Source organism: Bos indicus, chromosome X (assembly GCF_029378745.1).
Source record: "Bos indicus isolate NIAB-ARS_2022 breed Sahiwal x Tharparkar chromosome X, NIAB-ARS_B.indTharparkar_mat_pri_1.0, whole genome shotgun sequence".
Taxonomy (NCBI): domain Eukaryota; kingdom Metazoa; phylum Chordata; class Mammalia; order Artiodactyla; family Bovidae; genus Bos; species Bos indicus.
Genome location: NC_091789.1, coordinates 121,471,063 through 121,537,936, shown reverse-complemented (window position 1 = coordinate 121,537,936; position 66,874 = coordinate 121,471,063). Strand labels below are relative to the sequence as shown.

The 66,874-nt window shown below is 46.1% G+C and overlaps 1 protein-coding gene across 1 annotated transcript; it reads left to right on the top strand.

Annotated features, from left to right (window-relative positions):
• Positions 1–9,917: 9,917 nt before the first annotated feature.
• Positions 9,918–15,055, top strand: LOC139180929 (melanoma-associated antigen B2-like). Its single transcript, XM_070783558.1, has 2 exons — positions 9,918–10,097; positions 12,338–15,055. The coding sequence occupies exon 2, from the start codon at positions 12,399–12,401 to the stop codon at positions 13,656–13,658; it is 1,260 nt and encodes a 419-aa protein (XP_070639659.1). The 5' UTR covers positions 9,918–10,097; positions 12,338–12,398; the 3' UTR covers positions 13,659–15,055.
• Positions 15,056–66,874: the final 51,819 nt, after the last annotated feature.

Below are 66,874 nucleotides of genomic sequence, written 5' to 3'. Positions count from 1 at the left end.
AACTCCTGCCTTGGGCTGTAGCTTCTCCATCTCCTATCACTCCTGGGACAGGGACCCATTCATTCTCCATAGCATTGCAGAGCAAACACAGTTCAAGGGTTTGCAGAGATGTGGAATTTCCCCAGAAGCCTTTAATCCAAGACACAGAAAGCAACATGAGGGCCCCATGTAGGAGGACTGAAGAGAGCAACACCCCAGAATATGGAGGTTGGTCACTGGAACAGCACTCCCAACTGCTCTCAGTCACAGGGGATCTCAGAACTGTTGGGCTAAGCATGGCCTCGCTTATTCTTCAGGCTTCTCAGAGACCTAAGAAACTTGGTCTTGGTGCAGAGTTCTGAGGTTGGTAGAGGAGAGAGGATCAATCTCTCAGAAATGACAGTGATTAACCTGAATGAGGGTGATGGAAAGATGCAGCCCCATAGTAGGAACCTGTAAAGATATACTTGTCCTTATTGGCAAGTATATGAAGTCCAGAACAATCCGGGCTGCTTTCAACTCAGGACTTTCAACTCAGGTCCCGGGAAGGTAGGGATTTTGGGAATCAGCAGAGCCCTCAGCCTCAGATCAGCAGAGAATAGAGCCCCAGGAAGGGTGCAGAGTCAAAGTGAAGACCCAGGGTGTGGATATGGAAGCCCCTCGACTCACAGCCGACAGGACTACACTTAGCTCATATTCTCCAGTTAGCCCTGGGAGGCATAGGTAAGTGCTGGCCAGCTCAAGGGCCCCGTGACTTCTGCCTGGTTGGTGTCAAGGAGATGAGGACCTTGGTTTATAGGCGGGCTGTTCATCAGAGAGTGGAAATCCCAGGTATGACAGTGGCACACTCTTGTCTGAGGAGGTGCGGCAGGCAACTAGCCCATTACAATAAATTCTTAGAAAGTCCTGCAAATGTAATGGGCCCTGGGAGGGAACAGGCAGGGCTTTCAGACTAAGTTTATCCCTTATTTTCTGAAGGTGAATGGCTTCAGGGCCTTAAAGTCCTTGGGCTAATGGGGAGGCCTCATTTAGCTGATGTAGGGTACCCAGTTCCTAATAGTGTTCAATTGATGGCACTGACTGACAATGAAGGATCCCTCTCAGAAAGAAGGGGGCCACGGAGGGCACTGTCCCTGTTAGGTCTTAGACTGTGCCACTTAGGCCTGGTGACATGGTGAGTCCTACTCACTTCCTCCCAGAGGATCACATGGAGGTAAGGAATCTCATCCTGATCAAACAGAGCGACCACAGGTCAGCAGAAGGATGATTTCCAGATTGTACCAGAAGGCAAGGACCCTGATGACTGAAAAGACCATCCATCTCAAAACAGTGGGGGCAGAACACATTCCTTCCACTACTGTTAGCCTCGGAAGACCACAGCCTATTGTGGCCCGATGAGGCAAACTCCACTTCTTCCTTGGGGGTCTCGGAATTGGGGGCCTGAGGGGAGAAGCTTTAAGGCAAGTCAGGGAATATTTCCAGTTTGTGAATATTTCCAGGTTATTTCCAAATCAGAGTGAGGATGGTAAAACTGTCTAAACATACATACCAGGATGGCCACAGAGAATCTTCCCTACTGTCAGGCTAGAAGGCCACAGGTAGAGTTGTCAGGCCAAGGGGCCCTTCAGCTCTGACTGAAGAGTAGCAGGAAAGTTAGGGTTTTGGTCTGATGGTGGTGGTCCCATGTCAACAGAGGGGGGAGTCTTGGGCTTGGCTGAGAGTCAAATTTGGGACCCTGAGAGGAACCACCTGTCATCCTCAAGGAGCTTGCCACAGCTTTCATTCTTGTGAGACTATGGGGAGGGGTGGCTAGATAAGGCCACTCTTATTTCCTCCTCCAGGCTCACAGGGATGTATTGGTCTTACTATGAGGAGATAGGCCTCAGGTCAAGAAGGAGGGGATTCCCCAGACCCCACCAGAAGTCAAATTGTGAAGCTCGAGTGGAGACTGAGGGGTCTACTCATCCCTGAATAGAGGGTACAAAGGAGAGTCCTGCCCTCCCCTTTGATGTCAGTTCTAGAAAGCTCAGGGGAAGACTGTCAGGCAAGGCTCTCCCTCACTTCTTTATACCAGGCCTTCTTCTTCTTCTTGTTGAATTGCTAAGTCATGTCTCACTCTCTTGTGACTCAATGGACTGTACCCCGCCAGGCTCCTTTGTCCATGGGATATTCCAAGAATTCCAAGAATTCTAGGCTGGGTTGCCATTTCCTCCTCCACGGGATCTTTCTGACCCAGAGACTGAGTCTGTGTCTCCTGCAGCTCCTGTATCTCAGGCGGATCCTTTAGTGCTGAGCCACCAGGGAAGCTCGATATCAGCCCTAACGGAGGTCAGATCTTTGTTGGAAAGTGCTGGCACCAGTCATGAGAAGGGAGGGATATGGTGCCTGCCAGGCCCTGTGGCAGATGCTTTACAGTTACCACCACATGCCACCAGTCTTTCCAGACAGGGCTTGTCAAACTCCCTTCACAGTTAAAGAGCCCGAGGCTCTCTCAGTTTAATGATGTGACAAACTTTTCCATGGCTGGTAAGTGACATACGCCCTTGATCTGAGTTAGTCTAAAGCTCACCCTCTCACTCCTGCAAGCCTGAGCTGACCTGGTACCCTTAATTCCCTTCTTATTCTCATTACTGTGAAATGTATTGGAAGCAATAAGAAGAAAGACTCTGAGGTCGAACTATTACATTGTAATACATAGCCAGAGCAATAATAATAATAATGCCAAAACAAATGTGACATATGAAGAGAGGAAAAAAGAGATAATATTTGCTGGCAATAAGATCATTTATGCATACATATGAGGTTTCAAATAAGTTTAAAGATCAAGGACTCACAAAACAATCATCACATAAGCATTTTTTTTGTATAGAAAATATCTATTAGATCTAAAATATAAACTTTATTTATTAGAACAGAGGTTGCCTGAGAAGTCTGGCTGAAGGACAGACGGCCAGGTTACCACATTTTGTTTCTCTCACAGGTCTCTACCTGGTCCCCCTTATTTATGCCATGGATTTCCCATCTCTTATCACTTCTAGGACAGGGACTCCTTCTCTGCAAGGTTTGAAGTAGGGAAACTGATCAGGGCTTTTCAGGGATGTGGCATTTCCTAAGAAGCCTTTAATCAAAGGGCCAAGGGCTTATAGGGGGACACCCATACATCTGGACTGAGGAAAGCACACCCAGGAATATTAGGTATAAGAAGGTTCCAGGGAGAGACCTCAAGTTGAACATCTCTTTTGTCTGTTGTCACAGTATAGTTGTCAGAGACTTGAAACCTTTTGTCTAAGGAGGGCAATCTCAGGTCAGAGTAGGAATTGTCAAATATATATGTGAAGCCCCTTAATAAGAAGTGAAAGAAATAGCCACCCAGAACCACTGGGGTTCTGTAGTGTCCACTTGCTGCTGTCAGCCCTCGGAGGTCCTGAATTCCATCATAGGATGAGGTAGAGAGAGACCTTGAGAGCTAAGAGAGAGTGCTACTGCCATGGGCAGGGCACGTTCCAGATCTAAGTCCTCCAGCTCCTCCCACATAGTGACATCCAGGGCAGATCCTTCATCTTGAGGTTGAAAAGAGAAGTAAGTATTCCAAGTAATTGAGTGCCAAGATGGAGCTTAAGGGAATACATTTTATGTCTTTTTTTGGTTCTTGCTTGACCTCAGTAACTGGGATATGTATCTTTTTCTGCTTAGGGCTTTCTTTTTCATAGTATTGAAATATTCTTCCTTGTAATTGAAGGTTTCTTTGACTCCCGTATCTGTGTTTATGAACAAAGTATATCCCATTTATTACTGTTTTTCAGTATAAGTATAAAGCTTTTGGTATTTTCTATAATGAATCAGATAATGAATCAGAAATCCTTGAATCTCTGTGATTCAGAGAAAGATAACATGTCAAAAGTATTGGGAGTTTCTTGCCAATGTGAATGAAGACTAAGTGAAATTGTTGATATCAGGAAATAAAGAAAAGGGTCTTGACTGTGTGGCATCTGCAATACAGTGGAACAGGAATTCCCAGCCCCTGTTTCCCTTCAGCAGCCCAGATTTTAAAATTGTATAAGTAACAAAATACCTTTATAAAAGGTCTAGAACCCAATTAAGAAATTGCAGTACCACAGGTAAGCATAAAACTTAGATCAGCTGCACTTGCAATGCATAAGCCCAGTGATTTGACTCTATTGGCATCACCCCCTGTCTCGGGCTGGTACAGCTTGGTACCAAAAGAGATTGCGACCTTTCCTGGTAGGGCAAAGTGACAGTGGGGTGAATGTTTTGAGTGTCCAGGAAACTGTTAGTACTAAGAAAGGTATTCAAGAAAGGTGCAGGACACAAAACAACACAGAAAAGTGAGTTGTGCTTCTAAATACTGACAACAAACTATCTGAAAAAGAAATTAAGAAAACAGTTCTATTTAAAATATGTCAAAAAGAATAAAATACTTAGAAATAAATTTAATCAAGGAAGTGAAATATCTATACACTGAAGGCAACAAGACACTGATGGAACAAATTGGAAAAGACACAAATAAAAAGATGTCCGAAGTATATGGATTGGAAGAAGTCATACTGTTCAAATATCCATACTGCCCAAAGTGATCTACAGACTTAAGGTACTGTGTGTCATAATTCCACTGGAATTTTCCAGAGAAATAGAAATGCTAAAATTCTTATGAAACCACAAAAGACCTTGGACAGACAAAATAACGTTGAGAAAGATGAGCAAAGGTGGACGCCTGGCTCTTCTTGCCTTTGTTCAAGACAATATGATACCAGCATATACATAGATACACAGACCAATGGAACAGAATAGAGCCTAGAAATACAACCATGCACATATAGTCAAGTAATCTTTGACAAAGGCACAAAGAATACACAGTGAAAAAGATAGTATCCTCAGTCAACAAATAGTGTTGAGAAAACTGAATATTTGCATGAAAAGTATCAAACTGGAGTCGTATCTTACATCATACTCAAAAAATGCAAAATGGATTTAAGACTTAAAAATGAGATCAGAAACCTTAAAACAGTTAGAAGAAAACATAGGGGGGAACTCTTTGTCTTGGCAATGTTCTGGGGATTTCAGTTTGTTTTTTTTGTTGTTGTTGTTGTTGTTCTTTTTAATTTGACAACAGAAACACAGGCAAGAAAAACAAAAATAAATGGCACTACATCAAATTAAAAAGATTCTGTATAGCAATGGAAACAATCAACTAAATGAAAAGGTGGAATAGGAGAAAAAGTTTGCAAGCCATATGTCTGATAACTTAATATAAAAGGAACTCAGACAACTCAATAACAGACTAATTAATTGAAAATAACTAAAAAAGGAGCAAAGAACCTAAATATTTTCCAAAGAAGACATACAAATGCCCAACAGCTATATGAAAAGGAGCTCAGCATCACTAACCACCAGAGAGATGATAATCCACACCACAGTAAGAGATCACCTCATACCTGTTGGGAGAGCTATTATCAAAAACCAAGTGATAACACGTTTTGGCAAGAGTGTTGAGAAAAGGGAACCTTTGCACACAGTTGCTGGGAATATAAATTGGCACAGCCACTATGGAAAAGAAGTGTGGAGGTTCCTCAGAAAATCACAACTGTAACTATCCTACGACTCAGCATTGCCAATTCCTTGTATGTAGTCGACCCTTGAACAACACAAATTTCAACTGTGCAGGTCCACATATAGATGAATTTTTTTCAATAAATACATTGGAAAACTATTCAGAGGTTTGAGATGACTTGAAAAAACAGGTGACTCGCATATCCTAGGAATATAAAAAGATTAAGAAAAAGCTGTCATGAATGCATAAAATTTATGTAGATACTAGTCTATTTTATCACTTCATGGGAAATAGATGGGGAAACAGTGTCAGGCTTTATTTTTGGGGGCTCCAAAATCACTGCAGATGGTGACTGCAGCCATGAAATTAAAAGACGCTTACTCCTTGGAAGGAAAGTTATGACCAACCTAGATAGCATATTCAAAAGCAGAGACATTACTTTGTCAACAAAGGTCCGTCTAGTCAAGGCTATAGTTTTTCCTGTGGTCATGTATGGATGTGAGAGTTGGACTGTGAAGAAGGCTGAGCGCCAAAGAATTGATGCTTTTGAACTGTGGTGTTGGAGAAGACTCTTGAGAGTCCCTTGGACTGCAAGGAGATCCAACCAGTCCATTCTGAAGGAGATCAGCCCTGGGATTTCTTTGGAAGGAATGATGCTAAAGCTGAAACTCCAGTACTTTGGCCACCTCATGCAAAGAGTTGACTCATTGGAAAAGACTCTGATGCTGGGAGGGATTGGGGGCAGGAGGAGAAGGGGACGACAGAGGATGAGATGGCTGGATGGCATCACCAACTCGATGGACGTGAGTCTGAGTGAACTCTGGGAGTTTGTGATGGACAGGGAGGCCTGGCGTGCTGTGATTCATGGGGTAGCAAAGAGTCAGACATGACTGAGTGACTGAACTGAACTGAACCATAAAATATACACAAATATGAAAATATTAAATTTATCAAAAGTTATGCGTGCACGAACACACACACACACACACACACACACACACACACACTTATGGACCATGAATAGCACTATTCGTCCCTGATGAGCAGTTTCAGTAGTAAATTGTGATCTCAAAAAACTGACCACCAATGGTTTTCAGGTAGTTCTCATTGTGTTTACTATGATATATTGTAAACCTTGAATAACATGATAGGACTCATATGAAGTGCCCCAAGTGGTGCTGGAAGTGCTCTCAAGAAGCAGAGAGAAGTCACGACATTATGCAAAAAAGTTGAATTGCTTGTTGTGTACCACAGTTTGGGTCTGCAATCGTGGTTGCCACCATTTCAAGATGAATGAATCCAGCATAAGGACCACTGTAAGAAAAAGAACAGGAAATTTAAGTGCAGCTACACCAGCAGGTGTGAAAACCTTGTGCTTTTTTGAACTACATTTTTATCTTGTGTTTAAAATATAGCTTGTATGTGGGTGCAGGATTGCTATAAGCAAGGCATACCTATAGACTCTAATATGATTGAAGAAAAATAAAAGTCATTATGACAACCTAAAGCAAAAGGCGGGTGTGAAGGATCTAAAGCTGGAGAATTTAATGGCAGCAAAGGATGGCCTGACAAATTTAGAAAGAGGTTTGACTTAAAATATCAAAATAATAGGAGAAGCAGCTTTTGCGAAATCAACAGGCAACAGATGCGTTCCCAGATGCCATTAAGAAAATCACTGGGTATTAGCTCTTCACGGGATAGCTATCCCAGAGTCTGGGTTGCTATCTCAATTTAGTTCCCTCAGATTGCCCTCGGGGCATTCAGACACGGGGTCCTTACCCTAAGCAATGCAGCCTGCGCCTCCCTGTCAAGCCGCCCCCCCCGCCGCCCCCTACCTTGCTAGTGGCAGACGTGAGTGTCTAGGCTGCTGCTCCACTGGGAGTTGCCGTTAGGCATGTAATCTGTGGGTTTTAATTATTTATGTATGTATTTTTTTTTTCCTCCCGATTATATTTCCCTCTAAGATTCCTAGGCTCACCACAGACCCGCCAGTGAGAGTGTTTCGTGGTGTTCGGAAACTACTCTCTGTAAGATTCCCTTCCCGGGATGGATTTCCATCCCTACCTCTTTTATCTCTATGTCTATCTTTTATATGTTGTCCTACCTCCTTTTGAAGACAATAAACTGCCTTTGTAGGTTCCTGATGTCCTCTGCCCGCGTTCAGAAGTTGTTTTGTGGAATTTTCTCAGCATTCAAATGTTCTTTCAATGAATTTGTGGGGGAGAAAGTGGTCTCCCCATCCTATTCCTCTGCCATCTTAGGACTGCCCCTTGAAACATGCGATCCTAATTCCACAACCAGGGTTTGAACTCATACCCCTTACACTGGAAGCACAGTTTTGTTTTCTGTAATTTGAACGTTTATTTTTTTGCTTGGGGATAGCCAATTAAGAATATTGTGACAGTTTCAGATGAACAGTGCAGGGACTCACCCATACATAGACATGTATCCACTCTCCCCCAAACTCTCCTACCATCAATATTGCCACATAGCACATAACCAAAAGAATTAAGAGAGATAAAGGAGAGAAAGAGATAATGCTCACTAACCATATGATTATCTGCATGTGCAAATTCAGACACCCTCAAGTTATCAAGGGCTTACAAGATTATCAGGTGCTATGCTTCTATGTAGAAAGTAAATACTTAATTTTTTTAATTAAAAATATTTATTTTTGGCTGCTCTGAGTCTTAGCTGTGACACTCGGGATCTTTGTTACCACATGAAAGCTCTTTAGTTGTGGCATGTGAAAGTTTTAGTTGTGGCACATGAATTCTTAGTTCTGGTATGTGGGATCCAATTACCTGACCAGGGATTGAACCTGGGCCCCCTTCACTGGGAGTACAGAGTCATAACCACTGGACCAACAGGAGGGTCCTGAAAGTAAAGATTTTAGAACCACCCTAAATATGGTGGCTCAGAAAGTAAAGAATCCACCTGCAATGTGAGTCCTGGGTTTGATTCCTGGGTTTGGTACATCCGCTGGAGGAGAGCAACTCACTCCAGGATTCTTGCCTGGAGAATCCCCATGGACAGAGGAGCCTAGCAGGCTACAGTCCATGGGGTTGCAAAGAGTAGGACATGACTGAGCAACTAAGCACACACCCAAAATCTGGCTGAGGAGAAGAAATATATCAGCTCTTTTTCTCTGACAGCATACCATCTGTCCTGAGTTCCTTGATTTGTGCTGCATTTTCCTAATCTTACATCACTTTTGGGACTGAGACCCGTTTTCTTCAAGATTTGCTAGAGGGTAATTGCTCAAGTGTTCGTAGGAATATGCATTTCCCAGGAAGCCTTTAATCAAGCAACAGAAGCTGATATCAGAACTCCATAAAAGAGGACTGTGGAGACAGTGACTCCTGATTATAGTGGTCACCCAAACAGCTATCTTAGATCAGTAGAAGGAGCAGTCTCAGGCTGTGGTAGATGTAGTAAGGATGCTGAGCAAGAGGAATCCAGAAGGACTCGAGTTGCATCCCTGCTGCCTGTTTTCGGAGGCCCTTCTGGACTACGATCACATGAGGGTCACCCTGACTTCCAACTTGGAATTCTCAAGACTAGGACCTTGATGTAAGACAGGTAGCTTCACAAAGCAGAGAGTGGAGTTACAGGGTTCGTCCCGTGTCAATGTGAGGACGTGAAAGTGCACTCACAGTAGCACACACTGCATTGAAGGAGGCCCTGGAAAATCTCTGTCGCTGTGCTCCCCAGGAAGCTCAGGGCACAGATGTCAGGTTGATTTTCAGTCTGGAAATTCTCAGTGAGGTGAGGCCTCTGTCTAATAGGATCAGCCTAGTTTCGTGGGTGGACGAACCTGAGCCAAGCAGGACCTCAGATGACAATGCTGAGTGTTAGCGGGGACGCCTGGAGAGGGAGCCAAACAGCATTCTGTAAATTCTTAGCTCTGAGAGACCCAGAACAGCTACTTCTAAGTGGTCCCCACATTCCACCTGTGTGAACTCAGGGAGGACAAGGCCTTCTCTAGCAGGATAGGGCCCCAGATCTGCAGAGGGGTGTCATCTTGACCATAACCGGACTTAAGGTGAGGACGATCAGTGCTAATGAGAGGATCTCCCCAGAACAGTGCTCCGATTCCTTCCACTAGGGACTTGGGTTGGAGAAGGAAATGGCAACCCACTCCAGTGTTCTTGCCTGGAGAATCCCAGGGACGGGGGAGCCTGGAGGGCTGCCATCTATGGGGTCGCACAGAGTCGGACATGACTGAAGCGACTTAGCAGGAGCAGTAGCAGGGACTTCCGAAGGCAAGGGCTTTGTTTGGGGGCTGTAGGACTTGGGTTCATAGATGGATGCGTTTGGGGCTCTGATAAACTGCACACGTAGGACCCTGAGAGAGAATCCAGAGACGGATGAATATTGAGCTACCGGGCTTCCCGTAGCATGCTGCCCTTGCCGTCGACCCCAGACGACCTCACGTAGGACCCTACGCAGCTCCCCTCCACTTCCGGTTCGAAGGCGAGGAGCTCGGCCAGTAACCGCAGCAACCATTTGGCGGAGACTTAGTGTCCAGGACTCGTCTGGAACCAAGGTGAGGACCTGAATGGAGCTGAAGGGACTTTCCCAACCCTCCCAGTAATAAAAGTAACCCATCCACATCCCACCCCTGTGATATGGCTCTTGTGGGCCCCTCAGAGCTATCGGCTGAATGTGGTCTAGAGTTTCTCAGGCTAAGGCGTTGGTCTCTGGGGGTAGGCCCAGATTCTACCCCGGAGGAGGTCTAGGACCTAGATTATGGCCCTGAGGGCTGAGGAGCAGAGTTCGACACTGCAAGAGGGCCTCACTGAGCGACTCCCCTATACTTAGCTCTAGGAGGCCTCGGGTAAGCTGGCCAACTGTCGTGCCCCCTGGTGTCCACTGGAGGTGGTTTTGGTGAAGTGAGAAACTTGCTCTAACAGAATAAACCCAGTTCAACAAAGGGAGCTAGTCTGCAACATGATTCATGGTTGTGACGCTGAGTAAGGATGGCGGCCACTTCCTTAAGAAACGGGGCCACATAAAGCACCAGCCCTGTTTTCAGGCCTGGGAGAATCAGGCGTTTTGACATGACTTTTCCCGGGACATCTCAGGGAAATGAGCAACCAGGTCAAAGTGGTAGCCTTAGGTTATTAAGGGAGGGTTTCAGATTTGCCAGGGGTCATGGTGAGAACCTTGGGGGCCGTGGATATGTTCCACACCACATCATTCGGACCAAATCCTCCCTGACGTCATCCCTGGCAGACCTCAAGAATACATGTCAGTCCCCACTGTGGGCTAAGGAGTAGTCAGCTAAGACAGTGGTGAACAGAGGGAGAGCTCTTAGACCCTGTCATGTGTCAAATGTAGACCTTGGATACTTCTATGTCCTGGCTGTTGTAAATAGTGCTGCAGTGAACATTTGAGTACAAGTGTCTTTTTCAGTTAGTTTTCTCAGGATATATCCTCTGTAATGGTACTGTTGGCTCATGTGGTAGTTTTATTTCTAGTTTTTTATGCAGAGTGAATTAAGTCAGAAAGAAGAAAGCTAATATCATGTATTAATGCATATATATGGAATCCAGAAAGATGGTACTGATGAACCTCTTTGCAGGACAGCCTGGCTCTGCAGACATAGAGAACACACTGGTGTAAACAGTGGGGGAAGGAGAGGGAGGGACAGTTTGAGAGAGTTACATTGAAAACGTACACATTACCATATGTAAAATAAATAACCACTGGGAATTAGTTTTATGACTCAGGGAGCTCAATGCCAGTGCTCTAACAGCTTAAGAGCGGTGGGATGGGGTGGAGGGGAGAGAGTTTGGAGAGGGAGGGGACATACAGTATACCTATGGCTGATTCATATTGATGTGGGGCAGAAAATAACACAATACTGTAAATATATTATCCTTCCATTAAAAATAAATAAATTTGTTTTAAAAAAGACATATAGAAGAAAAGAGGAGCAAAAAAAAAAAAAATTAACTTTGATTTGGGATCTTGGATGGGACCACAGGGACGTCAACCTGCCTGCAACAGCTTCCATTCTTAGGAGACCGTGTTTGGGAAGATGAGGTCATCTTCACTTCCTCCTGTGGGGACACAGGGTGATTGGCTTTTACTATCAGACAGGTATCAGTTCAGGGGAAAGGGGAGGTTCTCTGGCAGGCGCCCAGTTAAGGAACCTGAGTGAGGACTCAGAGCATGCATCCCAACCCTTGGATTTCAGCCCAGGAAATCTCAGGGATGGGCTGTGAGGTTGAACATATGCTTTACTGTTTTATACCAAGTCTAGGGGAGGGGAAATGTCTTGTCTGAAGGTGCAGCCACCAGTTAGCAAATGGAAAATAGTGCCCAGCGTTTTAAGGAGCCAAGGTAAGGACCTTGAATGATGATCCCAGTGAACTCAGGGTAGAAAAGACCCTACTGAGCTCTCAGCACTGGGTGTCCCCTGGGAGGGAGGTGGACTGAGGCATCCCTTCACTTGCTTCTGGATCATGTGGAGGTCTGAAGTGTCTGCATCAGAGCCAGAACTTGATGTGATAATACTGAAGATGAGCTGAGAGGACCCCACTGTCAGCACGTGGTGTCACCTCAGTAAATCCAAAGCAGGGCTGAGAGGATGCAGAGGAATAGTAAGGCCTCTGTTCTTCCTCTGGGATTCTCAGGAGACAAGCTGAGCAGGAAAACTGGAGCCTTGTGGGTTCCTAGGGCAGTGTCCTCAAGGACACTTGCAGAGGCGGCCTTTGATTAAGCCAAGGTAGAATCTCCCTGTTCTAACGTGCTCATGTCACCTCATTCTCCATCCTCCAGGTGCCCCAATCTCCTGTCTATTGGCCCAGACCCCTGCCTGCGGTCCCTGACCACAGCTGTCATGCCTCGTGGGCAGAAGAGTAAGCACCGTGCTCGTGAGAAACGTCGCCAGGCCCGGGCTGAGATCCAGGGTCTTCATGATCAGGCTACCACGTCTAGGGGAGAAGAGACCACCTCCTTCTCCCCTCCTGATTCAGAGAGTGCTCCCTCAAGCTCGTCTGCTGCTGGCACTGCCACGGGGCCTCCGGGAGCCCAAGGCACCACCAGTGCTGCTGCAGGTGCTATACGCAAAAGATCTGGTGGTGGTGGCGCAGCACGCTCGAGATCTGGAGTAGGTGGCATAGCACGCTTGAAATCTGGTGGAGGTGCCGAGGGCCAAGTTCAGGGAGGTGAAAATTCCTCCCAGGCCTCAGCTGCTGCTGAGAGCTCTCACACAGATCTTCTGACCATGGAGTCAGAGAATTTGGTGAAGTACATGCTGTTAAAGTATAAGATGAGGGAGCTAATTAAGAGGTCAGAAATGGTGAAGGTTATCCACAGAAGGTACAAGGCGCAATTCTCTGAGATCCTCAGCAGGGCCTCTGAGCACATGGAGATGGTGTTTGGCATGGTGCTGAAGGAAGTCAGGCCCAACAGTCACTGCTATACCCTGGTGAGCAACCTAGATCTCAGCGACAGTGAGTCTATGAGAGGTGACTGGGGGCTGCCGAAGAATGGTCTTCTGATGCCTCTGCTGGGTGTCATCTACCTGAATGGCCATCGTGCCTCTGAGGAGGAGGTCTGGAAGTTCCTGAACATTCTGGGCATCTATGATGGAAGAATGCACTTCATCTTTGGAGACACCAGGAAGCTCATCACAGAAGATCTGGTGCAGGAAGAGTACCTGGAATACAACCAGGTGCCTGGCAGTGATCCCCCTCGCTATGAGTTCCTGTGGGGTCCTAAAGCTCTCACAGAAAACAGCAAGACGAAAGTCCTGCAATTTTTGACCAAGGTCAACGATTTGGTCCCTGATGCCTTACTGCCACATTATGAGGAGGCTTTGAGAGAGGAGGCAGAGAGAACTGGAGCCAGAGCTGCAACCGGGACCGGCCCTTCTGCCTCAGCCAGCCCTGGCCCTTCTGCCTCGGCCAGACCTGGCACTTCTGCTGCAGCCAGGGCTGGCACTTCAGCCTCAGCCAGGGCTGACATGTCTGCCTTGGCCAGTGGTGGCCCTTCAGCCTCGGCCAGAGATGGCACTTCTGCTGCAGCCAGGGCTGGCACTTCTGCCTCAACCAGTGCCCACTCCAGGGCCACATCCAGCCACTCACCTGGCCCCTAGTGTGGTCTGAAGCACATTCTTCACTTTGTGGTTGGAAAAGCCTGTCAACCTGTGTTCCTACTGTGCATCAATAACTTGTTGACTTTTTATTCCTCAATTTTCAATTTTTACTTTTTACAACAAAGTTTATTTTAGGTTCATGATAGAAGTATTTGAATTACGTGGGTCTCATGCTGTTTGCTGTTTGTCAGATTTAGGATTAAGAGTTTTGTTCTTTGAAATACATACTGGAAATCCTCAAATCACTTTTGTGATCCAAGATGAGAATAACTACACTTTAGGATAAGAATATCCATAGAAATATGCAAGACACCACACTAAGGCTCAGAACATAGATGCATAGAGAAATAGCTGAAAATTTGTCAATTTTTGGTTTGCTTTACTTACTCTCTGTTTAGTTTCCCTTTAAATAAATGTAAAAGATATATACTTTGATCAGATTATATTTTACAAGAATGTTTGAGAATATAAATTACAGCAAATGATTTATACGTGGTTCTTCTTTTACACAAACATTAATTGAGCATCTGCTCTTAAGAAAACTTCATGCTTGTACTGGCAATGTTTAGTCAAAAAAAAAAAAAAAATCAGTGCATGCCTCTGCCCATGCAGTTATAGTTTCTCCAAGAAGTTGTCATTATTTGGAAGAGGCTGAGTTACTCTCTGAATCAGAAAGAACAAGAAAGAAGCAAGATAAAGAAGGGGTGGCGAGAACATATTACTTTGGTTTCATTGCTAAGCACAAGTTTGGCTGATTGGGGAGGTTGGATCTTTTTTTATTTTTTATCAGAACACTGCATAGTCCCTGACATCTCTTAGATGCCAAAAAAAAAAAAAACCCAGCTGATGTAACATCTGAGGTCAAGATAATCATAGTGATAACTGCTATTGCCCCTAATATCTCAATAGATACAGGCGCCGTGCCCAATGCTTTCCATAAATACATATATTCCACCAATCCTACCAGACAGAGCTTATCAAACTCACTTTACAGTGGAGAGCCTGAGGCTTACAGAGTTAGAGTTTGGTTTTGTGCCAAAATACTTAAGGCTGGTAATTGACAGAGCTGGGACTAGACTCCTGCCCTAAACTAACTTTAGCACTCATACTATTCTCTCCCCACCCTGAGACACACCCTCGTCTTTTTTTTAAACAAGTACTTTTGACATTTCATTTCCTTTTCCTTCTTCATTTACTTTTTATTTATTTATTTATTTGGCTGTGCTGAATCTTATTTGCGGCACATGGGATTTACTTCCCTGACAAGGGATCGAACCTGGGCCCCCTGCATCGGGAGCCTGGGGTGCTAGCCACTGGACCACCAGGAAAGTCCCCACCCTGTATCTTTTATTTCAGTGTTTTTCTCAGCACTTCAAAATTTGTCCTAGGTGATAAAAAAAGAATGCCCTTGTGCTCAAGCTACTGGATTGGAATGTGTAGCCAGAGCAGTAAGAATACCAAATATATTTAACAAAAAATACGTATACCTTATTCATTACTCACAGATGAATGAAAGAGACAATATTCTGTGCCAGTATAAGCATGTACGTTGGCCATGTTAGATAACCTCTGAAGACCAAGGGCTCTCCATATCTTGCTTACAGTCTCTTGCCTATAGAAAGTAAATCTATCAGAACAGAAATGCCATGAGAACCTTCACCTGGCTGATGAGGAGATAGGTTGATGTACTTTTTTTTTTTTTCCCTGATGGGCTACCACCTCTCCTTGGACTCCTTGGGCTATAGCTTGTCCATCTCCCATCACTCCTGGGACAGGGACCCATTCATTCTCTGTAGCACTGCAGAGCAAACACAGCTCAAGAGTTTGCAGAGATGTGGAATTTCCCCAGAAGCCTTTAATCCAAGACACAGCAAGATGAGGACCCCATGGAGGAGGATTGAGGAGAGCAACACCCCAGAATATGGGGTGGGGGGTCACTGGGAGAGCACTCCCGTCTGCTCTCAGACACAGGATCTCAGAACTGTTAGGCTAAGCATGCCTCCCTTATTTTTCAGGCTTCTCAGAAACTTGGTCTTGGGACCGAGTTCTGAGGTTAGATAGGAGAGAGGGTCAGTCTCTCAGAAATGATGGTGATAAACCTGAATGAGGGTGATAGAAAGACCCAGCCACAACAGTAGCAACTGGTAAAGACCCGTCCTCATTGGCAATCCCATGAAGTCCAGAACAATCCAGGCTGCTGTGGTTAACTCAGGTCCCGGGAAGGTGGGGACATTGGGAATCAGCAGAGTCCTCAGCCTCAGATCAGCAGAGAATAGAGCCCCAGGAAGGGTGCAGAGTCAAATTGAAGACCCAGGGTGTGGATATGGAAGCCCCTCAACCCCAGCCGACAGGGCTACACTAAGTCCCTCTTCTCCAGTTAGCCCTGGGAAGCATAGGTAAGAGCTAGCCAGCTCAAGGGCCCCCTGACTTCTGGCTGGAGGGTGTCAAGGAGATGTGGACCTTGGTTTATAGGCTGGCTCTTCATCAGAGAATGGAAATCCCAGGCATGACATTTGCACAGTCCTCTATGAGGAGTGTGTCAGCCAACTACCCCATTACAGATAAATTCTTAGAAAGTCCTGCAAATGTAATGGGCCCTGGGAGGGAAGAGGCAGGGCTTTCAGAGTAAGTGTATCCCTTATTTCCTGAAGGAGAATGGCTTCAGGGCATTAAAGTCCTTGGACTAATGGAGGAAGCCTCTATCAGCTGAGGAAGGGTACCCAGTTCCTAACAGGAATCAACAGATGGCACTGACTGACAGCGAAGGATCCCTCCCAGAAAGAAGGGGGCTACAGAGGGCACTGTTCCTGTTAGGCCTTAGACTGTGCCACTTAGGCCTGGTGACATGGTGAGTCCTACTCACTTCCTTCCAGAACATCTCATGGAGGTAAAGAACCTCATCCTGATCAAAGGGAGCAGCCACAGCTCATAGAAGTATGATTTCCAGATTGTGCCAGAAGGTAAGATAAGGACCCTGATGACTGAAAAGACCACCCACCTCAAAACAATGGGGCAGAACTTATTCCTTCCACTACTGTTAGCCTCGGAAGACCACAGGCTGTGGTGGCCCAATGAGGCAAATTCCACCTCTTCCTCGCGGGTCTCAGGGAATTGGGGGCTTGAGGGGAGAAGCTTTAAGGTAAGTCAGTGAATATTTCCAGGTTGTAAATATTTCAAGGTTATTTCTAAGTCAGGGTGAGGATGGTAAAGAATGTGGGAACCCACATACCAGGATGACCACGTAGAATCCTCCCTAGTATCAGGCTAGAAGGCCCCAGGCAGAGTTGTCAGCCCAAGGGACCCTTCAGTTCTGACCGAGGAGTAGCAGGAAAGTTAGGGTTTTGGTCTGATGGTGGTGGTCCCATGTCAACAGAGGGGGGGATCTTGGGCTTGGCTGAGAGTCAAATTTGGGACCCTGATTTGGAACCCTGATTTGGGACCCTGAGAGGAACTGTCTTTTATCCTCAACCAGCTTCTAGAGCTTTCATCCTTGTGAGACTATGGGCAGGAGTAGCTAGATAAGGCCGCCCTCATTTCCTCCTCCAGGCTCCCAGGGAGGTATGGGTCTTACTATGAGGAGATAAGCCTCAGGTCCAGAAGGAGGGGATTCCCCAGGCCCCACCAGAAGTCAAATTTTGGAGCCTGAGTGCAGACTGAGGAGTGGACCCATCCTTGAATAGAGACAAAGAGTGTCATGCCATACCCTTTGATATCAGTTCTTGAAAGCTCCGGGGAGGGCTGTCAGGCAAGGCTTTCCCTTACTTCTTTATATCAGGCCTTCTTTTTGTCATTGTTGAATCACTAAGTCGTGCCTGGCTCTTTTTTGATTCATGGACTGTAGCCCCCCAGGCTCCTCTGTCCATGGGATTCTTCAGGGAAAAACTGGAGTGGGTTGCCATTTCCTCCTCCAGGGAATCTTCCCAACCCAGGGACTGATTTAGGTCTCCTGAAGCTCCTGTATGTACCATAGGCAGATACTTTACTGCTGAGCCACTTAAGTGGTCCTATTTCAGGCCTAAGGGAGGTCAGATCTTTGATGGAAAGTGCAGCCACCAGTCATGAGAAAGGAGGCATATGGTGCCTTCCAGGCACTGTGGTAGATGCTTTACAATTACCATGCCACCAGTCCTTCCAGACAGGGCTTCTCAAACTCACTTCACAGATAAAGAGCCTGAGGCGCTCTCAGAGAGTTTAATGATCTGACAAACTTCCCATGGCTGGTAAGTGGCAAGGATGGTCGTAGGCCCTTGAGTTGAGTTAGTCTAAAGCTCACCCTCTCACTCCTGCAAGCCTGAGCTGACCTTGTGCCCTTAATTCCCCTTTTATTTTCATTACTGTGAAATGTATCAGAAGCAATAAGAAGAAGGACTCTCAGGTCAAACTATTATATTGTAATACATAGCTAGAGCAATAATAATAATAAAACTAAAATAAATGTGACATGTGAAGAGAAGAAACAAAGCAATGATGTTTGCTGACAATAGGATCATCTGTCCATATATATGAAGTCTCGGATAAGCTAAAAAGATCTGAAAGCTTTACGGTTACACATAAGCTCCAAAGATCAGGATTCAAAAACAAGTCATCTCAGAGCCATTTCTTTGTATAAAGAAATATCTATTAGACATAAAATATAAAGTTTATGTATTCAAACATAAGTTCCCTGTGAAGTCTGGCTGAAGGAGAGAAGGGACAGGTTTGCCGGAGTCCAGCTCCAGCAGCCAGGGAATCAGCCTGAAGGGATGAGCGGTGCCGGCCAAGAATGATGTAGCCTCTGACTCGAGGTATGGGACTACATGTTTATTTCAAGCATCAGGTCTTCTTTTATACTTTGACAAAAGCATTAGGTCAGAGGTTTGACATTTTTCAGTTCCCCCTCACCCAGATTTATTGTCTCATTGTTGCCCTTTAAACAGAGTTCCTGTTTCAGCCATTCTCTCAGAATGGTGTTTACTTGTGATTACATTGTAACTCATGCTTATGTCTGGGCTGCCTACCACATTCCTCAGTTTATTTCTTACCTTTCTAAATTCTGCTTGCCCCTAGTATCCTAAGCTCACTCTCTCCTAAAAAGGCTTCTCGCTATTCTTAATTATTCCTAAACCCTAAACTCAGCAAACTTCCTTTGCCATCAACATTTCCCTCACAAACAGGTCTCAGATAACAATCCTTCCCATGGCCTCAAGCTGCGGCCTACATGCTCACCCTGGGACATTCTTTGTAAAAATCCTTGAACAAATGCCAATGGTTACTTTATAGATTATTTTATGGGCACAACTGCAGAAGGCTTTGTGCTTTCTCATAGTTCTCTGAAGAACAATAAGCACCTTAACGTTCTTTCCAGCCAACTCAACCGAAGAAAGAACAAGTCAGAATCACAAAACCTAACTCTTTCATCCCAGGACTGTGCCTGCGGGATGAGGAGAGGGGGTTTGGGCCACACCTCCATTTTGTCAGTAATGCCTAACACGGCTCCTGACACAGGTTACCATGTTTGTTTCTCTCACACGTCTCTACCTGGGCCCCCTTACTTATGCCATGGATTTCCCATCTCGCCTCACTCCTAGGACAGGGACTCCTTCTCTGCAACACTTGCAGTAGAGAAACTGCTTGGGGCTTTTCAGGGATGTGACATTTCCCAAGAAGCCATTTATCAAAGGAGCAAGGGCCTATAGGAAGATAGCCATGCATCTGGACTGAGGAAAGCAACACCCCCAGAATATTAGGTATAAGAAGGCTCCAGGCAGAGCTCTCAAGCTGAACATCTCGCTCACAGTACAGTTGTCAGGGGCTTGAGACCTTTGGTGTAAGGAGGGCGATCTCAGGTCAGAGAAGGAATTGTCAGATATATATGTAAAGCCCCTTCAAAAGAAGTGAAAGAAATAGCCACCCAGGACCACTGGGGTTCTGTAGCTTCCATTTACTGATATCAGCCCTGGGAGGTCCTGAATTCCATCATAGGATGAGGAAGATAGAGGCCTTGAGAGCTGAGAAAGACAGAGCACTACTGCCATGGGCAGGGCACGTTCCAGAACCAAGTCTTCCAGCTCCTCCCACATAGTGACATCCAGGGCAGATGCTTCATCTTGTGATTGAAAACAGGAGTAAGTATTCCAAGTAACTGAGTGCCAAGATGGAGCTGAAAGGAACATATTTCATGTCTTCTTTTGTTCTTACTTGACCTCAGTAACTGGGAGATGTATCTTTTTCTGTTTAGGGCTTTCTTTTTCTTTTTTGGTACTCTTAAAATACTTTTCCTTGTAATTGAAAGTTTATTTGACTTCCATATCTGTGTTTATGAACAAAGTATATCCCACTTATTGCTGTATTTCAGTGTAAGTATAAAGGTTTTGGTATTTTGTATAATGAATCAAGTCCTTGAATCTCCCTTTGTGGTTCAGAACAAGATAACATGTCAAGAGAACTGGCATTTGCTTGCCAATGTGAATGAACACAGAAAAATTGTTGGTATCGGGAAATAAAGAAAACGGTCCTGACTGAGTGGCATCTGTAATACAGTGGAATGGGACCCAGCCCCTGTATCCCCTCAGCAGCCCGGATTTTAACATTGTATAAGTAACAAAATACCTTTATAGAAGGTCCAGAATGCAATTAAGAAATTGCATTACCACAGGTAAGCATATAGCTTAGATCAGCTGTACTCGAAATGGGTAAGAACAGCAATTTGACTTTATTGGCATTAGCCCTTGTCTCAGGCTGGCACAGTTCAGTACCAAGAGAGATTGTGACCTTTCTTGGTGGGGGAAAGTGAGAGTGGGGTGAATGTTCCGAGTGTCCAGGAAAATGTTAGAACTAAAAAATGAATTCAACAAAGCTGCAGGACACAAAATAACACGCAAAACTCAGTTGTGTTTGTAAACATTAAAAACAAACTATCTGAAAAAAATTAAGAAAACAGTTCTATTTCAAAAACGTCAAAAAGAATAAAACACTTAGAAATAAATTTAACCAAGGAAGTAAAAGATCTATACACTGAAAACAAGGAGACATTGATTGAAGAAAGTGGAAAAGACACAAATAAAATGATGTCCCAAGTATACGGATTGGAAGAATTCACATTGTTAAAATATTCATACTACCCAAAGTGATTTACAGATTTAATGTAATGTGTGTCATAATTCCAGTGGAATTTTCCAGAGTAATAGGCTAAAATTCATATGACACCTCAAAAGAACTTGAAGAGATAAAGTAATCTTGACAAAGAGGAGCAAAGGTGTAAGTACGGTGCTTCTTGATTTTGAACTATAGTTCAAGACAGTGTGATACCAGGATAAACATAGACATACAGATCAACTGAACAGAATGCAGCCATGTATAAACCCATGCGTATATAGGCAAGTAATCCTTAACAACGGCACTAAGAATACAAAAGGAAAAAAAAAATGTATCCTCAATCAACAAATAGTGTTGAAAAAACGGAAAATCTGCCTGCAAAGAGTAAAACTAGAGTCTTATCTTGCATCATACTCAAAAAAATGGATTCAAGACTTTAAAATGAGGCCAGAAATCATAAAATTCTTAGAAGAAAACATAGGGGAAAGCTCCTTGTCATTGGTCATGGCAAAGTTTCGTGTTTTTTTGTTTTTAATTTGACAACAGAAACACAGACAAGAAAAAGAAAAATCAGTGGGGCTACATCAAATTAAAAAGATTCTGTAGAGCAATGGAAACAATCAACAAAATGAAAAGGTGAAATAGAAAAACTTTGCAAGCCATATATCTGATAAGTTAATATGTAAATTATAAAAGGAACTCATACAACTCAATTACAGACTAATTAATTAAAAATAACTAAAAAACGAGCAAAGAACCTAAATATTTTCTAAGGAAGACATAGAAATGGCCAACAGCTATGTGAACAGGGGCTCAGCATCACTAATCATCAGTGAGATGGTAATCCAGACCACAATAACAGATCACCTCATACCTGTTGGGAGAACTATTATCAAAAAGCCAAGTGATAAGAAGTGTTGGCAAGGGTGTTGAGAAAAGGGAACCTTTGCACACAGTTGCTGGGAATATAAATTGGCACAGCCACTATGGAAAACAGTGTGGAGGTTCCTCAGAAAATCACAACTGTAACTATCGTTCGACTCAGCATTTCCACGTCTGAGTATGCAGTTGACCCTTGAACAACACAAGATTGAACTGTGCAGGTCCACTTATAGATGAATTTTTTTCAATAAATACATTGGAAAACTATTCCGAGATTTGAGATAACCTGAAAAAACTCACAGGTGACATGCATAGCCTAGAAATATAAAAAATTAAGGGAAAGGTGTCATGAATGCATAAAATTTATATAGATACTAGTCTATTTTATCACTTACTGCCATAAAATATACACAAATATGAAAAGGTTAAATTTATCAAAAGTTGTGCACACACAGACACACACACACACTTATGGACCATGAATAGCACTATTCATCTCTGATGAGCAGTTTCTGTAGTAAACTGTGATCGCAAAAAAAGTGATCACCAGTGGTTCTCAGGTATTTCTCACTGTGTTTAGTACGAGACCGTAAACCTTTTTTTTTTTTAATTTTATTTTATTTTTAAACTTTACATAATTATATTAGTTTTGTCAAATATCAAAATGAATCCATCACAGGTATACATGTGCTCCCCATCCTGAACCCTCCTCCCTCCTCCCTCCCCATACCATCCCTCTGGGTCGTCCCAGTGCACTAGCCCCAAGCATCCAGTATCCTGCATTGAACCTGGACTGGCAATAACACCGTTGAACTCATATGAAGTGCTGCTAGTGGTGCTGGAAGTGCTCTCAAGAAACAGAAGTCATGACATTATATGAAAAAGTTGAGTTACTTGTTGTGTAGCACACTTTGGGTCTGCAGTCATGGTTGCCACCATTCCAAGATGACATACTCCTTTCCCTATTTGGAACCAGTCTGTTGTTCCATGTCCAGTTCTAACTGTTGCTTCCTGACCTGCATACAGATTTCTCAAGAGGCAGGTCAGGTGGTCTGGTATTCTTATCTCTTTAAGAATTTTCCACAGTTTGTGGTGATTCACACAGTCAAAGGCTTTGGCATAGTCAATAAAGCAGAAATAGATGTTTTCCTGGAACTCTCTTGCTTTTTTGATAATCCGATGGATGTTGGCAATTTGATCTCTGGTTCCTCTGCCTTTTCTAAAACCAGCTTGAACATCTGGAAGTTCATGGTTCCCATATTGTTGAAGCCTGGCTTGGAGAATTTTGAGCATTACTTTACTAGTGTGTGAGATGAGTGCAATTGTGCAGTCGTTTGAGCATTCTTTGGCATTACCTTTCTTTGGGATTTGGAATGAAAACTGACCTTTTCAATCCTGTGGCTGTCTAGGTTGATCAAAGCTTTTCTTCCAAGGAGCAAGCATCTTTTAATTTCATGGCTGCAGTCACCATCTGCAGTGATTTTGGAGGCCAAAAAAAATAAAAAATAAAGTCTCTCACTGTTTCCATCGCTTCCCCATTTATTTGTCATGATGTGATAGTATCATGTCATCTGCAAACAGTGCGTTTTACTTCTTTTTCAACTTGGATTCCTTTTATATCTTCTCTACTCTGATTGCCACAGCTAGGGCTTCTAAAATTATGTTGAGAAAACGTGGAGACAATGGACATCCTTGAGATTTTCATATTAAGTGAAGTCAGACAAAGACAAATATCACTCATATGTGGAATATAATTTTTAAAAATGATACAAAGGAACTTATTTAAAAAGTAGAAACAGACTGAACAGGTATACAAAATGAACTTATGGTTACCAAAGAGCAAATGGGGCAGGGAGCAATAAATCAGAAGCTTGAGATGAACATATATGTGTATATACACATTCTGTATATAAGGTAGATGGCCAACAAGTATCTACTCTATAGAGCAGGAAACTCAATATTCTGTAATAACTTATATGACAAAATATTCTTTAAAAGAATGGATATATGTATAGGTATAACTGAATCACTTTGTAGTACACCTGAGACTTATACAACATTGTAAATCAACTGTACTCCAAGGAATTTAAAAAAAAAAATCCCTGAGGAGAAAACAGATCTGTCCGGACAGGTTTTAATGCAGATGAAAGTGCCCTATTCTGGGGGATTTGCCACAAAGTACACAGATTGGTAAAGAAGGGAAGTGAACTCCAGGATTTGTGACAGAAAGAGGCTACTTCTATGATTTTGTGCAAACGCTGTCAGGTTTTTGTGCAAATGATCAAGACTCCCCTAACCTATAGGGCTGCTAACCCTGAGCCTTCAAGGGAAATGATAAACACCATCTGTCAGTCTTTTGGTTGTACAACCAGAAGGCCAGACAACAGGAACCTTTGTGGGGATTGGTGTCATCAATGCTTCATCCCTGAATTCAGGAAGTACCTTGGGGGTTATTGACTGCCTTTTAAAATTCTTTTGATATCGGACAATGCCCTTGGCCACCCAGAACCCCATGAGTTCAACACTGAAGCCGTCAAAGTGTCTCCTTTCCCCTAAACACAACATCTCTAAGTCAGCCTATAGATCAGAGGGTCAAAGGGACCTTTAAGGGTCATTACACAGGGTACTCTATGAAAATGATTGTCAATACTATGGAAGAGAACCCTGATAGAATATCATGAAGTCTGGAAGGATTACACAACTGAAGATGCAATTGTTGTCAGACACACACACACACACACACACACACACACACACACACACAAAGACCATGAAAGCCCAAACAATAAATTCCTGCTAAAGAAAACTGTCCAGGTGTTTTGCATGCCTTCATAGGATTTGTGACAGAGTCAGTCAAGGAAATCAAGAAAGAGACTGTGGATAAGACATGAAAGGGTGGGAGGGGGTGCAGAATCCCAAAATACAGATCTTGGAAAAACCCAAGAGCTAACAGACACTACAGCAGAGGAATTAACAAAATATGACTTGTTGGAGATGAATGGTTCCGAACCAGAGCTGGATGATGAGGAACAAGATGTAGAAGAAGCAGTGCCAGAAAACAAATTGACATTAGACAATCTGGCAGAAGCGTTCTGAGGACTCAAGACTGCTTTTGACTCTTGTATGGCATGGACCCTTCTATGATAAAGGCACTGAAATGAAAGCAAATGGTGGAAGGAGGATTAATAACACACAGAAACGTTTTTAGAGAAATGAAAAAGCAAAATCTTCAGACAGAAATTACAATGTATTTCCATAAAGATACACTGAGTGTGCCTACTTCCCCTGCCTCCCCTTCCACCTCCTCCACTCTTCCATCTCTGCCACTCATCAAGGTCAACCCCTCCTCTTCCTCCTCCTCTTCAGCCTACTCAGCAAGAAGGTGTCAGGAATGAAGACCTTCATGATGATCCACTTCCAGTCAATGAGTAGTAAATAATCATTGTGCCATATGGGTAATCAGCTTATCTGTTGAGTATGTGTGTGAGTGTCTTTGTTCTAAGAGCTAATAACTGTAGGCAAGGACTGTATGAGATGTTTCTGTGTCATCATCTTCATCATCATTACCAGCTAAGTATTCATCATGAAGAATTTGCGTGCAAGACTTGTATTGAAATGGATAGCCTACCATTGCATAGGCAGGTGAGTGATATTTAATATAAAATTAATAATGTTTCATTTTATTATTGTTTTATAACTTTAGTTTCAAAGATTTGTATTATTGCACACTGTCCCATCTCTCTCTTGTCAATGGATAAACTGCCTATCAGCCTGTCATCACAGGTAAATGTTTTCTCTTAAAGTAACAATGTTTTAAGTACTGTATTTTAAGTATTACCAAAATAGTGTATGCTATAAAAATTTTTAGCTATTCATTCATTACTGTATATGCTCCACTACCATGAAGCAATCCTATCGATTACACTAGGCTACTATAAAGCAGTCATATTGCTGCTTCATTATCAAAGCTTGAGTCATTATACCTGTAAATAAATATGAATTTCTATTCATATTATTTTTTCATGTTTGATATTTAGTGTCTCATGTGTATAGTCTTTTGTGTCATATAAGACAATATAGATGACTTGGAGCCAATTTTTCTTATAAATGGATGCTGTAAACTTACAATGTTGATAAATACAGTCCTGTGAATATATTTTCTCTTATAATTTACTTAGTAACATTTTTTCTCTAGCTTACTTTATCGTAAGAATACAGTAGAAAATACTTATAGCATACAAAATATGCCTTGACTGCTTATCAGTAAGGCTTCCAGTCAACAGTAGGTTATTATTAGTTACGTTTGGGCAGAGTCAAAATTATACAGGGATTGTGACTGTACTTCTAAACTCCACATGGTTCAAGAGTCAATTGTACATCCAAAGGAAGTGAAGTCAGTATCTCAAAGAGACATCTTCACTCCTGTGTTCATTGCACCATTATTTACAATAGCCAAGATTTGATAACAACCCAAAATCTACCAACAGATAAATGGATAAAGAACATGTGGTAGATGCAGATGATGGGATATAATTTCACCTTAAAAAGTAAAGAAATGTTGTTATATGGGACAACATGGAGAAACCACAGGGACATCATTCTAAATGAAATAAGCCAGTCTCAGAAGGACAAATGCTGCATGGTTTCACTTATATGAGTTATCTAAAGTTTATAAACACATTGAAACACAGAGGGGCCATGGGAGGGAGAAATGGGCAGTTGCTTTTCACTTGATATAATGTTTCAGTTATTCATTGAATAAATTCCAGAAATCTGCTGTGCACCATTGTGCCTGTATTTAACAATACTGTATTGTGTGCCTAAAATTTTGAGAGTAGATTTGATGTTAAATGTTTTTGCCACAACAATAATTTGACAAGTTGATTGTTTTGCTCTCTCTCCAGTAGAGAGTAAGCTGAGTAAGTGCAAGCATTTAGAAAACAACTCTTTTATGCTGTTAATGAGAATGTAATGGGTGAAACCACTGTGGAAAATAGTATTGAGGTTTCTCAAAAAATTAAAAATCGAATTATGATATGATTCAGCAAATCCACTTCTGAGTATCTATCCAAAGGAGTTAAAATTAGACTCTCCAAGAGATATCAGCATTCCCATATTTGTTGCAACATTATTCACAATAATCAATACAGGGAAACAGCCTAAATGTCCTTTGATGAATGAATGGATAAATATATGCTCTCTCTCTCTCTCTCTCTCTCTCTCTCTATATATATATATATATATATATGTATATATATATATATATATATATGTAAAATGGAGTGTTGTGTGTGTGTGTCCTCAGTCACTCAGTTGTGTCTGACTCTTTTTTGACCCCATGGAAGGTAGCCTGCCAAGCTCCTCTGACCATGGGATTTTCCAGGCAAGAATACTAGAGCAGGTTGCTATTTCCTCCTCCAGGGGATGTTCCCAATCCAGGGATCGATTGAGTCTCCTGTGTGTCCTGCATTGGCAGGTGGATTATTTACCACTGAGCTAACTGGGAAGCCCATAATGGAGTACTATTCAACCTTAAAAAGAAGGAAACTTTTTCATTTGCAATAACAGAGATGACCTAGAAGACATTGTGCTAAGTGAAATAAGCCAGACACAGAATGACAAATACATGATACCACTTAAATGAGGAATCTAAAACAGGCAAACTGATAGAAGCAGGGTAGGATGGTGATTGCCAGGGCCTGGGAGGAGGCGTAATGTGGAAGTGATTGTCAAAGGACACAGATTTTCAGTTATATAAGATGAATAATTTCTAGAAATGTAATGTGGAGCATAGAGCCTATACTTAACAATTCCATATTGGATACTTAAACTTTTGCTAAAAGGATTGTTAATTGTCCTTGCTCCTCCTCACCTCCACAAAAATAAATGAGTAAATCAATAAAGAGTATAGGAGGAAACTTTTGGAGGTAATGAACATGTTTATGGCATAGACTGTAGCGGTGGTTCAGAAGTGTATCAGATCAGATCAGATCAGTCGCTCAGTCGTGTCCGACTCTTTGCAACCCCATGAATTGCAGCACGTCAGGCCTCCCTGTCCATCACCAACTCCCGGAGTTCACTGAGACTGACGTCCATCGAGTCAGTGATGCCATCCAGCCATTTCATCCTCAGAAGTGTATATTTATTTCCAAACATCGAGTTGTATACATTAAATGAGTACAGTTTTTTTATATGATAATCATATCTCAATAAAGTGTTTTTTTAAAAAAAGAGCAGATATTTGGTCTTATTTGGGGTTGTAGTCTGAGCATAATGCAAAGTGTGCTGCTGCTGCTGCTCAGTCGCTTCAGTCGTGTCTGACTCTGTGCGACCCCATAGACGGCAGCCCACCAGGCTCCCCCGTCCCTGGGATTCTCCAGGCAAGAACACTGGAGTGGGTTGTCATTTCCTTCTCCAGTGCATGAAGGTGAAAAGTGAAAGTTAATTCGCTCAGTCCTGTCTGACTCTGTGCAACCCCATGGACTGTAGCCCACCAGGCTCCTCCATCCATGGGATTTTCCAGGCAAGAGTACTGGAGTGGGGTGCCATCTGCAAAGTGTACAGTAGGCACTTTATATTTAATCAATAAAAGCAGAAAGAAAAAGTATAAATAAGGAAAAGACTGTTAATTTTTGGTTTACCTAACTCCTTCTTGTGCTTTTTCTTCTAAAAATTAAAGTTATATGCTTGTATTTGCTTATATTATTTAGGAATGTAAGATAAATTCTAATGGATTAGGCCGCATGCTTATTCTCTTGTTTATTTCCCAATTATTATTTGAGAAGGAGCTCTTTATTTTTTCTGTTGGCTGTGAAGCATGCTGGACCATCCCCAACCAGGCATCGAACCCACCCATGCCCCCTGCATTGGGAGCAGGGAGTCGTAAACAGTGGACCAAGAGAGAAGTTCTGAGAATGACCTTTTTGGTAGGCTTACTAGTACTGTGGATGCTTTTTAAAAAACTGGAACAACAGCAACCTCCAAAACAAGATCCTGTCCATTGAATTTTAGAGTCTAGGAGGTACTATTATATGAAAAGATGGTGAGATACTCTCTATGACCAAAAGCAGGGTTCTCCAAACTTCAGGCCTCCAACCAGCACCTCCTGTGAGATCAGCAGCAGCATTTAGATTAGAAATAAAATTCACAATAAATGTAATGTGCTTGAATTATCCCCAAACCATCCCCCATTTCCAGTCTGTGGAAAAATTGTCTTCTACAAAACCAGTCCCTGGTGCCAAAAAGGTTGGGGACTGCTGAAAGAACAAGTCAAAAGCAGGGGTAAGGAGGGCAGGCAGTTGGAGTTGAAAGCAAGTGTAAATGGCCTGCGGTGAGGCAGTTTGGAGCCTTGTTGTTGTTCAGTCATTAAGTCATGTCCCACTCTTTGTGACCCCATGGACTGCAGCTCAACAGGCCTCCCTGCCCTTCACTATCTCCCGGAGTTTTCTGAAACTCAAGTGCATCGTCAGTGATGCCATTGAACCATCTTGTCCTCCGCTGCCCCCTTCTCCTCCTACCCCAAATCTTTCTTTCCTAGCATCAGGGTCTTTTCCAATGAGTTGGCTCTTTGCATCAGGTGGCCAAAGTATTGGAGCTTCGACTTCAGCATCAGTGCTTCCAATGAATAATCAGGGTTCATTCCTTGAAGATGGACTGGCTTGATCTCCTTGCAGTCCAAGGGACTGTCAAGAGTCTTCTCCAAGACCACAGTCAGAAAGCATCAATTCTTCGATGCAGCTTTCTTTATAGGCCAACTCTCACATTTGTACATGACTACTGGAAAATCCATAGATATAGGTACCTTTGTCGGCAAAATGATGTCTCTGTTTTTTAATACAATGTCTAGGTTTGGAGCCTTAGGAAAATGCAGAGCCTTCAGTGAGAAGTCATTTTAAGTGAAGTTGTCTAGTGGGCTAGAGAGACAGTGGGAGTGGTGGGCATGGCCAGATTCTCAGATGGAGGGCCTCAGAGAGTCCAGAGACTCCTGCACTGGTGACATTTACCCTGGCTTGAGGGAGCCAGAGACCTTTCCATTAAGAAGGTTACTTGATTGTTTTTATCTTGTGTGTAATTGGGCAAATTCTAGGCAAGTTCTAGATTTTCTGTTGGTACTTAAATACGTGGAAATATTGGTAATTTAGATGAAAGGGTAGCTAGGAGGGAAGATACTGGTCAATGACAAAAATTCTAAGAACTTTGAGTTGTTTGCAACTGGGAAAGATTCTACCTCAAGCACATTCTATGTTACATCCTCTGGTGTGACTATTACATGATTGTCCTTGCTAGGCAACATTTGAATTCACTGTGATTTTCTTTGTCTTGGAGTTTGGTTAATGTGCTGGAGTTCAGAAGGCTAGTGAAACAGTATGTGAAACAATTGACCAGCTTAAATTGCTTTTGCCTCCTCAAAGAGATTGTTGATTAATCACACTTTGAGTCATTTTACAAAGAAAGAACTGCATGTGTCCAAGAAGGAACCCATGACCTCAGGATGACCCTGGAGCCAAGATCCTCAATTTAGGGGAACTCAGAGAATACAAATGTTGCCCCAAGGGCCATTGCAAAATGAGAAGTCCTTCAATAAGGAAAGCCTGGCTTCCTGTAACCTGAGTAGCTGATGGACTAATTTAAGACTAGCCAATTAGCTTCCAAGTTAGAAATTCCCGTGACCCCTTAGATTTCACCCAGGCTGCTGGATTGAAGACAGATTTGATACCTTGCCTCCTGCTTTGGTCGGCCTTGCAGTAAAGCTCTTTTCTCAAAAGCTCTTGCCGTAAATATTGGCTTCTGTGCACATCTGTCAGTGAGCCCATGTTCAGTGAGTTTGGGCAGCCTAGTTGAAATTTAGGACTTGTGACCATCTGCTTGATGCACTTAGCCCCTGGTGGTTCTCAGCACCCACCCTGAGTGGCCACCTCGACTGAGTTTGTCTAGAAAGTCGGCTCTCAGGTACCTGTTTCCTAGCCATGGCACTCTGGGCTCCTTGGGCTTCTTTGGTTCCTTTCCTTTTAAGAAAAGGAATAGCTCCTGGATCATATATCTTTGGGGTGAGTAACCTCATTATAATGTTCCTATAGCTAAATGTGCTATGTGTAGTTAGAATGTGCCTGTAGTCTAATAAGAGAGAAGGCAATGGCACCCCACTCCAGTACTCTTGCCTGGAAAACCCCATGGATGGAGGAGCCTCGTGGGCTACAGTCCATGGGGTCACTAAGAGTCAGACACGACTGAGCGACTTCACTTTCACTTTTCACTTTCATGCATTGGAGAAGGAAATGGCAACCCACTCCAGTGTTCTTGCCTGGAGAATCTCAGGGACGGCAGAGCCTGGTGGGCTGCCGTCTATGGGGTCGCACAGAGTCGGACACGACTGAAGCGACTTAGCAGCAGCAGCAGTAGTCTAATAATCTCATCAGGACTGTGGGTTAGAGAGGACTGGACTGCTGAATGGCATCACCAACTCAATGGAAATGAGTTTGAGCAAACCCCAGGAGACAGTGAAGGACAGGGAAGCCTGGCATGTCATAGTCCATGGGGTGGCAAAGAGTCAGACACACCTGAGCAACTGAACAATGACAACAACCCTGTGGGTTAGGGTCCCACCTAGTGGAGTTTCTTGCATCTGGATAAAATCCAGAGGCTAGGATGAGGGGTTGGTTAGGGACCCTCCTGAGGGGACAGTGCAAGAAGTTAGAGCTGCTGAGGTATTCAACGATTGGGTTAGAGCCCCAAACACTACTTTAAGGTCCCAGGTCTTTGGATTTATTTGCCTATGTTTAACTATGTCTGACTGTTACATGTGTTGGGATTGGCTAATAGGAAGTTGGCTATTGGATGACTGTGACAAAATTTTATTAAACCTGTTATTAATGAGGGTCCTCTGAATCGGGAGATAAACGCCTTGCTCCTGGACTGGAAACCTTGCTTTATGGAGGTCATGGAGTTTTTTACTCATACTTTTGGCCACCTGATGTGAAGAGCTGACTCATTTGAAAAGACCCTGATGCTGGGAAAGATTGAGGGCAGGAGGAGAAGGGGACAGAGGATGAGATGGTTGGATGGCATCACTGACTCAACGGACATGGGTTTGGGTGGACTCTGGCAGTTGGTGATGGACAGGGAGGCCTGGCGTGCTGCGGTTGATGGGGTCGCAAAGAGTCGGACACGACTGAGTGACTGAACTGAACTGAAGGTGATTGCCTGTAGATATTGTTACAGATGGATATCCTTTTTTAAAAAAATACTTTTACTGGAGAATTATTGACTTACAATCTTGTGTTTCAGGTGCACAGCAAAGTGATTCAGTTACATATATATTCAATCTTTTCCAGATTCTTTCCCATATAGGTTATTACAGAATATTGAGTAGAGTTGCCTATGCTATATAGGAGGGCCTTGTAGGCTATCTATTTTATATATTGCTGGTTTGTGTATGTTCATCCCAATTTCTAATGTATCCATCCCCCCACCATGTTTCCCCTTTAGTCATCGTAAGTCTGTTTTCAGAATGTGAGAGTCTGTTTCTGTATTTTAAATAAGTACATTTGTGTCATATTTTAAAATTAGATAGTACCTTTGAGTGATATAATATGGTATTTGTCTTTGTCTGACTTACTTCATTCATTATGAAAATCTCTTAAGCCCATCCGGTGCTGCAAATGACATTCTTTCATTCTTTTTTATGGCTGAGTATGATTCCATTGTATTTATGTATCACATTTTTATTCATGGACCTGTAGGTAGTTTCCATGTCTTGGCTATTGTAAACAGTGCTGCAGTGACCATGGGTGTGATTGTACCTACTCGAATTATGGTTTTCTTCAGATATATGCCCAGGTAGTCTATTTTTTAAATGTTATTGGAGTACAGTTGATTTACAATATTGTGTTAATTTCAGGTATATGGCAAAGTGATGCAGTTATACATTTATGTACATTCATTAATTTTCAGTTTCTTTTTTCATATAGGTTATCACAGAATATTGATTAGAGTTTCCTGTGCTACGTAGGAGGTCCTTGTTGGTTATCTATTTCATATATAATGGTGTGTGTATGTTCATCCCAAGCTGCTGATTTCTCTCTCCCTCACTACGTTTCCCGTTTAGTAGCCATAAGTTTGTTTTCATCATCTTTTTGTTTTGTAAATAAGTTCATTTTATCACTTTTTAAAATTAGATTGCACATAGGAGGGATATACTTGTCTTTGTCTGACTTAATTCACTTAGCGTTACAATCCCTGGGTACACCCGTGTTGCTGCAGATGGCATTCTTTCATTCTTTGTTATGGTTGAGTAATACTCCTTTGTATTTACAGACCACGTCTTTATCTACTCCTCTGTTGATGGACATTTAGGTTGCTTCCATGTCATAGGTATTGTAAATAATGCTGCAATGAACATTGGGTGCTGTAACTTTTTCGAATTATGATTTTCTCTGGATATTTTCCCAGGAGTGGGATTGCTGAATATTATGGTGGTATTATTTTTTTGTCTTATTTTCCTGGAGTATAAGTGATTTACAGTGTTGTGTTAGTTTCAGGTGTATAACAAAGTGACTCAGTTATACATACACATGTATTCCTTCATTTTCAGATTCTTTTCTCATACAGTTTATTACAGAATATTGAGTAGAGTTCTCTCTGCTATATAGTAGGTCCTTTTTGGTTATCTCTAGTATACACAGTTGTGTATGTGGACTTCCCGGGTGGTGCAATGGTAAAGAATCCACCTGCCAGTGGAGGAGACACAAGAGAAGCACGTTCGGTCCCCTGATCGGGAAGATCCCCTAGAGTAGGAAATGGAAACTCACTCCAGTATTCTGGCCTGGAAATTCCATGGACAGAGGAGCCTGTTGGACTACAGTTTATGGAGTCACAAAGAGTCCAACACGACAGTTGTATATGTTTATCCCAAGCTCCTAATGTATCCCTCCCTCAACATTTCTCCAATGGTAACCATAAGCTTGTTTTAGGTATCCCAAAGTCTCTTTCTATGTTGTAAATAAGTTCATTTGTGTCATTTTTAAAAATTGGATTCTACATATGAGTGTTGTCATATGATGTTTGTGTTTCTGTGTCTTACTTAGTATGACATTCCCTAGGTCCATCCATGTTGCTGCACATGGCATTATCTCTTTTTTTTATGGCTGAGTAATATTCCATTGTACCACATCTGCATTATTCATTTCTCTGTAGATGGACATTTAAGTTACTTCCATGTCTTGGCTAATGTAAATAGTGTTATAATGAAGGTTGGGTGCATGTGTATTTATGAATCATAGGTTTCTCTGGATATGTGCCAAGAGTGGGATTGCTGGATCATATGGTAACTCTATTTTTAGTTTTTCATGGAGCTTCCCTAATGTTCTCCATAGTGACTGTTCTCTACACTCCATCATTTATTGTTTGCAGATTTGGGGATGATGACCATCCTGGCTGGTGTACTTATCATTTGCATTTCTCTGATAATTAGTGATGTTGAGCATCTTTTCATATGCATTTTGGTCATCTGTATGTCTTCTTTGAAGGAATGTTTGTTTATACACTCTGCCTACTTTTTTATGGGATTGTTTATTTGACACAGAGGTGCCTGAGCTATTTATATATTTTGGAGATTATTCCGCTGTTGTTTGCTTTGTTTGCAAATATTTCCTCTCATTCTGTGAGTTGTCTTTTTGTTTATGGTTTCTTTTGGTCTATGGAAGCTTTTGACTTCAATTAAAGGTCACCTGTTTGTTTTTCTTTTTATTTTCATTACTCCAGGAGGTGGATCAAAAACCATTTTACTAAAAGAAAAAAATACTGCTACAACTTATGTCAAACAGTGCTCTGCCTAGGTTTTCCTCTGAGAGTTTTAGAGTGTCTAGCTTTACATTTCAGTCTTTGATCCATTTTGAGTTTATTTTTATGTATGATGTTAGAGAATATTCTAAATTCATTATTTTACATGTAACTGTCCAGTTTTCAAGGCACCATTTATTGAAGAGACTGTCTTTTTGGTTCACTAGTATTTTGTTCAGGATTTTTGCATCTGTGGTCTTCAGTGATATTGGCCTGTCATTTACTTTTCTTTTTTTGTGTGTGTATGTGTGTGTGCTTATCTATCTCGTTTTGCTCTCAGTGTGATGGTGGCCTCAAAGAATGAGCTTGGGAGTGTTCCTTCCTCTGTAATTTTTGAGCACCACAGTGGAAAAAATTGGTCAGTCAACTGTAGAGCTCAGTTTGGGCTGATGAGTGGCCAGGAAGAGCCAAGACAGATGACCCAATAGTAATAAATTCCATCCAGTCACCAAAACCCCAACGTTAAAGCAATAGCCTGTAAAGAGACATGTGAAGGAAACAAAGCCTCTGATAATCACCTTTCTTAAATACCAATTAATCCAACCTTGTCAATCCTTATATAACACTCCAGTCCTGTTGGTACAAAAATTTGGGACCTGGGATTATCATTTTCTACAGAATTTGAGACTCGTTAACCAAATTGAGGATGATTTCCCACAAGCTTGAAGAATGTACAAAGAGAAATGGGGGGATTGAAGCATAAAGCATTGACCAGTTTAAAGTGGTTTTGCCTCCTTAAAACAGGTTGTTGATTAACCAAACCTTGAGTTATTTTTAGAGGCAGGACTATGCATGTGCCAAAAAGGAGCCTCCATTTCCAGGATGACTGCAGAACCAAGAGGGTTCAGTCTGTGGAACTCTCAGAGTAGCAATGTTGCCAGGGGAGAACTGTATGAAGTCCTTCAATACGGAAAATCTGGCTTCTAGCAGCGTGAATAGCGCACATGAATTAATTTAAGACTAGCCAATTAGGTTCCAAGTTTGCAGTTCCCCTAAACCCTTTCATTTTACCTCAAACTCTGGATTGAGGAGACAGATTTGAGAGCCCTACTTCTTGCCTTCTTGCTACTCCACCTTGGATTAAAGTTTGTCTCTCAAAAGCCCATTCCATAGTTTGGCTTCTATGTGCATCAGGCAGTGAGCCCTTGCTGGGGAACACTAGTGACTGATAGGCCTGGAATTAGATTCCTCTCTGAATTCCTCTAGATCCGACGCTGTTATATTCCTCTTGCCCTAAAGCAGAGCTTGTGTTCCTTAACACTCAAATGTATCCTGGGATAAAAGTAAGGACTCTGGATATATTCCAATACACTTCTTTAGGCAGAAAGCCTTGAAGGCTACATCAATAAATGACAGGAATAACGAAGATAAAGAGATGATAGGGACAGTAAGATCGTCTCTCTGTGCAATGTCCGATAACCTCAATCAGAATAGCACAAAACCATCTTGGATGGCTTTTTTCCTTTAGAAGTGTACTCATATCTCAGATATGGTGACTTGGATTCTAGATCACTGCCGTAAAGTGAAAATGGCCTTAGAGTACATCATTAGGAATTTGGGGGATTCCCAGTGCTATAAAAGTTGTTAATCCTATTGTACACTTACTAGAAGATGTCTAAAAAATGCACATAGCTTAATTTACAAATGTGTTATAATAGTAACAAAGATAACTAATCAGAGCACCATAAGAAATAAAATAAGGAAAGAGTTTAAAATATTTAAAGAATTAACAATATGTGGAAAAAGGATCCCAAGTGAATACATGATGTTGGGAAAACCATGCCATAGACAGGTTCAAAGCATGGTTACCATAAACTTTCAGTTTGTAACGAAACACAGTATTTGTGAAGCATGATTACATGCAGTAGAATGTTTGAAAAGTATGCCTGTCAATCAATTAAAACAAGTCATGAGTAGAGACTGACTCTGGCTTTTGAAAAGGATGGAGCAGCATTTTTCTCTGGGAGCACACCTCATTCTGCCCCCTGCCTTCTGTGTTATTTTCCCCATCTCAGGTCAAGTCTGGGACATGAAACTGTAAGGTTTGTATTAGGGACACTCCTCAAGAGGTTGCTGGCATGTGGTGTTCTCCAGGAATCTTTTAATCCAAGAGCTAGACAAAATTTGGGCCCCCATAAGTGGGGCAATCCCAAAGAAAGGCAAATGCCAAAGAATGCTCAAACTACCGCACAATTGCACTTATCTCACATGCTAGTATAGTAATGCTCAAAATTCTCCAAGCCAGGCTTTAGCAATATGTGAACCGTGAACTTCCTGATGTTCAAGCTGGTTTTAGAAAAGGCAGAGGAACCAGAGATCAAATTGCCAACATCTGCTGGATCATGGAAAAAGCAAGAGCGTTCCAGAAAAACATCTATTTCTGCTTTATTGACTATGCCAAAGCCTTTGACTGTGTGGATCACAATAAACTGTGGAAAATTCTGAAAGAGATGGGAATACCAGAACACCTGATCTGCCTCTTGAGAAATTTGTATGCAGGTCAGGAAGCAACAGTTAGAACTGGACATGGAACAGCAGACTGGTTCCAAATAGGAAAAGGAGTTCGGCAAGGCTTTATATTGTCACCCTGTTTATTTAACTTCTATGCAGAGTACATCATGAGAAACGCTGGACTGGAAGAAACACAAGCTGGAATCAAGATTGCCAGGAGAAATATCAATAACCTCAGATATGCAGATGACACCACCCCTAAGGCAGAGAGTGAAGAGGAACTAAAAAGCCTCTTGATGAAAGTGAAAGTGGAGACTGAAAAAGTTGGCTTAAAGCTCAACATTCAGAAAATGAAGATCATGGCCTCTGGTCCCATCACTTCATGGGAAATAGATGGGGAAACAGTGGAAACAGTGTCAGACTTTATTTTTCTGGGCTCCAAAATCACTGCAGATGGTGACTGCAGCCATGAAATTAAAGGACGCTTACTCCTTGGAAGGAAAGTTATGACCAACCTAGATAGCATATTCAAAAGCAGAGACATTACTTTGCCAACAAAGGTCTGTCTAGTCAAGGCTATGGTTTTTCCTGTGGTCATGGATGGATGTGAGAGTTGGACTGTGAAGGAGGCTGAGTGCCGAAAAATTGATGCTTTTGAACTGTAGTGCTGGAGAAGACTCTTGACTCAGAGTCCCTTGGACTGCAAGGAGATCCAACCAGTCCATTCTGAAGGAGATCAGCCCTGGGATTTCTTTGGAAGGAATGATGCTAAAGCTGAAACTCTAGTACTTTGGCCACCTCATGTGAAGAGTTGACTCATTGGAAAAGACTCTGATGCTGGGAGGGATTGGGGGCAAGAGGAGAAGGGGACGACACAGGATGAGATGGCTGGATGACATCACTGACTCGATGGACGTGAGTCTCAGTGAACTCTGGGAGTTGGAGATGGACAGGGAGGGCAGAAAATAACACAATATTGTAAAGATATTATCCTTCCATTAAAAATAAATAAATTTGTTTTAAAAAAGACATATTGAAGAAAAGAGGAGCAAAAAAAAAAAAAATTAACTTTGAATTGGGATCTTGGATGGGACCACAGGGACGTCAACCTGCCTGCAACAGCTTCCATTCTTAGGAGACCGTGTTTGGGAAGATGAGATCATCTTCACTTCCTCCTATGGGGACACAGGGTGATTGGCTTTTACTATCAGACAGGTATCAGTTCAGGAGAAAGAGGAGGTTCTCTGCCAGGAGCTCAGTTGAGGAATCTGAGTGAGGACTCAGAGCATGCATCCCAACCCTTGGATTTCAGCCCAGGAAATCTCAGGGATGGGCTGTGAGGTTGAACATCTGCTTTACTGTTTTATACCAAGTCTAGGGGAGGGGAAATGTCTAGTCTGAAGGTGCAACCACCAATCAGCAAGTGGAGAATAGTGCCCAGCGTTTTAAGGATCCAAGGTAAGGACCATGAATGATGATCCCAGTGAACTCAGGGTAGAAAAGACCCTACTGAGCTCTCAGCACTGGGTATCCCCTGGGAGGGAAGTGGACTGAGGCATCCCTTCACTTGCTTCTGGATCATGTGGAGGTCTGAAGTGTCTGCATCAGAGTAGCAGAGAGAAGGGTGCCCAGGCTCCACTAGGACTTGATGTGATAATACTGAAGATGAGCTGAGAGGACCCCACTGCCAGCCCCTGCTGTCACCTCAGTAAGTCCAAAGCAGGGCTGAGAGGACGCAGAGGAAAAGTAAGCCTCTGTTCTTCTTCTGGGATTCTCAGGGGACAGGCTGACCCAGAAAACAGGAGCCTTGTGGGTTCCTAGAGCAGTGTCCTCAAGGAAACCTGCAGAGGCGGCCTTTGATGAAGCCAAGGTAGAATCTCCCTGTTTTAAGGTGCTCATGTCACCTCATTCTCCATCCTCCAGGTGCCCCAGTCTCCTGTCTATTGGCCCAGACCCCTGCCTGCAGTCCCTGACCACAGCCATCATGCCTTGTGGACAGAAGACTAAGCACTGTGCTCATGAGAAATGTCACCAGGACCGGGCTGAGACTCAGGGTCTTCATGATCATGCTACCACATCTAGGGGAGAAGAGACCACCTCCTCCTCCCCTCCTGATTCAGAGAGTGCTCCCTCAAGCTCGTGTGCTGCTGGCACCACCACGGGTCCTCCGGGAGCCCAAGGCACCACCAGTGCTGCTGCAGGTGCTATACGCAAAAGATCTGGTGGTGGTGGCACAGCATGCTCGAGATCTGGTGTACGTGCCGAGGGCCAAGTTCAGGGAGGTGAAAATTCCTCCCAGGCCTCAGCTGCTGCTGAGAGCTCTCACACAGATCTTCTGACCAGGGAGGCAGAGAGTTTGCTGTGGTACATGCTGTTTAAGTATATGATGAGGGAGCTCATTAAGAGGTCAGAAATGCTGAAGGTTATCCACAGAAGTTACAGGGAGCAATTCCCTGAGATCCTCAGCAGGGACTCTGAGTGCATGGAGCTGGAGTTTGGCCTGGTGCTGAAGGAAGTCAGGCCCAACAGTCACTGCTATACCCTGGTGAGCAACCTAGACCTCAGCGACAGTGGGTCTATGAGAGGTGACTGGGGGCTGCCGAAGAATGGTCTTCTGATGCCTCTGCTGGGTGTCACCCACCTGAATGGTCATCGCGCCTCTGAGGAGGAGATCTGGAAGTTCCTGAATATGTTGAGCATCTATGATGGAAGAAGACACTTCATCTTTGGAGACACCAGGAAGCTCATCACATAAGATCTGGTGCAGGAAGTGTACCTGGAGTACCGCCAGGTGCCCGGCAGCGATCCCCCTCACTATGAGTTCCTGTGGGGTCCTAACACGCTCACACAAAACAGCAAGACAAAAGTCCTGCAGCTTTTGACCAGGGTCAATGATTCAGCCCCAGACACCTTACAGCCACGTTATGAGGACTCTTGGAGACAGGAGGTAGAGAGCTCCGGAGCCAGGGCTGCAGCCGGGACCCACCCTTCTGCCTCAGCCAGCGCTGGCCCTTCTGCCTTGGCCAGATCTGGCACTTCTGCTGCAGCCAGGGCTGACATGTCTGCCAGGACCAGGCCTGGCCCTTCTGCCTCAGCCAGTACTGGCACTTCTCCTGCAGCCAGGGCGGGCACTTTGGCCTTGGCCAGTGCTGACATGTCTGCCAGGGCCAGGCCTGGCTCTTCTGCCTTGGCCAGACCTGGCACATCTGTTGCAGACAGGGCAGGCACTTTGGCCTCAGCCACTGCTGATATTTCTGCCAGGGCCACGCCCAGCCCTTGTGCCTCAGCCAGTGCTAGCCCTTCGGCCTTGGCCAGTCTTGGCATTTCTGCTGCAGCCAGGGCTGGCACGTTGGCCTTGCCCAGTGCTGACATGTCTGCCAGGGCCAGGCCTGGCTCTTCTGCCTCAGCCAGTGCTGGCCCTTTGGCCTTGGCCAGTCTTGGCACTTCTGCTGCAACCAAGGCTGGCACTTTGGCCTTGGCCAGTGCTGACATATCTGCCAGGGCCAGGCCTGGCCCTTCGTCCTTGGCCAGTCCTGGCATTTCTGCTGCAGCCAGGGTTGGCACTTTGGCCTTGGCCAGTGCTGACATGTCTGCCAGGCCCAGGCCTGGCCCTTCGGCTAAGCCAGTGCTGGCCCTTCTGCCTTGGCTAGTCCTGGCACTTCTCCTGCAGCCAGTGCTGACATGTCTGCCAGGGCCAGGCCTGGCCCTTCTGCCTGGGCCAGTGCTGGCCCTTCTGCCTTGGCCAGACCTGGCACTTCTGCTGCAGACAGGGCTGGCCCTTCTGTCTCAGCCAGTGCTGACCCTTCTGCCTTGGCCAGAACTGGAACTTCTGCTCTGACGAGCACTGACATATCTGCCAGGGCCAGGCCTGGCCCTTCTGCCTCAGCCAGTGCTGGCCCTTCTGCCTTGGCCAGAACTGGAACTTCTGCTCCGACGAGCACTGACATATCTGCCAGGGCCAGGCCTGGCCCTTCGGCCTCAGCCAGTGCTGGCCCTTCTGCCTTGGCCAGAACTGGCACTTCTGATGCAGCCAGGGCTGGCATTTCGGACTTGGCCAGTGCTGACCCTTCTGCCTTGGCCAGACCTGGCACTTCTGCTGCAGCCAGGGCTGGCACTTTGGCCTCATCCACTGCTGGCCCTTCTGCCTTGGCCAGGCCTGGCCCTTCTGCTGCTGCCAGGGCTGGCACATTGGCCTCATCCAGTGCTGGCCCTTCTGCCTTGGCCAGGCCTGGCCCTTCTGCCTCGGCCAGTTCTGGCCCTTCTGGCTTGGCCAGACCTGGCACTTCTGCTGCAGCCAGGGCTGGCATTTCAGCCTGAGCCAGGGCTGACATGTCTGCCAGGGTCAGTGATGGTCCTTCTGCCTTGGCCAATGCTAACCCTTCTGCCTTGGCCAGACCTGGCCCTTCTGCTCCAGCCAGGGCTGACATGGCTGCCAGGGCCAGGCCTGGCCCTTCTGCCTCAGCCAGTACTGGCACTTCTCCTGCAGCCAGGGCTGGCCTTTTGGCCTTGGCCAGTGCTGACATGTCTGCCAGGGCCAGGCCTGGCTCTTCTGCCTTGGCCAGATCTGGCACTTCTGTTCCACCCAGGGCTGGTACTTCGGGCTCGGCCAGTGCTGACATGTCTGCCTGGGCCAGTGCTGGCCCTTCTGCCTTGGCCAGACCTGGCACTTGTGCTCCAGCCAGGGCTGACATGTCTGCCAGGGCCAAGCCTGGCCCTTCTGCCTCAGCCAGTACTGGCACTTCTGCTGCAGCCAGGGCTGACATGTCTGCCTGGGCCAGTGCTGGCCCTTCTGCCTTGGCCAGACCTGGCACTTCTGTTCCACCCAGGGCTGGTACTTCGGCCTCGGCTAGGGCCAGGCCCGGCCCTTCGGCCTTGGCTACTGCTGGACCTTCTACCTTGGCCAGTCCTGGCTCTTCTGATGCAGTCAGGGCTGGCACTTTGGCCTTGGCCAGTGCTGACATGTCTGCCAGGGCCAGGCCTGGCTCTTCTGCCTCAGCCAGTGCTGGCCCTTCGGGCTTGGCCAGTCCTGGCACCTCTCCTACAGCCAGGGCTGACATGTCTGCCAGAGCCAGGCCTGGCCCTTCTGCCTCAGCCAGTGCTGGCCCCTCTACCTTGGCCGGACCTCACACTTCTTTCCAGCCAGGGCTGGCACTTCGACCTCGGCCAGGGTTGACATGTCTGCCAGGGCCAGGCCCGGCCCTTCTGCCTCGGCCAGTGCTGAACACTCTGCCTTGGCCAGACCTGGCACTTCTGCTTCAGCCAGGGCTGACATGTCTGCCAGGGCGAGGACTGACCCCTCTGCCTCAGCCAGTACTGGCACTTCTCCTGCAGCCAGGGCTGACACTTCAGCCTTGCCCAAGGCTGACATGTCTGCCAGGGACAGGCCCTGCCCTTCTGCCTGAGCCAGTGCTGGCCCCTCTACCTTGGCCAGACCTGGCACTTCTGCTCCAGCCAGGGCTGACATGTCTGCCAGGGCCAGGCCTGGCCCTTTTGCCAGTGCCTGGCCTGTGCCTGGTCCTCTGGCCTTGGCCAGACCTGGCACTTCTGCTCCAGTCAGAGCTGACATTTCTGCCAGGGCCAGGCCTGGCCCTTCTGCTTCGGCCAGTGCTGACCCTTCTGCCTTGGCCAGTGCTGACCCTTCTGCCTTGGCCAGACCTGGCACATCTGTTGCAGACAGGGCAGGCACTTTGGCCTCAGCCACTGCTGATATTTCTGCCAGGGCCACGCCCAGCCCTTCTGCCTCAGCCAGTGCTGGCCCTTCGGCCTTGGCCAGTCTTGGCATTTCTGCTGCAGCCAGGGCTGGCACGTTGGCCTTGCCCAGTGCTGACATGTCTGCCAGGGCCAGGCCTGGCCCTTCTGCCTCAGCCAGTGCTAGCCCTTCGGCCTTGGCCAGTCTTGGCATTTCTGCTGCAGCCAGGGCTGGCACGTTGGCCTTGCCCAGTGCTGACATGTCTGCCAGGGCCAGGCCTGGCCCTTCTGCCTCAGCCAGTGCTGGCCCTTCTGCCTTGGCCAGTCTTGGCACTTCTGCTGCAAAAAAGGCTGGCACTTTGGCCTTGGCCAGTGCTGACATATCTGCCAGGGCCAGGCCTGGCCCTTCTGCCTCAGCCAGGGCTGGCCCTTCGGCCTTGGCCAGTCCTGGCATTTGTGCTGCAGCCAGGGCTGGCACTTTCGCCTTGGCCAGTGCTGACATGTCTGCCAGGGGCAGGCCTGGCCCTTCTGTCTCGGCTAGTGCTGGCCCTTCTGCCTTGGCCAGTGCAGGCCCTTCTGCCTTGGCCAGACCTGGCACTTCTTTCCAGCCAGGGCTGGCACTTCGACCTCGGCCAGGGCTGACATGTCTGCCAGGGCCAGGCCCGGCCCTTCTGCCTCAGCCAGTGCTGGCCCTTCTGCCTTGGCCAGACCTGGCACTTTTTCTGCAGGCAGGGCTGACCCTTCTGTCTCAGCCAGTGCCGGCCCTTCTGCCTCGGTCAGTGCTGACCCTTCTGCTTTGGCCAGTGCTGACCCTTCTGCCTTGGCCAGACCTGGCACATCTGTTGCAGACAGGGCAGGCACTTTGGCCTCAGCCACTGCTGATATTTCTGCCAGGGCCACGCCCAGCCCTTGTGCCTCAGCCAGTGCTGGCCCTTCGGCCTTGGCCAGTCTTGGCATTTCTGCTGCAGCCAGGGCTGGCACTTTGGCCGTGGCCAGTGCTGACATGTCTGCCATGGCCAGGCCTGGCTCTTCTGCCTCAGCCAGTGCTGGCCCTTTGGCCTTGGCCAGTCTTGGCACTTCTGCTGCAACCAAGGCTGGCACTTTGGCCTTGGCCAGTGCTGACATATCTGCCAGGGCCAGGCCTGGCCCTTCGTCCTTGGCCAGTCCTGGCATTTCTGCTGCAGCCAGGGCTGGCACTTTGGCCTTGGCCAGTGCTGACATGTCTGCCAGGCCCAGGCCTGGCCCTTCGGCTAAGCCAGTGCTGGCCCTTCTGCCTTGGCTAGTCCTGGCACTTCTCCTGCAGCCAGTGCTGACATGTCTGCCAGGGCCAGGCCTGGCCCTTCTGCCTGGGCCAGTGCTGGCCCTTCTGCCTTGGCCAGACCTGGCCCTTCTGCTGCAGACAGGGCTGACATGGCTGCCAGGGCCAGGCCTGGCCCTTCTGCCTCAGCCAGTACTGGCACTTCTCCTGCAGCCAGGGCTGGCCCTTTGGCCTTGGCCAGTGCTGACATGTCTGCCAGGGCCAGGCCTGGCTCTTCTGCCTTGGCCAGATCTGGCACTTCTGTTCCACCCAGGGCTGGTACTTCGGGCTCGGCCAGTGCTGACATGTCTGCCTGGGCCAGTGCTGGCCCTTCTGCCTTGGCCAGATCTGGCACTTCTGCTGCAGCCAGGGCTGACATGTCTGCCAGGGCCAGGCCTGGCCCTTCTGCCTCAGCCAGTACTGGCACTTCTCCTGCAGCCAGGGCTGGCACTTTGGCCTTGGCCAGTGCTGACATGTCTGCCAGGGCCAGGCCTGGCTCTTCTGCCTTGGCCAGATCTGGCACTTCTGCTGCAGCCAGGGCTGACATGTCTGCCTGGGCCAGTGCTGGCCCTTCTGCCTTGGCCAGACCTGGCACTTCTGTTCCACCCAGGGCTGGTACTTCGGCCTCGGCCAGGGCCAGGCCCGGCCCTTCTGCCTTGGCTACTGCTGGACCTTCTACCTTGGCCAGTCCTGGCTCTTCTGATGCAGTCAGGGCTGGCACTTTGGCCTTGGCCAGTGCTGACATGTCTGCCAGGGCCAGGCCTGGCTCTTCTGCCTCAGCCAGTGCTGGCCCTTCGGGCTTGGCCAGTCCTGGCACCTCTCCTACAGCCAGGGCTGACATGTCTGCCAGAGCCAGGCCTGGCCCTTCTGCCTCAGCCAGTGCTGGCCCCTCTACCTTGGCCGGACCTGACACTTCTTTCCAGCCAGGGCTGGCACTTCGACCTCGGCCAGGGTTGACATGTCTGCCAGGGCCAGGCCCGGCCCTTCTGCCTCGGCCAGTGCTGAACCCTCTGCCTTGGCCAGACCTGGCACTTCTGCTTCAGCCAGGGCTGACATGTCTGCCAGGGCGAGGACTGACCCCTCTGCCTCAGCCAGTACTGGCACTTCTCCTGCAGCCAGGGCTGACACTTCGGCCTTGCCCAAGGCTGACATGTCTGCCAGGGACAGGCCCTGCCCTTCTGCCTGAGCCAGTGCTGGCCCCTCTACCTTGGCCAGACCTGGCACTTCTGCTCCAGCCAGGGCTGACATGTCTGCCAGGGCCAGGCCTGGCCTGTGCCTGGTCCTCTGGCCTTGGCCAGACCTGGCACTTCTGCTCCAGTCAGAGCTGACATTTCTGCCAGGGCCAGGCCTGGCCCTTCTGCCTCGGCCAGTGCTGACCCTTCTGCCTTGGCCAGTGCTGACCCTTCTGCCTTGGCCAGACCTGGCACATCTGTTGCAGACAGGGCTGACACTTCGGCCTTGCCCAAGGCTGACATGTCTGCCAGGGACAGGCCCTGCCCTTCTGCCTGAGCCAGTGCTGGCCCCTCTACCTTGGCCAGACCTGGCACTTCTGCTCCAGCCAGGGCTGACATGTCTGCCAGGGCCAGGCCTGGCCCTTTTGCCAGTGCCTGGCCTGTGCCTGGTCCTCTGGCCTTGGCCAGACCTGGCACTTCTGCTCCAGTCAGAGCTGACATTTCTGCCAGGGCCAGGCCTGGCCCTTCTGCTTCGGCCAGTGCTGACCCTTCTGCCTTGGCCAGTGCTGACCCTTCTGCCTTGGCCAGACCTGGCACATCTGTTGCAGACAGGGCAGGCACTTTGGCCTCAGCCACTGCTGATATTTCTGCCAGGGCCACGCCCAGCCCTTCTGCCTCAGCCAGTGCTGGCCCTTCGGCCTTGGCCAGTCTTGGCATTTCTGCTGCAGCCAGGGCTGGCACGTTGGCCTTGCCCAGTGCTGACATGTCTGCCAGGGCCAGGCCTGGCCCTTCTGCCTCAGCCAGTGCTAGCCCTTCGGCCTTGGCCAGTCTTGGCATTTCTGCTGCAGCCAGGGCTGGCACGTTGGCCTTGCCCAGTGCTGACATGTCTGCCAGGGCCAGGCCTGGCCCTTCTGCCTCAGCCAGTGCTGGCCCTTCTGCCTTGGCCAGTCTTGGCACTTCTGCTGCAAAAAAGGCTGGCACTTTGGCCTTGGCCAGTGCTGACATATCTGCCAGGGCCAGGCCTGGCCCTTCTGCCTCAGCCAGGGCTGGCCCTTCGGCCTTGGCCAGTCCTGGCATTTGTGCTGCAGCCAGGGCTGGCACTTTCGCCTTGGCCAGTGCTGACATGTCTGCCAGGGGCAGGCCTGGCCCTTCTGCCTCGGCTAGTGCTGGCCCTTCTGCCTTGGCCAGTGCAGGCCCTTCTGCCTTGGCCAGACCTGGCACTTCTTTCCAGCCAGGGCTGGCACTTCGACCTCGGCCAGGGCTGACATGTCTGCCAGGGCCAGGCCCGGCCCTTCTGCCTCAGCCAGTGCTGGCCCTTCTGCCTTGGCCAGACCTGGCACTTTTTCTGCAGGCAGGGCTGACCCTTCTGTCTCAGCCAGTGCCGGCCCTTCTGCCTCGGTCAGTGCTGACCCTTCTGCTTTGGCCAGTGCTGACCCTTCTGCCTTGGCCAGACCTGGCACATCTGTTGCAGACAGGGCAGGCACTTTGGCCTCAGCCACTGCTGATATTTCTGCCAGGGCCACGCCCAGCCCTTGTGCCTCAGCCAGTGCTGGCCCTTCGGCCTTGGCCAGTCTTGGCATTTCTGCTGCAGCCAGGGCTGGCACTTTGGCCGTGGCCAGTGCTGACATGTCTGCCATGGCCAGGCCTGGCTCTTCTGCCTCAGCCAGTGCTGGCCCTTTGGCCTTGGCCAGTCTTGGCACTTCTGCTGCAACCAAGGCTGGCACTTTGGCCTTGGCCAGTGCTGACATATCTGCCAGGGCCAGGCCTGGCCCTTCGTCCTTGGCCAGTCCTGGCATTTCTGCTGCAGCCAGGGCTGGCACTTTGGCCTTGGCCAGTGCTGACATGTCTGCCAGGCCCAGGCCTGGCCCTTCGGCTAAGCCAGTGCTGGCCCTTCTGCCTTGGCTAGTCCTGGCACTTCTCCTGCAGCCAGTGCTGACATGTCTGCCAGGGCCAGGCCTGGCCCTTCTGCCTGGGCCAGTGCTGGCCCTTCTGCCTTGGCCAGACCTGGCCCTTCTGCTGCAGACAGGGCTGACATGGCTGCCAGGGCCAGGCCTGGCCCTTCTGCCTCAGCCAGTACTGGCACTTCTCCTGCAGCCAGGGCTGGCCCTTTGGCCTTGGCCAGTGCTGACATGTCTGCCAGGGCCAGGCCTGGCTCTTCTGCCTTGGCCAGATCTGGCACTTCTGTTCCACCCAGGGCTGGTACTTCGGGCTCGGCCAGTGCTGACATGTCTGCCTGGGCCAGTGCTGGCCCTTCTGCCTTGGCCAGATCTGGCACTTCTGCTGCAGCCAGGGCTGACATGTCTGCCAGGGCCAGGCCTGGCCCTTCTGCCTCAGCCAGTACTGGCACTTCTCCTGCAGCCAGGGCTGGCACTTTGGCCTTGGCCAGTGCTGACATGTCTGCCAGGGCCAGGCCTGGCTCTTCTGCCTTGGCCAGATCTGGCACTTCTGCTGCAGCCAGGGCTGACATGTCTGCCTGGGCCAGTGCTGGCCCTTCTGCCTTGGCCAGACCTGGCACTTCTGTTCCACCCAGGGCTGGTACTTCGGCCTCGGCCAGGGCCAGGCCCGGCCCTTCTGCCTTGGCTACTGCTGGACCTTCTACCTTGGCCAGTCCTGGCTCTTCTGATGCAGTCAGGGCTGGCACTTTGGCCTTGGCCAGTGCTGACATGTCTGCCAGGGCCAGGCCTGGCTCTTCTGCCTCAGCCAGTGCTGGCCCTTCGGGCTTGGCCAGTCCTGGCACCTCTCCTACAGCCAGGGCTGACATGTCTGCCAGAGCCAGGCCTGGCCCTTCTGCCTCAGCCAGTGCTGGCCCCTCTACCTTGGCCGGACCTGACACTTCTTTCCAGCCAGGGCTGGCACTTCGACCTCGGCCAGGGTTGACATGTCTGCCAGGGCCAGGCCCGGCCCTTCTGCCTCGGCCAGTGCTGAACCCTCTGCCTTGGCCAGACCTGGCACTTCTGCTTCAGCCAGGGCTGACATGTCTGCCAGGGCGAGGACTGACCCCTCTGCCTCAGCCAGTACTGGCACTTCTCCTGCAGCCAGGGGTGACACTTCGGCCTTGCCCAAGGCTGACATGTCTGCCAGGGACAGGCCCTGCCCTTCTGCCTGAGCCAGTGCTGGCCCCTCTACCTTGGCCAGACCTGGCACTTCTGCTCCAGCCAGGGCTGACATGTCTGCCAGGGCCAGGCCTGGCCTGTGCCTGGTCCTCTGGCCTTGGCCAGACCTGGCACTTCTGCTCCAGTCAGAGCTGACATTTCTGCCAGGGCCAGGCCTGGCCCTTCTGCCTCGGCCAGTGCTGACCCTTCTGCCTTGGCCAGTGCTGACCCTTCTGCCTTGGCCAGACCTGGCACATCTGTTGCAGACAGGGCAGGCACTTTGGCCTCAGCCACTGCTGATATTTCTGCCAGGGCCACGCCCAGCCCTTGTGCCTCAGCCAGTGCTAGCCCTTCGGCCTTGGCCAGTCTTGGCATTTCTGCTGCAGCCAGGGCTGGCACGTTGGCCTTGCCCAGTGCTGACATGTCTGCCAGGGCCAGGCCTGGCCCTTCTGCCTCAGCCAGTGCTGGCCCTTCTGCCTTGGCCAGTCTTGGCACTTCTGCTGCAAAAAAGGCTGGCACTTTGGCCTTGGCCAGTGCTGACATATCTGCCAGGGCCAGGCCTGGCCCTTCTGCCTCAGCCAGTGCTGGCCCTTCGGCCTTGGCCAGTCCTGGCATTTGTGCTGCAGCCAGGGCTGGCACTTTCGCCTTGGCCAGTGCTGACATGTCTGCCAGGGGCAGGCCTGGCCCTTCTGCCTCGGCTAGTGCTGGCCCTTCTGCCTTGGCCAGTGCAGGCCCTTCTGCCTTGGCCAGACCTGGCACTTCTTTCCAGCCAGGGCTGGCACTTCGACCTCGGCCAGGGCTGACATGTCTGCCAGGGCCAGGCCCAGCCCTTCTGCCTCAGCCAGTGCTGGCCCTTCTGCCTTGGCCAGACCTGGCACTTTTTCTGCAGGCAGGGCTGACCCTTCTGTCTCAGCCAGTGCCGACCCTTCTGCCTCGGTCAGTGCTGACCCTTCTGCTTTGGCCAGTGCTGACCCTTCTGCCTTGGCCAGACCTGGCACATCTGTTGCAGACAGGGCAGGCACTTTGGCCTCAGCCACTGCTGATATTTCTGCCAGGGCCACGCCCAGCCCTTGTGCCTCAGCCAGTGCTGGCCCTTCGGCCTTGGCCAGTCTTGGCATTTCTGCTGCAGCCAGGGCTGGCACTTTGGCCTTGGCCAGTGCTGACATGTCTGCCATGGCCAGGCCTGGCTCTTCTGCCTCAGCCAGTGCTGGCCCTTTGGCCTTGGCCAGTCTTGGCACTTCTGCTGCAACCAAGGCTGGCACTTTGGCCTTGGCCAGTGCTGACATATCTGCCAGGGCCAGGCCTGGCCCTTCGTCCTTGGCCAGTCCTGGCATTTCTGCTGCAGCCAGGGCTGGCACTTTGGCCTTGGCCAGTGCTGACATGTCTGCCAGGCCCAGGCCTGGCCCTTCGGCTAAGCCAGTGCTGGCCCTTCTGCCTTGGCTAGTCCTGGCACTTCTCCTGCAGCCAGTGCTGACATGTCTGCCAGGGCCAGGCCTGGCCCTTCTGCCTGGGCCAGTGCTGGCCCTTCTGCCTTGGCCAGACCTGGCCCTTCTGCTGCAGACAGGGCTGGCCCTTCTGTCTCAGCCAGTGCTGACCCTTCTGCCTTGGCCAGAACTGGAACTTCTGCTCCGACGAGCACTGACATATCTGCCAGGGCCAGGCCTGGCCCTTCTGCCTCAGCCAGTGCTGGCCCTTCTGCCTTGGCCAGAACTGGCACTTCTGATGCAGCCAGGGCTGGCACTTTGGCCTCATCCAGTGCTGGCCCTTCTGCCTTGGCCAGGCCTGGCCCTTCTGCTGCAGCCAGGGCTGGCACATTGGCCTCATCCAGTGCTGGCCCTTCTGCCTTGGCCAGGCCTGGCCCTTCTGCCTCGGCCAGTTCTGGCCCTTCTGGCTTGGCCAGACCTGGCACTTCTGCTGCAGCCAGGGCTGGCATTTCGGCCTGAGCCAGGGCTGACATGTCTGCCAGGGTCAGTGATGGTCCTTCTGCCTTGGCCAATGCTAACCCTTCTGCCTTGGCCAGACCTGGCACTTCTGCTCCAGCCAGGGCTGACATGGCTGCCAGGGCCAGGCCTGGCCCTTCTGCCTCAGCCAGTACTGGCACTTCTCCTGCAGCCAGGGCTGGCCCTTTGGCCTTGGCCAGTGCTGACATGTCTGCCAGGGCCAGGCCTGGCTCTTCTGCCTTGGCCAGATCTGGCACTTCTGCTGCAGCCAGGGCTGACATGTCTGCCTGGGCCAGTGCTGGCCCTTCTGCCTTGGCCAGACCTGGCACTTCTGTTCCACCCAGGGCTGGTACTTCGGCCTCGGCCAGGGCCAGGCCCGGCCTTTCTGCCTCAGCCAGTGCTGGCCCTTCGGCCTTGGCCAGTCCTGGCATTTGTGCTGCAGCCAGGGCTGGCACTTTCGCCTTGGCCAGTGCTGACATGTCTGCCAGGGGCAGGCCTGGCCCTTCTGCCTCGGCTAGTGCTGGCCCTTCTGCCTTGGCCAGTGCAGGCCCTTCTGCCTTGGCCAGACCTGGCACTTCTTTCCAGCCAGGACTGGCACTTCAGCCTCGGCCTGTGCTGAACCCTCTGCCTTGGCCAGACTTGGCACTTCTACTGCAGCCAGGGTTGGCACTTCAGCCTCGGCCAGTGGTGGCCCTTCTTCCTTGGCCAGACCTGGCACTTCTGCAGCCAGGGCTGGCCCTTCTGCTTCGGCCAGTGCTCACCCTTCTGCCTTGGCCACACCTGGCACTTCTGCTGCTGCCAAGGCTGGCAGTTTGGTCTCATCCAGGGCTCACATGTCTGCCATGGCCAGGCGTGGCGTTTCTGCCTCAGCCTAGCCTTGTCCTACTGCCTTGGCCAGTGCTAGCACTTCTGCCTCGTCCAGTGCCCACTCCAGGGCCACATCCAGCCGCTCATCTCGCCCCTGGTGTTGTCTGAAGCCCATTCTTCACTTCGTGGTTGGAAAAGCCTGTCAACCTGTGTTCCTAATATGCATCAATAACTTGTTGACTTCCCCCCCAAATTTTCAATATTACTTTTCTCAAGAGAAACTTTATTTAGTTTAATGACAGAAGTATATTATTTACCTGGATACACATTGTTTGTTGTTTGTTAGATTTAGGAGTAAGAGTTTTGTTTTTTGAAATACATATTGGAAATCCTTAAATCACTTGTGTAGCAGGATGAGAATTACATCACTTTAGGATAAGAATATGCTTAGAAATGTGAAAGACACCACACTAAAGAGGCTCAGAACATTGATACATAAATAGAGATATAGCTGAAAGCTAGTCAGTTTTTGGTTTACTTTCCTCTCTGTTTAGTTTCCCCTTTTTGTAAAGGTAAAAGTTATATATCTGAATCTGCTTATGTTTTTCAAGAATGTTTGAGAATATAAATTATCACAAATGATTTATTCGTGGTTCTTCTTTTACACAAACATTAATTGAGCATCTGCTCTTAAGAAGTCTTCATGCTTATACTGGTGATATTTAGTCAGAAATGTCCCAGCCTCTTCCCATTCAATTATAGTCTCTCAGAGAAGCTGTCATCCTATGGAAGAGGCTGAGATGCTCTCTACCTCAAGAAGAAAAAGAAAAAAAGGGTAAAGTGGGGTTGGAAACAGCATATTACTTTGTTTTCATTGCTAGGCAGAATTTTTGCTAGATTCAGGAGGTTGGGTATTTTTTTCCCCCTTCAGTTAGAATGCTGCATAGTACCTGATATCTCTTAGATGCAATAAAAAAAAAAAAAAAAACAGCTGATGTAATCCCATCTGATTATCTGAGGTCAAGATAATCATAGTAATAACTGCCATTGCCCCTAATGTCTCAGCAGAGTCAAGCACCATGACAGATGCTTTCTGTAAATACATGTATTCCACCAGTCCAATAGGACAGGGCCTATCAAACACAGTTCATGATGGAGAGCCCGAGGCGCATAGAGACAGTGTTTGATTTTTGCTGAAATACTTCTGGGTGGTAAATGTCAGAGCTGGGACTAGACTCCTGCTCTATAAACTACTGTAGCACTCATACTATTTTCACCCCCACCCCAAGACATACCCTTGTCTTTTTTAAAAAAAATACTTTTAATATTTGATATTTCATTTCCTTTTTCTTATTGATTTGGCTGTACTGGCTCTTAGTTGTGGCACGGCACGTGGGGTCCACTTCCCTGACCAGGGATCGAACCTGGGCCCCCTGCATTGGGAGCTTGGAGTCCTAGCCCCTGGACCACCAGGAAAGTCCCCACCCTGTATCTTTTATTTCAGGGTTTTTCTCAGCACTTCAAAATGTGTTCTAGGTGATAAAAAGGAATGCCCTTGTGCTCAAGCTACTGGATCAGAATGTGTAGCCAGAGCAGTAAGAATACCAAATACATTTAACAAAAAATACATACCCCTTATTCATTATTCACAGATTAATGACACAGTATTTGGTGCCAGCATAAGCATGTATGTTGGCCATATTATATAACCTCTGAAGACCAAGGGCTCTCCATATCATGCTTACAGTCTCTTGCCTGTAGAAAGTATACTGCTGTTACTGCTAAGTCACTTCAGTCGTGTCTGACTCTGTGTGACCCCGTAGATGGCAGCCCACCAGGCTCCCCCATCCCTGGGATTCTCCAGGCAAGAACACTGGAGTGGGTTGCCATTTCCCTCTCCAATGCATGAAAGTGAAAAGTGAAAGTGAAGTCGCTCAGTCGTGTCCGACCCTCAGGGACCCCATGGACTGCAGCCCACCAGGCTCCTCCATCCATGGGATTTTCCAGGCAGGAGTACTGGAGTGGGGTTCCATTGCCTTCTCCGGGTAGAAAGTATATCTATCAGAAATAACATGAGAATCTTCACCTGTCTGATGAGGAGATAGGTTAATGTACTTTTTTCCCTGATGGGTGACCACCTGTCCTGGGACTCCTGCCTTGGGCTATAGCTTCTCCATCTCCCATCACTCCTAGGACAGGGACCCATTCTCTGTAGCACTGCAGAGCAAACACGGCTCAAGAGTTTGCAGAAATGTATAATTTCCCCAGAAGCCTTTAATCCAAGACACAGCAAGCAAGATGGGGAGGACCCCATGTAGGAGGATTAAGGAGAGCAGCACCCCAGAAAAGGAGGGAGTGGTCACTGGAACAGCATTCCCGACTGCTCTCAGACACAGAAGATCTCAGAACTGTTAGGCAAAGCATAGCCTCGCTTATTCTTAAGGCTTCTCAGAGACCTAAGAAACTTGGTGTTGGGGCAGAGTTCTGAGGTTGGATAGGAGTGACGATCAGTCTCTCAGAATTGATGGTGATTAACGTGAATGGGGGTGATAGAAAGACCCAGCCACAACGGTAGCAACCTGTATAGACCTGTCCTCATTGGCAAGCCCATAAAAAGTCCAGAAAAATCCAGGCTGCTGTGGTTAATGGCTTCACTCCAAGTCCCAGGAAGGTGGGACACTGGGAATCAGCAGAGTCCTCAGCCTCAGTTCAGCAGACAATACAACGCCACTGCTACTGTTAAGTCACTTCAATCGTGTCCAACTCTGTGTGACCCCATAGACGGCAGCCCACCAGGCTCCCCCGTCCCTGGGATTCTCCAGGCAAAAGCACTGGAGTGGGTTGCCATTTCCTCCTCCAATGCATGAAAGTGAAAAGTGAAAGTGAAGTCGCTCAGTCGTGTCCGACTCTTAGCGACCCCATGGACTGCAGCCTACCAGGCTCCTCCGTCCATGGGATTTTCCAGGCAAGAGTACTGGAGTGGGGTGCCATAGACCCCCAGGAAGGGTGCAAATTGAAGACCCAGGGTGTGGATATGGAAGCCCCTCAATCCACAGCCGACAGGGCTACACTTAGTCCCTCCTGTCCAGTTAGCCCTGGGAGGCATAAGTGCTGGCCAGCTCAAGGGGCCCCTGACTTCTGCCTGGAGGGTTTCAAGAAGATGACCTTGGTTTATAGGCTGGCTCTTCATCAGAGAGTGGAAATCCCAGGCATGACATTTGCACAGTCCTGTATGAGGAGTGTGTCAGCCAACTACGCCATTACAGATAAATTCTTAGAAAGTCCTACAAATGTAATGGGCCCTGGGAGGGAACAGGCAGGGCTTTCAGACTAGGTTTATTCCGTATTTTCTGAAGGTGAATGGCTTCAGTGCCTTAAAGTCCTTGGGCTAATGGAGGGAGCCTCTATCAGCTGAGGAAGGGTACCCCTTTCCTAACAGGAGTCAACTGATGATACTGACCGACAGCGAAGGATCTCTCCCAGAAAGAAGGGGGCTACAGAGGGCACTGTCCCTGTTGTCAGGCCTGAGACTGTGCCACTTAGGCCTGGTGACATGGTGAGTCCTACTCACTTCCTCCCAGAGGATCACATGGAGGTAAGGAACCTCATCCTGATCAAAGGGAGCAGCCAAAGCTCAGTAGAAGGATGATTTCCAGGTTGTGCCAGAAGTCAAGGTAAGGACACTGAAGACTGAAAAGACTACCTGCCTCAAAACAGTGAGGGCAGAACATATTCCTTCCACTCCTGTTAGCCTTGGAAGACCATGTGCTGAGTGGCCCATGAGGCAAATTGCACTTCTACCTTGAGAGTCTCAGGGAATTGTGGGCCTGATTGGGGAAGCGTTAAGGCAATTCAGGGAATATTTCCAGGTTATTTCCAAGTCAAATTGAGGATGATAAAGAATGTGGGAACACACATACCAGGATGTCCACACAGAATCCTCCCTACTGTCAGGCTACAAGGCCCCAGGCAGAGTTATCAGGCCAAGGGCCCTTCAGTTCTGACCGAGGAGTAGCAGAAAAGTTAGGGTTTTGATCTGATGGTGGTGGTCCCATGTTAACAAGAGGGAATCTTGGGCTTGGCTGAGAGTCAAATTTGGGACCCTGAGGGGAACCATCTGTCATCCTCAAGCAGCTTCCAGAGCTTTCATCGTTGTGAGACTATTGGCAGGCATGGCTAGTTAAGGCCACCCTTATTTCTTTCAGGCTCACAGGGAGGTATCGGTCTTACTAAGAGGGGTTCAAGAAGGAGGGGATTCCCCAGGCCCCACCAGAATTCAAATTGTGGAGCCCGAGTGGAGACTACCCATCCTTGAATAGAGGGGACAAAAGAGAGTCATGCCCTACCCTGTGAAGTCAGTTCTAGTAGATTAGAGCATGGCTGTCAGCACTCTCCCTAACTTCTTTATATCACACCTTTTTGTTATTACTGAATTGCTAAGTCATGTCTGACACTTTTGTGACACCATGGACTGTAGCCCACGAGACCCCTCTGTCCATGAGACTTTCCAGGGAAGAATTCTGAAGTGCCTTGCCATTTCCTCCCCCAGGGGACCTTCCCGACCCAGGAATCAAATCTGTGTCTCCTGCGGTTCCTGTACCACAGGCGGATACTCTACCATTGAGCCACCTTATGCCTGATACATTGAGCCCTGTATCAGGCATAAGGAAGGTCAGATCTTTGTTGGAAAGTGCAGCCACCAGTCATGAAAAGGGAGGGTTATGGTGCCTGCTAGGCACTGTGGCAGATACTTTATTTACAGTTAGCACCAAGGCCACCAGTCCTTCCAGACCCGGCTTAGCACACTCAATTCACAGTTAAAAAGCTGAGGCACTCTCAGTTTAATAACGTGACAAACTTCCCATGGCTGGTAAGTGACAGTGATGGTCATAGGCCCTTGATTTGAGTTAGTCTAAAGCTCACCCTCTCACTCCTGCAAGCCTGAGCTGACCTTATGCTCCTAATTCCCTTTTTATTCGCATTACTATGAAATGTGTCTGAAGCAATAAGAGGGACTCTCATGTCCAACTCTTGTATTGTAATACATAGCCAGAGCAATAATAAAAGCAAAATATATGTGACATATTAAGAGAGGAAAAAAAGAGATATTATTTGCTGATCATCTATCCATACATATTAGGTCTCAGATAAGCTTAAAAGATCTGAAAGCTTTAAAGATTCAGATAAGCTCACAAGATCAGGATTCAGAAAAAAAAAAAAATCACCTCACAGCCATTTCTTTGTATAAAGACATATCTATTAGATCTAAAATATGAAGTTTATTAGAATAGAGGTTCCCTGAGAAGCCTGGCTGAAAGAGAGAAGGGACAGGTTACCACGTTTTGTTTCCCTCACAGGTCTCTACCTGGACCCCCTTACTTATGCCATGGATTTTCCCATCTCTCATCACTTGTAGGACAGGGACTCCCCTGCAAGGTTTGGAGTAGGGAAGCTGATCAGGGCTTTTCAGGGATGCGGCGTTTCCCAAGAAGCCTCTAATCTAAGGGGCAAGGGCCTATAGGAGGACACCGTGCACCTGGACCGAGGAATGCAACGCCCCAGAATATTAGGTGTAAGAGGCTTCAGGCAGAGCTCTCAAGCTGAATATCTCCTTGCTGTGTTGTCACAGTATAGTTGTCAGGGTTTGAGACCTTAGGTCTAAGGAGGGCAATCTCCGGTCACAGAAGGAATTGTCAGATATATATGTGAAGCCCCTTCAAAGGAAGTGAAAGAAATAGCCACCCAGAACCACTGGGGTTCTGTAGCATCCAGTATCAGCCCTTGGAGGTCCTGAATTCCATCATAGGATGAGGAAGATAGAGGCCTTGAGAGCTGAGAAAGACAGAGTGCTACTGCCATGGGTAGGACACATTCCAGAACCAAGTCCTCCAGCTCCTCCCACATAGTGACATCCAGGGCAGATCCTTCATCTTGTGATTGAAAAGAGAAGTAAGTATTCCAAGTAGCTGAGTGCCAAGGTGGAGCTGAAGGGAACACATTCTATGTCTTTTTTTGTTCTTGCTTGACCTCAGTAACTGGGAGATGTATCTTTTTCTGTTTAGGGCTTTCTTTCTGATACTCTTAAAATACTATTCCTTATAATTGAAGGTTTATTTGACATCCATATCTGTGTTTATGAACAAAGTATATCCCATTTATTGCTGTATTTCAGTATAGGTATAAAAGTTTTGGTATTTTGTATAATGAATCAGAAATCCTTGGATCTCCTTTTGTGCTTAGAACAAGACATGTCAAGAGAGTTGGGGTTTTCTTGCCAATGTGAAAGAACACTGAGTAAAATAGTTGGTATCAGAAAATAAAAGGATCTTGACTGAGTGGCATCTGCAATACAGTGGAACAGGAATTCCCAGCCCCTTTACCTACAGCAACCCAGATTTTAAAATTGTACAAGTAACCGTCCAGAATGCAATTAAGAAATTGCAGTACCACACATAAGCATATAACCTGGATCAGCTGCACTTGAAATGGGTAAGAACAGCAATTTGACTTTATTGGCATCAGGCCCTGTCTCAGGATGGCCGAGCTTAGTAACAAGAGAGATTGTGACCTTTCTTGGTGGGGGAAAGTGAGAGTGAGGTGAATGTTTTGAGTGTCCAGGAAAATGTTAGAACTAAGAAATGAATTCAAGAAAGCTGCAGGACACAAAATAACACACAAAAAGAGTTGTGTTTGTAAACACTAACAACAAACTATCTGAAAAAGAAATTAAGAAAACAGTTCTATTTCAAAAATGTCAAAAAGAGTAAAATACTTAGGAATAAACTTAACAAAGAAAGTGAAAGAGCTGTACACTACAAGCAACAAGACATTGATGGAAGAAAGTGGAAAAGACACAAATAAAAAGATGTCCCAAGTATATGGACTAGAAGAATTCACACTGTTAAAATATTCATACTACCCAAAGTGATCTGCAGATTTAATGTAATGTGTGTCATAATTTCAGTGGAATTTTCCACAGAAATAAAAAAGCTAAAATTCATATGGAACCACAGAAGACCTTGAATAGACCAAGTAATCTTGACAAAGAGGAGCAAATGTGGAAGCATGGTACTTCTTGACTTGAACTATAGTACAAAACAGTGTGATACCAGCATAAACATAGACACACAGACCAACGGAACAGAAGAGAGCCTAGAAATAAACATATGCATATATAGGCATGTAAACCTTGACAAAGGCACTAAGAATACACAACGTTTGAAAAAACCTACATCCTCAACCAAGAGTGTGCAGAAATGTGGATATCTGCATGAAAAGAGTAAAACTGGAGTCTTATCTTACATCATATTTTTTTAAAAAATGCAAAATGGATTCAAGACTTAAAAATGAGACCAGAAACCATAAAATTCTCAGAAGAAAACATGGGGGAAAGCTCCTTGTCATTGGTCTTGGCAAAGTTCTGGGTGGTTTTTTGTTTTTTGTTGTTGTTCATTTGTTTTTAATTTGACAGCATAAACCCAAGGAAGAAAAACAAAAATAAGTTGGACTACATCAAATTAAAAGATTCTGTATAGCAATGGATACGATCAACAAAATGAAAAGGTGAAATAGCAGAAAATATTTTCAAGCCATATATCTGATAAATTAATATCTAAATCATGAAAGGAAGTCATACAACTCAATAACAGAATAATTAATTAAAAATAACTTAAAAAATGAGCAAAGAACCTAAATATTTTCCAAAAAAGACATACAAATGGCCAACAGCTATGTGAAAAAGGGCTCAGCAACACTATTCATCAGGGAGATGATAATCCAGACCACAATAACAGATCGCCTCATACCTGTTAGGAGAGCTATTATCAAAAAGCCAAGTGATAAGAAGCGTTGGCAAGGGTGTTGAGAAAAGGGAACCTTTGCACACAGTTGCTGGGAATATAAATTGGCACAGCCACTATGGAAAACAGTGTGGAGGTTCCTCAGAATATCACAACTGTAACTATCGTACGACTCAGCATTTCCACGTCTGAGTATGCAGTTGACCCTTGAACAACACAAGATTGAACTGTGCAGGTCCACTTATAGATGAATTTTTTTCAATAAATACATGGGAAAACTATTCCGAGATTTGAGATGACTTGAAAAAACTCACAGGGGACTCGCATAGCCTAGAAATATAAAAAATTGAGAAAAGGTGTCATGAATGCATAAAATTTATATAGATACTAGTCTATTTTATCACTTACTACCATAAAATATACACAAATATAAAAGGATTAAATTTATCAAAAGTTATGCACACATACACTTATGGAACATGAATAGCACTGTTCATCCCTGATGAGCAATTTCTATAGTAAGCTGTGATCTCAAAGTGATCACTGATGGTGCATGGGTATTTCTCATTGTGTTTAGTACAATACCATAACCTTGAATAACACCATAGGACTCAAATGAAGTGCCCCTAGTGGTGCTGGAAGTGCTCACAAGAAACAGAGAGAAGTCATGACTTTATACAAAAAGTTGAATTGCTTGTTATGTACCACAGTTTGGGTCTGCAGTCGTGGTTGCCACCATTTCAAGATGAATGAATCCAGCATAAGGACCACTGTAAGAAAAAGAAAAGGAAATTTATGAAGCCATCACTGCAGCTACACCAGCAGGTGTGAAAACCGTGTGCTTTTTGTGACATACCTTTTTATCTTGTATTGAAAATATAGCTTGTATGTGGGTGCAGGATTGCTACAAGCAAGGCATATCTATAGACTCTAATATGATTGAAGAAAAATCAAAGTCATTATGACAACCTAAAGCAAAAGGGTGGTAAAGGATCTAAAGCTAGAAAATTTTATCCCAGTAAAGGATGGACTGATAATTTTAGAAAGAGGTTTGACTTAAAATATCAAAATAATAGTAGAAGCAGCTTTTGAGAAATCAAGAGGCAACAGATGCATTCCCAGATGCCATTAAGAAAATCACGGGGTATTAATCTTGTATCCTGGAAATTTACCAATTTATTGATGAGCTCTAGTAGTTTTCTGGTAGCATCTTTAGGCTTTTCTATGTCTAGTATCATGCCATCTGCAAACAGTGCCAGTTTCACTTCTTTTCCAACTTGGATCCTTTCATTTTTTATCGTCTCTGCTTGCTACAACTAGTACTTCTGAAATCATGTTGAGTAAAAGTGGAGACCGTGGACATCCTTGAGATTTTCATATTAAGTGAAGTCAGAAAAAGAGAGAGATCACATCACTCATGTGGAAATATAATTTTTTTAATTGAAGGATAATTTCTTTACAGAAATTTGTTGTTTTCTGTCAAAGCTCAACATGAATCAGCCATGCTGCTGCTGCTGCTAAGTCGCTTCAGTCGTGTCCGACTCTGTGCGACCCCATAGACGGCAGCCCACCAGGCTCCCCCGTCCCTGGGATTCTCCAGGCAAGAACACTGGAGTGGGCTGCCATTTCCTTCTCCAATGCATGAAAGTGAAAAGTGAAAGTGAAGTCACTCAGTCGTGTTCGACTCTTAGCGACCCCATGGACTGCAGCCTACCAGGCTCCTCTGTCCATGGGATTTTCAAGGCAAGAGTACTAGAGTGGGTTGCCACTGCCTAGGTATACATATATCCCCTCCCTTTTGAAATTCCCTCCCATTTCTTCTCCATTCCACCCCTCTAGATTGATACAAAGCCCCATTTTAGCTTCCTGAGACAAACAGCAAATTCCCATTGGCTATATATTTTACACACAATAATGTAAGTTTCCGTGTTACACACTCCATACATCTCACCCTCTCCTCCCCTCTCCCCATGCCCATAAGTCTATTCTCTATGACTGTTTCTGCATTAAGTTCAGTTCAGTTCAGTTCAGTCGCTCAGTCGTGTCCAACTCTTTGTGACCCCATGAACCACAGCACACCAGGCCTCCCTGTCCATCACCAACTCCCAGAGCCTACCCAAACTCATGTCCATCGAGTCGGTGATGCCATTTAGCCATCTCATCCTTTGTCGTCCACTTCTCCTCCTGCCCTCAATCTTTCCCATCATCAGGGTCTTTTCAAATGAGTCCACTCTTTGCATCAGGTGCCAAAGTATTGGAGTTTCAGCTTCAACATTAGTCCTACCAATGAACACCCACGACTGATCTCCTTTAGGATGGACTGGTTGGATCTCCTTGCAGTCCAAGGGACTCTCAATAGTCTTCTCCAACACCACAGTTCAAAAGCATCAATTCTTCAGTGCTCAGCTTTCTTTATAGTCCAACTCTCACATCCATACATGACCACTGGAAAAACCATAGCCTTGACTACACAGACCTTTGTTGGCAAAGTAATGTCTCTGCTTTTGAATATGCTATCTAGGTTGGTCATAACTTTCCTTCCAAGGAGTAAGCATCTTTTAATTTCATGGCTGCAATAACCATCTGCAGTGATTTTGGAGCCCCCAAAAATAAAGTCAGCCACTGTTTCCCCATCTATTTCCCATGAAGTGATGGGGTCGGATGCCATGATCTTAGTTTTCTGAATGTTGAGCTTTAAGCCAACTTTTTCACTTTCCTCTTTGACTTTCATCAAGAGGCTCTTCAGTTCTTCACTTTCTGCCATAAGGGTGGTGTCATCTGCATATCGGAGGTTATTGATATTTCTCCCGGCAATCTTGATTCCAGCTTGTGCTTCTTCCAGTCCAGCGTTTCTCATGATGTATTCTGCATATAAGTTAAATAAGCAGGGTGACAATATACAGTTTTTAGGTACCACTTCTCCTATTTGGAACCAGTCTTTTGTTCCATGTCATGTTCTAACTGTTGTTTCCTTACCTGCATAGAGGTTTCTCAAGAGGCAGGTCAGGTGGTCTGGTATTCCCAGCTCTTTCAGAATTTTCCACAGTTTATTGTGATCCACACAGTCAAAGGCTTTGGCATAGTCAATAAAGCAGAAATAGATGTTTTTGTGGAACTCTCTTGCTTTTTCCATGATCCAGTGATGTTGGCAATTTGATCTCTTGTTCCTCTGCCTTTTGTAAAAACACCTTGAACATCTGGAAGTTCACAGTTCAGGTATTGCTGAAGCCTGGCTTGGAGAATTTTGAGCATGACTTTACTAGCATATGAGATGAGTGCAATTGTGTGGTAATTTGAGTATTCTTTGGCATTGCCTTTCTTTGGGATTGGAATGAAAACTGACCTTTCCCAGTCCTGTGGCTACTGCTGAGTTTTCCAAATTTGCTGGCATATTTAGTGCAGCATTTTCACAGCATCGTCTTTCAGGATTTGAAATAGCTCAACTGGAATTCCATCACCTCCACTAGCTTTGTTCGTCTCCATTGCTGCCCTGTAAATAAATTCTTCAGTACCATTTTTCTAGGTTCTGTATACATGCCTTGGAATACAATTATTTATTTTTCTCTTTTTGACTTGCTTCACTCTGTGTAATCGGCTCTAGGTTCATCCACCTCATTAGAACTGACTCAAACATGTTCCTTTTTATGGCTGAGTAATATTCCATTGTGTATATGTACCACAACTTCTTTACCCATTCATCTGTTGACGGACATCTTGGTTGCTTCCATGTTCTAGATATTGTAGATAGTGCTGCAGTGAACAATGGATATATGTGTCTTTTTCAATTTTGGTTTCCTCAGGGCATATGCCAGGGAGTGGGATTGCTGGGTCACATGGTGGTTTTATTCCTAGTTTTTTAAGGAATCTTTGCATCATCTTTCATAGTGGCTATATCAATTTACATTCCCACAAACAGTGCAAGAGCAATCGCTTGTCTCCACACCTTCTCCAGCCTTTATTGTTTGTAGACTTTTGGATGATGGCCATTCTGACTGGAGTGAGATGCTATCTCATTGTAGTTTTGATTTGCATTTCTCTAATAATGAGTGATTTTGCGCATCTGTTCATGTGTTTCTTAACCACCTATATGTCTTCTTTGGAGAAATGTCTGTTTAGGTGTTTTTCCACTTTTTGATTGGTTGTTTGTTTTCCTGGTATTGAGTTGTATGAGCTGCTTGTATATTTTGAAAATTAATCCTCTGTCAGTTGTTTCATCTGATATTATTTTCTCCCATTCTGAGGGTTGTCTTTTTACCTTGCTTATAGTTTCTTTTGCTGTGCAAAAGCTTTTAAGTTTAACCAGGTCCCACTTGTTTACTTTTATTTTTATTTCCTTTACTCCAGGAGGTGGGACATAGAGGCTCTTGCTTTGATTTATGTCATCAAGTATTCTGCCTATGTTTTCCTCTAAGAGTTTTATAGTTTCTGGTCTTACATTTAGGTTTTTAATCCATTTTGAGCTTATCTTTGTGTATGGTATTAGAAAGTGTTCTAATTTATTCTTTTACACGTAGCTGTCCAGTTTTCACAGCACCATTTATCGAAAAGGCTGTCCTTGCCCCATTGTATATTCTTTCATCCTTTGTGAAAAATAAGTAGGTTCATGGGTTTATTGCTGGGCTTTCTATCTTGTTCCATTGGTCTATATTTCTGTTTTTGTGCCAGCATGATACTGTCTTGATGATTGTAGCTTTGTAGTATAATCTGAAGTCAGGAAGGTTGATCCCTCTAGCTCCATTCTTCTTTCTCAAGACCGCTTTGGCTATTTGGGGTCTTTTGTGTGTTCCATATGAATTGTGAAATGTTTTGTTCTAGTTCTGTGAAAAATGCCATTGGTGATTTGATAGGGATCACATTGAATCTGTAGATTGCGTTTGGTAGGATAGTCATTTTCACAATATTGATTCTTCCTACCCAGGAACATGGAATATCTCTCCATCTGTATATGTCATCTTTGATTTCTTTCATCAGTGTCTCATAATTTTCTGTGTACAGTCATTTGTCTCCTTAGGTAAGTTTATTCCTAGATATTTAATTCATTTTGTTGCAGTGGTAAGTGGGATTGATTCCTTGATTTCCCTCTCTGATTTTTCATTGTTAGTATATAGAAATGCAAGTGATTCCTGTGTATTGATTTTGTATCCTGCAACTTTGCTAAATTCACTGATTAGTACTAGTAATTGCTGATACTATCTTTAGGGTTTTTTATGTACATTATCGTGTCATCTGCAAACAGTGAGAGGTTTACTTCTTTTCCGATCTGGATTCCTTTTATTTCTTTTTCTTCTCTGATGGCTGTAGCTAGGACTTCCAGAACTATGTTGAATAATAGTGGTGAAAGGGGACACCCTTGCCGTGTTCCTGATCTTAGGGGGAATGCTTTCAATTTTTCACCATTGACAATAATGTGTGCTGTAGGCTTATCATATATGGCCTTTACTATGTTCAGGTAGGTTCCTTCTATGCCCATTTTTTGAAGAGTTTTAATCATAAATGGGTGCTGAATTTTGTCAAAGGCTTTTCCTGCATCTAATATCATTTTTTTATGTTTCAGTTTGTTAATATGATGTATCACATTGATTGATTTGCATACAATAAAGAATTCTTGCATCCCTGAAATAAACCCAACTTGATCATGGTGTATGAGCTTTTTGATGTGTTGCTGAATTCTGTTTGCTAAAATTTTTTTTTTTTAATTTTATTTTATTTTTAAACTTTACATAATTGTATTAGTTTTGACAAATATCAAAATGAATCCGCCACAGGTATACATGTGTTCCCCATCCTGAACCCTCCTCCCTCCTCCCTCCCCATACCATCCCTCTGGGTCGTCCCAGTGCACTAGCCCCAAGCATCCAGTATCGTGCATCGAACCTGGACTGGCAACTCGTTTCTTATATGATATTTTACATGTTACAATGTCATTCTCCCAAATCTTCCCACCCTCTCCCTCTCCCACAGAGTCCATAAGACTGTTCTATACATCTTTTGCTGTCTCGTACACAGGGTTATTGTTACCATCTTTCTAAATTCCATATATATGCGTTAGAATACTGTATTTATGTTTTTCCTTCTGGCTTACTTCACTCTGTATAATAGGCTCCAGTTTCATCCACCTCATTAGAACTGATTCAAATGTATTCTTTTTAATGGCTGAGTAATACTCCATTGTGTATATGTACCACAGCTTTCTTATCCATTCATCTGCTGATGGACATCTAGGTTGCTTCCATGTCTTGGCTATTATAAACAGTGCTGCGATGAACATTGGGGTACACGTGTCTCTTTCCCTTCTGGTTTCCTCAGTGTGTCTGTTTGCTAAAATTTTGTTGAGGATTTTTGTATCTATGTTCATCAGTGATATTGACCTGTACTTTTCTTTTTTTGTGTGTTGTCTTTGTCTGGTTTTGGTATCAGGGTGATAGTGGCCTTGTAGGATGAGTTTGGAAGTGTTCTTTCCTCTGCAATTTTTTGAAAGAGTTTTAGAAGTATAGGCATTAGCTCTTCTCTAAATGTTTGGTGGAATTCTCCTGTAAAGCCACCTGGTCCTGGGCTTTTGTTTTTTGGAAGATTTTTAATCACAGCTTCAACTGCAGTGCTTGTAATTGGGTCATTCATAATTTCTCTTTCTTCCTGTTTTATTCTTGGAATATTGAATTTTCTAAGAATGTGTCCATTTCTTCCAGGTTATCCATTTTATTGCCATACAGTTGCTCATAATAGCCTCTTATAATCCTTTGTATTTCTACATTATCTATTGTAACCTCTCATTTTCCTTTCTAATTTTATTGATTTGATTCTTCTCTCTTTTGTTCTTGATGAGTCTGGCTAAAGGTTTGTCAGCTTTATCTTCTAAAAGAACCAACTTTTAGTTCTATTAATCTTTCCTATTATTTCTTTCAATTCTTTTTCAATTATTTCTGCTCTGATCTTTATGATTTCTTTCCTTCTTCTAATTTTGGGATATTTTTTGTTCTTCTTTTTCCAGTTGTTTTAAGTGTAGTTAAGTTGTCTATTTGATGTTTTTCTTGTCTTTTGAGGTAGGATTGTATTGCTATAAACTTCCCTCTTAGAACTGCTTTTGCTGCATCCCATAGGTTTTCAGTTGTCGTGTTTTCATTGTTATTTGTTTCTAGAAATTTTTTGGTTTCTCTTTTGCTTTCTTCAGTAACCTGTTGGATATTTAGAAACATATTATTTATTCTCCATATGTTTCTGTTTTTTAAAGTTTTTGCTTGTAATTGGTATCTAGTCTCATAGCTGGAGAAGGCAATGGCACCCCACTCCAGTACTCTTGCCTGGAAAACCCCATGGACGGAGGAGCCTGGTAGGCTACAGTCCATGGGGTCGCTAAGTCAGACGCGACTGAGCAACTTCACTTTCACTTTTCACTTTCATGCATTGGAAAAGGCAATGGCAACTCCAGTGTTCTTGCCTGGAGAATCCCAGGGACGGGGGAGCCTGATGGGCTGCAGTCCATGGGGTCGCACAGAGTCGGACACGACTGAAGTGACTTAGCAGCAGCAGCAGCAGCAGTCTGATAGCATTGTTGTCAGAGAAGATGCCTGATATAATTTCAGTTTTCTTAAATTTACTGAGGGTTGATCTGTGACCCAGGATGTGGTCTATCCTGGAGAATGTTCCATGTGCACTTGAGAAGAAGGTGTATTTTTCTGCATTTGGATGGAATGTGCTGAAGATATCAATGAGATCCATCTCATTTAATGTATCATTTAAGACTTGTGTTTCCTTATTAATTTTCTGTTTTGATGATCTGTCCATTGGTGTGAGTGGGGTGTTAAAGTCTCCTACTATTATTGTGTTACTGTCAATTTCTTAATGGCACCCCACTCCAGTACTCTTGCCTGGAGAATCCCATGGGCGGAGTAGCCTGGTAGGCTGCAGTCCATGGGGTCACTAAGAGTCAGACACGACTAAGCGACTTCACTTTCACTTTTCACTTCCATGCATTGGAGAAGGAAATGGCAACCCACTCCAGTGTTCTTGCCTGGAGAATCCCAGGGATGGGGGAGCCTGGTGGGCTGCCGTCTATGGGGTCGCATAGAGTCAGACACGACTGAAGTCACTTAGCAGCAGCAGCAGCAGCAGTGTTTGTCTTATGTATTGAGGTGCTTCTATGTTGGGTGCATAGATATTTACAATTGTTATGTCTTCCT

Bases quoted from the DNA above. Each gene is read 5' to 3' on its own strand.
- LOC139180929 (XM_070783558.1), top strand. From the start codon at position 12,399: ATGCCTCGTGGGCAGAAGAGTAAGCACCGTGCTCGTGAGAAACGTCGC.